Source organism: Pterocles gutturalis, unplaced genomic scaffold (genome assembly GCF_000699245.1).
Source record: "Pterocles gutturalis isolate BGI_N339 unplaced genomic scaffold, ASM69924v1 scaffold10029, whole genome shotgun sequence".
NCBI classification, from domain to species: domain Eukaryota; kingdom Metazoa; phylum Chordata; class Aves; order Pterocliformes; family Pteroclidae; genus Pterocles; species Pterocles gutturalis.
This window is the reverse complement of record NW_010133216.1, coordinates 1-61,610: the sequence shown is the minus strand read 5'-3', so window position 1 is coordinate 61,610 and position 61,610 is coordinate 1. Positions and strand designations below refer to the sequence as shown.

Sequence of the window (61,610 nt, the reverse complement as noted above, 5' to 3'; positions counted from 1 at the left end):
CGTGCAGGGGACACGTGCGGGCCGGCCGCGCCCCGGGCGGGGGGGGACACAGCGGCACCCCCCTCACAGCCTTGGGATACCTGCGCAGGAACCCCGGGCAGCAGCTGGCACACCGTGCCATTAGCTTAGCTGCGGCGTATACGTAACCTCGGATGCTACATGGAAGCTGCGGCATGAACAGCACACCTGTGTAACGCCCGGGTACCGCCGAGCCTGGTGCAGGGGACACCACGGCCCTGGCAGCTGCTCTGGGAGAGCCCAGGGACGGAGCAGGGCCGGGGCTGTCCCCTTGGCACCATCCCCCAGCACGGGTGCTGCCTTGGGAAGCGCGCTGGTGTCATCTGAAAGCCTCAGCTGGAATGAGAGTCAGTCAGCACTGCACACCTGGTGCTGTACACACCGAGCGAAACAGTCCAGAGTGTGCGGGGTTTGTTACTTCATGATAGAAAATAACAGAAAATTATGTTCAGTACAGAATACACCTGTAAGTTTGTCCAAACTCCAATTTCAACCATGTCAGGACTACTGACTTTTGCAGCGAGCTGTCACGAAGGGAGCTGCATTATGGGTGAGGCCTTTCCCCCCCTAGCCAGCGCGACAGTAATTTTCTCCCTCACCACAGATGAGCAGATAATGAGTTTCTGACACAGTCAGTACCAGGAGAGGTTTGTGCTGCTCTGCTGTCCTCATAACCTACCTATCCTTTAAAAGCCATGGTAATTCTTAGCACCACTGGCACTTTGCAAACATTAATACAGCAAAGCTGCTGTCACAAAATTGACCCCTAATGCTATTATTCTCCAAATAAGCGAACATTCCTGTACAGGCATGGAGACCACACAGAGACACCGAGAAACGGAGAGGAGTTTCAGAATGTTTCAACAAAACTTCACTAGTTTAATCTGCTTTCTTACTATGAGAGGGAGTTGATTTTTTCATATGCTGTTTGACTTCATTAACCATCAGGCTGCTTGTCCCTGTACCATTGATGCTGAGTTTGTACATGTACCTGAGAGGTGCGTTAAGAGAGTTCAGACAATTTAGCCACTCTTGAAATGCCAGTTTGCAACCTAGAATAATCCATTGCCAGTTACACTTAATCTTGGTCTCTAGCTGTTTGGATGATTCTTACTCGTACAGTTGTGCTGCATGTACCATGTGTTGGGAAATGGCTGGCTCTTGGGAAGCACTGAGCACCCTCAAAACTTCTACATTATCTGTATATAAAGGACCTTTAGCAGGTAAACCACAGGTTGCTATAATAAGCATCTAGTCTACTTTAAATATGTCAATGAACAGGATTATAAAACCTGCAGAAACAAGTAAAACACAAGTTCAGACTGCTTGTTGGCAGCCTAAGCCCACTTACACCATTTTTGATTTATTTTTAGCATTTGAAAAGTTGCACATGTTGGAGCATGACTTACTCCTGTCTTATCACTCTCAGTCTATATGTAGGATGCAAAAATCTTTGTGAGGCAGATGTGGAGGTGGGGGGAAGTCCCTTCAAGAAGAAAATTAATATTCTACAGTGCTAAATGCAGCATATGTATTTCAATGCATATTGTGTGTCTACTCATTTCCGCTAGCTGAAATTCCAGAGTGCTGATTAAAGATGGAATTGAAATTTAAGCAAGCGTCCATCCCACAAAGATTAAACAGATTAGGTTCACTCAAATGAACAGCCATGAGAGCTGTTCAAAATGTGTGCACAAGTCTTGGCAAAATCAAATTCCTCATACATAGGTCTGAACCCAGACAAATTTTTTTTACCATTTTCACTGGTGTTGGTTAAGAACTGATTCTTGTTCTTGGAGCCAACTCTGCTAGATACTGGGCATCCTTGACCATATTTCAGACTTTACACTGCTTCTTTGCCTGGGGTCTGAAAACGTTTAAAGACTTTCCAAGACATGCTCAACACTGATTTTTAGTTATAAACTAACATGTAATGCAGATGAGAGTTGATATATTGAAGTTCAAGCACTGAAGACATGAAAAATTGTCACATAGAAGTACAAGCAGGTGCATGGCTTGTCTCACCCGGGAGCAAAATGATACACAGTTACCTTTGGCAATTTTTTTTTTCCACATTTCATGGCAGAATAAACAGAAAACACCTAATTTCCTATTAAAACCAAGGAAAATTCCTGTCATCTTAGCTGTAGTGTTCAATCTTGGCAGCTGTGGAACACAATTATATACATAATTCATATTTTTACTTTTTAAGTATTTGCTGATCTAGTGATTAACTTCATGTCCAGGGCAGGATTATTTCACTTAGCAGGCATTGGCCCAATCCAGCAATGGAATGTGTTATCCTCACTAAGACGTATGAAAGCTGTGACAGTTCAATTTTGCATGAGATTTAGAGGTTTTCAGAGTGCTACAGAATTAAGCCTAAGTAAGTGTCAATTCTTATCTTAAAAACTATGCACCGTGTTAAAACTATTAACATCACTTGTCAGTTTTAAATTTTTTTTATTTGCACAGGCCCATAAAATTCAGTAGGGATACTGCTGTGGATAACAACTTTTTATTTACTACTCAAATAAAATTAAGGGCCAGCTTCAATTACTAACTTCACATTATGGTCCTGAGGTTCTAACCTGCACTGAAGAGTCAGCTGAATTCGCGTCCCCCAAACCAGAAGCAGTATCAATCCATTAAAATGGCATCCATCCTGAACTAACTAATCCTTCCCAAGGACAGAGATTATCAGTTTTGATGCCATTCTGTATTTACATCTTTACAGTAATAAACAGCACACATACACCAGCCCTCATCAGCCCTAAGCAAAGGTCATCCCATCACACTCTGTGACAAGGTACAGATACATCCCATGTTACTCTGGTTTTAGATGAACCTAATGTCCTTGGTATCAGCCAGGTTTTTGGTTGCCCAGCATACTGGATAACCAGCAAGGAGCTCAGCTCTGCACAGTTACCACTGATTCAACAAGTAACTTCAAGCATGTAATTCTGAACAGACACCACTGAAGACCATAGAGTGTCTTTTATCAATGCTGATTTACTGAACGAAAGCCACAGCATTCAACTGCTTCTGAAATCAAATTTCATATCAACTAACATTTTTTTAATACACTGGAGTTTAACAACAGAAGAGTTAACTTGTTCTCAAAACCTTACCATACTAGAAGCATTATTGCCTGGGTAATTTCTGCAGTTTTAAGAAACAAAGAAATTTGCCATCTGTAATGATGCTAGACTGGTGCTTTGGGACTAAACATGGAGCTAGGGACTACGTGCTGTAGTTGGTATGGCATTGAATGTACTTCCTGCTAATGAACATATTCTTATGATGAATCCACTGCCACAAGTAGAAGTGGGCTGTAAATAGTTGCTGCAGGATGTAGGCATCTGATGATCACTTGCCTATTTATAGCACTATTAAAAGTATTTCACCAACCAAAAGAAATGGAGGGTACAATAGCTCTACAAAATGTTTATTCTCAAATTCACTTGGAGATTCTAATCCTGAAAGCACAGACTTCCATAAATGAGCAACTTAGTATGGAAATGTTTTCTTGTCATAAAAATTATTCTCAGACATTAGTAAGGGCTACTTCTCACAAAACTCTGTCTTCATACAGAATCTAGACTCTTTTCAAGGCTAAAAGATTGTCCCGGCCGCTATAGCTTTAAAAAAAATAATTAAAAAAAAAAGATAGAAAGGACCACACTGTTCTAAGAACTGTTTGACTGTTTGCTTTTAAATGTATAGATCATGTTCTACATTAAGTCAACGTAGGTTCCGTAACCCTGGATCCAGAAAACGGTCCAGCAGCCATGCTCTTGAAATGCTAAAGCACAGCACTGGTAGTTTTGAAAGTCCAGAAAAGAGTTAATATCCTAATTCACTGAATTTCAGAAAAGGAAAGGATGAATGGGCATCCTGCAAGGATATCTTGTACATAAGTCTGGTTTGTAATTGGGATCAAGAACAAGGAGTATGTTCAGATGAGTGCAGTTATTGCTGAGGTCACCCATCCTGTCCCTCTTTGAGGTAAAACGGCATTATTTTAAATTAACTTTGTGCTTTAAGCTGAAATTAATCTTTAAATTAAATTTAAGCTGTTCCGTTGTGGAGCTGCAGACAGGGAAAGGAAAGGTCTGAAAGCATTAACCACATGTAGCTGACTAGGCATGGGTTGTTGTGCTGCAGTAACTCCATCATTACAATTATATGACTCTACCCACACAGTCATCAATGTGAAGTTTCAGTTAATAAAATTAAGCCATTAAAAGCTTTTTAGGAAATAATTCATTAATACAAACTAATGAGGTAAAATTCTACATTCCTTAGTGAATGATCCTGTATTCCTTTAACACCTAAAACTTCTGCCAAAGGTAAGTAAATGTTAGTGTTGAACTGTTAGGTTTGTCTACACTTGAAAATTACTTTGGGTTAAGGCAGGGAATGAATTTCAAGTGGAGCAGCAGATCTGGAATCATTCCAAACACAGACAAGTCATATACGAGCCAATCCCGGAAGGTAACATGGGTTTTGAACTCAAAACTGATGCTACATATCCAATTCAAATAACACATCCTTAAAGACTTCAGGCTTAAAAAAGGAAAGAAAAAGACCAAAACCCTCCCATGTGACTAACCATCCCCTTTGTGCCTCCTATTCTTACCTGCACACATTACACAGGCTCCCCTATACCCAGCACTCCTCTTTCACTGACTCTGATATGCCCCTTACCCTCCTTCCAACATTTTTCTGATAAGATGTTTATAGGCCCTCAACCTAACAAGTGCAAACACAACAGACCAGAAGAGGGAGGAAAGAAAGAGAGACTGTACGAGAGAAGGGAAAAATCAACAAAAGATCAAACAAGAAAAATGTGAAACTAGCATACTTTCACTGCTCAATCACTTCTTTCTAGCTGGATCCCATTCCTCATATTGCATGTTATCTGTTTAAAGCCCAATCCAAAATCTAATCAAATAGGCAAAAGTCAATAGGTGACTTTAAATTCTTCAGTTCCGGACAATTCTCTTTACATTTGATCATAACACACCTAGACCTTAGTCATATAAAAAAATATTTAATAAATAACATACACACATACTTTCAGATTCAAGCCACATATTAAATAACTCATGTTCACCCTCATTAATACTTAAAATATGGAACTATACATATGACTAAAATTGCCCATGTGATTTGTGGGATCAGGTCCCAAACTGCTGTATTCTGTTTTGAACTTTATACTGCGTGCTTGTGGTTTCAAGACCATATTATGTGTGGAATTCTTTGCAGCCAAGATGTAAATATCACAGGCTAAAATCTTCTCATGTATACAATGGCCTAATTACTTTATTATTTTTTATTTATATAATATCCACAGGGTGCCAAATGTTTTACTGAAAAATATCAAGAAAAAGCTGCTGCAAAGAGAGTTAACAATTTCAATTAGCAAAGGTAAGTGAAAGAAAGGAATGCAAGACAAAGTAATTGAGCATTGAAGTTTAACACACTGTATCAGTTACGTGGCTTGGATATTTTATTTTAGCCCTTTTGATCTTTTATTGATTTGTTTTTCTTTTTTTTTTCCTTTCCCAATCTGATTTGATTGCAAGGACACGATCCACTGGGTCATGACACAGAAATGGAAGGAGATTCAAGTACAGCCTGCCTCACAGATGAAGCAGAGCCAAAAATCAAGCAGATAGATGCATAGTCATTATCTTTCATAAAGTAAATTTCATCCAGCACAGTAAAAATGCCTGAAATAAGACTGCTTAAGATATATTTCTGTCCTCAAAAAAAAGGGTGATCAGGATCTAGCTATAAACACCAGTGAAATTAGAAAATTTAATGTGAAGTAAAAAAAAAAAAACAAAAAACAAAAAAAACCCCAAACAAACAAACAAACCCACAAACCACAACCTAAACCAAGCCACAAACAAAAAAACAAACTACCAACCAACCAAAACCCACGAGTTTCAAGTTCTTATTTTATTAAATAAAGCTACTGTTTTGTTATCAGTCTGTTTGCAAAGGGGCTTGATGATGAGGAGGTTATGAGATGTTTATAAGGTGAAACAGTATGGTATTTTTGGAGCCTGATTTAGGCAATCACGTTTTAAAGGGGAACCATAAAACGAGTCTCTCTTCAGTATATAGTTTGTTTCCAAAATTGCTCCCCCACAAAGAAAAGTCACCCGTTTAAACCCACCAGCTATATGAACTTAAATACCAACCTGTGGCAAAACTACTGCATTTGGGAATTGCTGAGTAATGTATTACCCAAGCTGCAATTTATTTCTTGATTGAACTCCAAAAGATTGAGTAAGGAATTCTGCACTGCTGCTCCATGCCAGGTTCAGAACTGCTCCTGGAGAACACACCTTTATTTTTCTTTTGCAACAGAAATTACCAATACTACTAAAGAAATGGGTAAAACTGCTTAATTTTATACTTTACTATGTGACTTTCAGTTTAGATCTTAACTAGCATTATAAATTACTGTAGAAGTTTTTCCTTCACATATACCATGCAGTGTTAACTATTTCAGAGGACATATTCTTTTGTCTTTGTGTATATGTTTGAGAATTAGAGTCCTTTTGCAAGCATTGGATGTCAATTTCATCCTTCCCAGTGATCTGTAATATGTTACATTGCTTATTTTGGATTAGACTGCTGCTGATTAATGCCTTCTGTTAGATATTTGTTTGTTTTTCCCGCATGTTAGTTCATTGTCCTTGGAATTACAATAACACGTGTGCCAGGGAATGTGACCTTTCAATCTTAACTGTCCTTCATCGAGTCTGAGTGGAGATGTAAAGTAAGTGCATACATTTAATATTTGAAGGGTTTACACTTAAATTTGACACATAATTTGCTGCTGGAACACTTTCATGTCATACATTGATTCATAAAGTACCAATTATTTAGTGTAGATACGCATGAATTACTATCGAAATCTCTTCTTTGTTGCCATTCACACATTAAAAAAGCCAAATGCAAGTTTCTTTTTTCTTCACATATACACAAAGGATCAAGAGAGGTCTTGAGAAAAGAGAGAAAGGAACAAAACCAACCCAGTCTCCTCCCTTTACCAAACCTTGGGGGAAAAGACTGGTCTTTCCAATTATTGGGTGTCTTGATTACACTAGTGAGAATGGGGCTTGTGGAGGAACACAATCTTTCAATATAGAAGTCCACGCAGATAAGTTGAAAGCAGCTGAAAGCACCTTGAAACAAACTGACCAACACCACCAATCATAGCACAGATCCAAAGACAAAAAATGTGAAGTGCTAGTTCACAAGCAGTCCAGAGTATATTCAACTAGCAACTAGCCATATTTTCATTAACATTCCTCACTAAGGGCCAAAACACAAACCTTAGTAATTCTCACAGCTGCTTCTTGTAATCCAACAACATTCCCTGCCTTGCACAATTTAACAAGAATTTTATGTATTTCTGAATTACTTGTTCCACAGAACTGGCAATGTCAAATATGAAGGTGATAATGAGCTGAAGGACATCAGCAAACTAAGCACGTCAGAGCCAGTGCCCCCAGTGTTATCACGTGGAAATTGCTTAAAAGTAGGGACAGCCCAGACCCCGCTATATCACAGGGCCGAGAACCTTTTGTACAAAACAGCTGGCTTACACTCACCAAGTGTGAGCTGTGCATCTGTTGAACCATCTGAAGTTTATCAGAAAAACAAAATTCCATGCTCAGTGCTGTTGAAAACCATGAACAAAAAGAAACAATCAAAGGCAAGTTACACTTTTAGCACAGATCATAAACTTATGTATCCAGTAAATTTGCTATTCAGGTCTTTCAATTTTGCTGTTGCCTTAAGAATTAGTTTTATCTAGAGAACTGGGAGTTCCATCTGCACCAAAAATTTTTTTTCTGAAGTATTTACAGGCTGGCATGGTAGGCGTCCAACATAGCAATATAGATCTGCAGGAGGTTTCAAAGCTCATACTGAAAAATACATGCTTTTCTGAACTAGCCAAAAAGCACCTAAAAAATTCAACTTGCTTAGGGTGTAAGAGATCAAAATTACTAAGAAAGAAATATTATGTGCTTGCATACTTCATTTGTTTCATCCAATTGCTCTTTGGGGAAAAAAAAGAAAAAAGAAAATTTAAAAAAAACACACAAACAATTTCTACACAACACACTCTTTTTAAAACATGGAAGGATGATTTTTACCTGCTCTAGAAAATAGACTGATACATCCAAGTACACGTGGAAAGGAAAATCTACAAACCAGATTGCTCTGTGTTACCTCACAGATAAAGAGAACACTTTTTTTCATGTTACTTAAATATGTATATATTTAGACATCAAGGTATTTTTATATGAAGAGGCAACAGAATAAGAATAGTTAACTACATAGAAATTTGTCCCTAATGTGTGAGCCACAAAACTATCACTATGAGGGTGAGAAAGGCCTCATGCTAAAGAACATTGGCTGGCCTCCATCTGTCTCATCCTGTTCTCCCATGAAATAGACCGATCACTTTGTTAATGACAAGTAATTAATTCCAGAAGGAATATGAGATAAAAGAACAGATTCACATAATCTTTTTAAAAAAGAGTAAGATGTGTTAATGATCAGACTTTGGGTATCTCTATTAACAACCGGCACAGTGCAATAGGAAGAGGTCTACCAGAACAAAACCATATGTGTTGAAGGTCTGATGTCTACACTACATACAGTTTATGGGGAGTTATTTTCAACCAATTCCAGTGTGGACTGCACATCCATTAGTTGTTGGAGGATGTTGGGTCCTAGGTTACAGTTTAATTTCACCCAGGAGGAATCCCATTTGTGTACTCTGAGACTGTAAATCATCTTGCCCCACAGGTGGGAATGACCAGGAGGTTCATTTCCAAAGCTCACTCCTGATCCAACCTAAAATGCTGACATAGGCACATCCCAAATACTTCACAGGACACAATTTTAGTCAAACTTTCTATAGGGACCCACACAGGCCAGAGAAACTTACAGACAAGATACTGCAGGGCACTGACAGCACTAACACCTGCTGCCTGCCAAATAGATGCATCTGATACTACTCTAAGATGTTCACACTCAAAATGAATTCAAATTCACTAAATATTTTTAGATCTCTGCTTCTAAGATTTGAAATCTATGCCAATGCAGAGAAACAGCTTTCACATACTGCTCTGCCCCTCTTTATTCCTATTTTAACTCCATGTGGTGTCTGGGCTTTGTACTGGCCCTCTGCTAGGGAGAACTTCACTGACCATCCATGAAGGGCTTGTAGAATCCTTCTCCCCAGTCTTCTTTCTCCTCTCAAACAAAACACAAATGACTCTTCCATTACACTTGAAACCTTACATACCTGTACATGTATGTGTGAGGCAGATATACCAAAGGAGATACTGTCTTGTGCTTACCTTTATTTGATAAATGCTTTTACTTCTTCAAGGTAAAAATATTCAACCATAGTCATATTTCATTGTACGGGATGGAATTCAGATCCCTGAGGAGAAAGCAGCTGACTTCTTTGGCTCCAAAGTTTCAGTGTTAGAAATATAAAAGGTAGCAAATTCTCTTTAATGCAGAAGGGATTACAAAGGTAATTTCTTAACAGCTGCATCCCACATACATTCATGCTAACCAGACGTATTTAGCATAGATATGAGAACACTTTTTTTTTTTAACCAAAACCAAGAGTAGTTTTCTGATGCAACATACTTTCTTTTACCTCTTATGTAAAAAAGTGTGATGGCAACAAATGTTAGGTCAAGTTAGCAAAAAACAGGCAAAACATATGACTGGGCTGCTCTCTTTTCTAATTACAAGCAGCACAGTTAATGTTTGAGAGTAATTCCTATCCTAAATAGTAAAACTAAAGCCCACGATGGGGTTTGTGTATTTGTTGAATTTCCGTAGGTAAAAAAATGTCCAAGCCAATATATTCAACAGTTTAGTTGAATTTTCATGTTCTACATGTAGTTTTTGAAATACAGATTTGTTATACTACTCAAAACTTCATCCTTGGTAACTATTAGCATTTTATTAACAACACCTATATGTACATTTTTTTACTGTAACCATATACATCTCTCATAGGGGCATAAGCTGGGAAGCATTCTTGGCTCATACTTGTTTTCCCCATGCAGCCACACATGTGGTTAACAGCTGTAGAAGTTGTAAAATTGTCTTTACACATTACACATGCTATTGAATATCGTATGCGTACACATTCTGTACGAAGCAAGTCCTCAAGCAAAATAATGCACTAAATATTTCTTTTTACTTTTTTTTTTAAACATTTGGCTTTCTGTAAATAAATACAAATGTTTCCTGCTTAAATTCTTTCAACAAAATAATAGTACTTAATTATTCAAAATTGCAGGTTTACCAGTTCTTACCACAACCAAGTTCTTTAACCACCTCCACTATAGCAAAGAATCAAATACTGTTGAATGTGAATCTGCAAAGCAACTGTTACCATGGTATTGTGACCAGCTCCACTGCAATAAAATACAGAAATGAAAATGTAAATTGTTACTTAGATATACATTTTTCTCCAGGGTGCTATAAGCAAAAATTGAAAACAGCTGACACTGAGTCACCCTTCTAGATAACAAATATTGCTAATATGAATCTGATGTGTTAAAGGGTGGGGAGACACTCCAGAGACTAACGCTCCCCTCGTTAATATTCTACCACCAAACTGAAAGAAAGGTGGGATGATTTCCCCATCTCTGGTGGGAGTTTAGTTTTCTGAACTCAGCTAAATCAAACCCCACAGAGATGTCTTATCTGCAAGGCTTATGAAAAATATCTGAAGAGTAAATGGTTAGCGTTTGGAATGGACCACACTGTTCGAAGTAACAGTTATTTCTTAAGAGATTTCCCAGAGGAAATATTCCCAAACCCAACTACAAGGTCTTCACTCCCACACCCACCACAAGTGATATTATTTGAATGCTGTGCTATACTATTAACACACTCAGGCAATTTTAAGCAACAAAGTACATATAGCCAAGCGCAGTAAAAGAATACCTTATTTCTTGGTTATTATTAAAAAAAAGAAAGCAGATCCATTAAAATGAGAAACACTTCCCTCTGCTCCCATCTTCCAGCTACCAGCAAATACAGATATTACACATGGGGCTTATCACACAGTAGAAAGGAAAGCATTATACAAGCCCAGTTAATTATAGCTGTATAAATGTGAGCAATCTTTTTTAGTTTGCCCCTTTTTCTGCTTTCTAACAGTCTTTGTAACATGTACAAGAGAATAAGCATTATTCGGAAAACTTTCAAAATTATTTGTAATTTTTACATTATATTTTGACCAACTATGTAATGTAGAGATATGCTATTACTTCAATTTTAATGTTAGCATGTATGAAAAGAGAAGCAATCAATTGCACATACAAATCACCTTCAAGTCCCTCACGCTCATCTACAATGCATGTTTTTCTGTGTACACTAGAACTGGTCAGATTAAACATATATTTTTCCTTTCAGTTTTAAAAAAACAGCAGAAAATCAATTTAATCTGATTTACGGATCTGACAAAAGAGTTTACAAAAATTGGCAGCTAATTTGAGAAATTTCACAAAACATTTTCTTTGTAACATCTAATTACATTGCACTCGACCTTTTCTGTAAACTACATGTCAAAAAAACCCCACAGCTTTTACAAAGTGGCTTTACTTTACTACTTTTAGTATTAACTTTTGTTTGTTCTGCATGCCAGAACAGTGCATGGATTATTCTGGTACTCTGATTTGGGTATCATCTGACTCATCTTTGCCAGTGAATTTTTAAGGAACTTTATCCATAATGCATATTGTTGTGTAGTTACCGGTGTGTTTACCATTAAGTTCAGTTGTTTTCCTCAGAGTTAATGAAATTGCTCATGTGTCTAAGTTGTGTTGACTAAAGCTGTAATGAGGTCATCTACCTGGAGAGATGCAAGTTGGAACCCCTCACTATTTCAGCTTACAGGAGTACAGATCTCCTAGCGGTACTAGCAAACAAATGCTAGCCAAAGACCAAGACTCAAACAAAAGATGAGACTCAGGCTAAAATAAGCAAAGAAGAAAGTACATACTATTTTGTAGGATGCTGCATTTTGTTCCTTGCAGAATGCTGCATTACTCAGCTGAGGCCCCGGTCCTGTTAGCTCTGCTTATTGGGAATTTCACACATTATTTGACACAAGAAAGACCTGAATCAGGCCACTTCAGACTAAAGAGTCTGTGAACTTTAGCATTTAGACATATGTTCACCAGATAATTTGCTCTCCTGAAAGTTAGGGGGTTTTCTATTATCGCAGTAATTGTCATGTAGTTAAGTCATTGCTGATACATAGGAGAGAGATTGGACTTCTACCATAAGGATTATCCGCATAGCTGCTGTAAGAGTTATCAGAACCAGTTTCTTTAAACATACAAGGGCTGGCTTGCAGAGATGCGGGAGAAGAGGAGGAGGGGAGAGTTGGAGAGATCCTTAAACTAGGAATGTAACTTCCAATAACGACTTACAGATGTCGGAGTAACATTCTAGGATCTTCCTATTAGTCCAAAGCCGTTATTTGTAACATATGCAGAATAAAAGCCCCTTGCATAAGACTGTAAACAAACTTCTTGACTGAACTAGTTGTGGCCCAGCCAACTTCAGCCCTGAGGGCAGGGAGGGGCGAAGGGGGTAAAAGGGGCCTAATTTTGTTGTATCACACTTAGTTTTTCTTATTATTTTATCATTACTTTAGAGATGGGATGGCTCAACTAATTAGGTTCCAAATCACCTATTGGAACTGCCAATGATAAAGCAAGTAAAACCACACCCAACATTATAAGAGACATATTGGAATTTAGACATGCAATAGTAATGAGAAAAGATTGGAATTTTTACTTAAAATATATGAAATTCACTGCCAAAAGAGAATGAAAAAGCATTCAAGTTGGGCAGCTCATATGTATCTGGGAGAGTTTATGTTTAAATGCATCCAGCATTCACAGTAAATAGCACAGTATATAATTAATCATATTTCAGCAGTAAATACTAAGATGCTGATTGCCTCATTTGAGGTTTGTCACCACATGTACTTTGGGATCAACAAGAGACAATTTGATTGCATCACTTAGATTTTCATTAGGATGCCAATCAGCATTTTTACCAGCAAAAAGACTCTAGAGTGTGCCCAGAAGCATCAACTGTGTCTGTCACCAAGGTTTGCTGAAAGGGGAGCAGATAAGGGAAGAAAAGGCACACCTGGAGTCTCACAGACCCCCATGGTGGGGATTAGCAGGAGGCAGCCCAATACTTTCCCCAGTCCTAAGCAGACTAGGCCAAGATGCACCTGGCCCCATCTGGAGCAGCACACACTTTCCAACAGGAGAAGGGAAGATTCTGCTCCTTACCAGCTACACAGGAGTCAGCAGAGCCTCTGAACCTGATATACTTGAGCTACAGTTAAGTTTCCAAAACTGCAGTAGTAGTCTTTAATACTTGGTGCTTCTACAAGCTAGTACAATGTAGGAGGTTGAGCTGGACTTTTCTTACCTGGTACGACCTAGGAAACTGCCATCTTTGCACATACACAGATTCCTCCTAAAACTAGTAGGTGTCAGGGTGCTGTGAGGACCTCGTTCTAGACCATGGGGGAATTACTGCCATCAGAGTGGAGAAGTAACAACTGTTGTGCTGGATCAGGCCCGTGTTTCAGCTGGTGCAGAGCTCTATCCTTGACGACAACTGTTTCATAAAACTTCAAGGAGTTTTGCAAGAGGTAGTTAGGTCACATCTGTCTCAAGTAAAGATTCTTCTAGACCCCATGAATCAGAAGTGTAAGAATTTATCTCTCTTCTAAAATGCTTTATTCTTTACTTAACAGTATGTCAAATCTGAGTAAGCTTGGGGTTTGGTTTTGTTGAGGTTTTTTTCCATTGTCAACTCCTTTTCTAGATCCCTCTAAATTCTAGATATCAGACTGTATCCTGAAATAACGATTTCCCCAAGGAAAACACACATTATATGAAAAAAACCTCTTTCTACTTTGAAGGCAAAACATTTGAGTTTCATTAATATCTTATTCACCATGTTTTGTAAGATAAAGTGAATAGCCGTTCCTGCTCTGGCTATTAGTTTGTAAAAGACTAGATGCATCATGGCACAGCTTATTCATCTAAGGTATACATTTATTTCAATTGGAGTTTTTCACCTCTCTGTTTGAAAGCTTTTTCTGTGTTTTTAATCACTTTTTTTGACCAAACTAATCTTGCTGTAGCCTGCTGTAATTTTGGGCAAGAAGGATTTTGAGGCAGCCAGAGTCTTATCAACGTATGTGACATACTCTGTCTTCTCCACCCCTGTTACATTCACAGTACACAACGATGTGATGCCAGGAAAGCCACTTGCACAAGTGGACACACCAGGAACTGAGGATGCCTTGCAAGGGGCAGCTCTGGGCTTTCTGTGTTTGTAGATGTCAAATAGGCAAGTAACAATATATCTATAATTTTACTTAGGGGCAAAGCATTTTGCCCAACAGTTACTGAGGACTGTTCCTTTCTGTAATAAAAAGAAGCAGTAATGCAGAAAAGTGAAATGTTTCCAGCACTGAGGTTAATCATTTTAAGCCAGGTCCAACAGCCCTTGTTGGAAACCTTGCACAACTGAGGACTGGTATTTGACAACATTTTTAATCATAAAGGAAAACTGAAAGAATTGCAAACTGTTTCAAATTTATGGAAAGGCAGAAGACATGTTAAAAAATTTAAAGAATATATCTTCAAAAGACCTCCAGCAACACCATTCAATTTAGGTTTCCCATGAGCCTCCAAAAAAGAATGTATCAAACAGATCTTTATTCATATTTAATGGAATATTAGAATTATGTTCCTACATAATTTTGCTGAAAACTACAGCTAACTGAGCACACCTGTGAAATTTACATACTCTGTGTAAAATCATACAGACGAGAGAATCAATCATACAGATGAGAATCAATCCTTTTTAATTTCTGTTCTTTTACCCTTTCACAGATAATATATTTGTTTATAATGAAGCAAATAAAATAATATTTCCTGCTTAAAATAGGGATATATTCTCAGCCACTTTTTGAGATTCTTTATTATATTTAATATTTTTTTAGGTTGATTAATTGGATTAATAAAATACTTGAGGAAATATAGACCATTTACACCTCTCACTGAATTAGAGAGGTTTAGATCTTTCTTAGGACTATACTTGCAACATGTCACATTCTTTTACAATACGGCTATAATTTTATCTGCCACTCAGTACAAGAGCCTACACAAATAACTGAAAATATACAAAGTACTTGGACATCTTTTTTTTTCCTCCAGGGTGGACATTTTACACATTGTATTCACAATGATAAGTACCCAAAGTACAGTTGGATTTGTCCACTGCATGCAGCAATTTTTAGAAATAGAGAATGCTGAAAGGTCACACTCTTAATGAATTGCGTAATTTCTCCACATTTAGAATATTCCAGTGCTAGATGGATACTACAATGGATTTATGTTAGCAGGAATCACCTGGAAAAGATATAGGAAGAAATGAAAATTGTTGTGCAGTTTTTGTTACTCAGAGGCACGAAAGCTGTCCAGAACAATTTGCTTTTAATGGCTGTTTCAGCTCAAAAGAGGCCCTGAAGTGAAGAATAAACAAACTGTCACAGGAACAGAGAGTAAGTCTCTTAAGATCAGGGTTAAGGTTCATTGGTACAATTGCTTTAAGGCAAAACATTACTGCATCTTGGATTAATCTTGGCATGTAGATAAATATAAAGGTACAGCAGTAATGCACATATAGTGCCTTTTCTGTAACCTTTGCACATGCAATACAGCCAAATGCATAACACAAAATGTTGCATCTTGTGAAAATTGAACAGGAATTCTAAATGTGTTGAAACAGAGGTTTAGAAATTCAGAAAAGTAGATAATTATATACAAAAGTTAAATAAATATACTCTGCTGTTGCAGTCTTGCACAAATTGTATCACCCTTGTTTAAGCTAAAACACAGACTCCAGCGAGCCATCTGTCTCACAAAGAGAGACAGTTTTCCCATCTACAACTTGCCTTCAGCTTCTTTCTCCCCCACAAAGCCTCAACATCTTTTTTGTTTTAAAAGATTATTTTAATATATTTGGACCCTCCCATGAAGAAAATCAGATATGCACAGTGCAATTCCATGCTGGAGGACCAAGTGCAGGATCCAGAGAATCAGATGTGGAAGCTTCTCCACACACCATGTGGAGGCGTTAGTCCTCCATGTTTATTTAAATATTATTATATCATGTTACTGAACAAACATTAAATTTAGCATCACTTAAATGAAAAGGTGTACCGAAAATCTCTTCCCTTCTCTCTCCACATTATCCACTGTCCATGAGTACCAGGGTCTAGAATTTAGCCACATCTCTCTCGCCCCCAGAAACATGCCTCTCCGTACACTCCCCTCCCCATTCCAGTTAAGGACATTTCAGCTCTTCGAGCTGGGTCAGAAGTATCAGCACACAAGCTGTTCTGTTCTCTTTCACCACCCTCAAAGCTGCCCCTGTATCAATTGCTCAGCTTCAGGCAGTGGCCAAGGCCATGCAGAAGCTGGGACAGTCCTAGCTGCAGGAGTAAGACTCAGCAAGGACCTCTCATCTCCACCTGTGTGACATTCCTTGTTCCCTCACTACCGACTGTAGTTTTAATTAACACAACACCTCACCCCATGCAAAAGTCACATATTGACACACTGATACGGTGATAAACATTTCTGACTAGCAAAGGAGTGTTACTATTGCAAGAACAGAGCCGTGTAAAGCTGTATGTCCACGCTGTATATCCTTCCTCATCTGTTTGCAGAACATAGCTGAGGTAAGAGGGTGAAGGGGGAGAAGCCATTCTTCTGCTAGCAAGCATCTGTATCCCAGTGCAGCATTGCGTTATCATTTCTCCTCCCTAATAAATAATGCTGGCCAGCATTATTTATTAGAGCCCAAGCAGTAACAGTCTATCAGATTTCTGGACAGGGCAAACTCCCAAGGACTGTGCTGGTCACTTACTAACGTTCTCCATTTGCTGATACACTGCTCCCTTCACAGGCTCCTTGGCATAGAGGGGTGGAATATTCCCACTGGCCTCAAATATTATTTCTTTTTTCCATTGTGGTATTTTAGAAACTGTTATACTCTCCAGGACTTCTCTGGCCTGAAACAAAGTTAGAACCAGCACTGGTAATGGAGGCTCTCCTGGGCCAAATTCTAATATTATTAAATTGTTCTTAACATAGCGTGCCTGTAGACACTAGTAGCAGAGCTGCTGCTGACACGCATGGAGAGAGGAGTGTTTAACAGAGGAAAGGCAAGCAGGCCTTGGATGCGTTTTCCACAGAAGTGGATGCAGAATGTAGCGCTGCACAGGCAGAAACAGTGGGGCAGGTTCCTTGCAGAAGGACAGAGGCTTGGGAGCAGGAGCTTGGGTTCATGAAACTCACCAGTCTGGGGCCAAGAGCTTGCATACACAGTTTCATAGCAGCTTCTCTATCAGTTTCAGTATCAGTGCCACTGCTCTGAAGCATCAGCATCTCCATATGCTCAGCTTCAAGCCACTTCATGCAAGCAGTTCTAGGAGCTGCTAAAGCCTGGTGATGGCCAAGAAGTGGAAGAGATCTTCAGATAGCCATTACTGATGAGACTGACCTTCATTTGTCTTATCTGTGACTCACATAATTTCACTATAACTATTTTAGATGTTTTGAGCGCATAAACGTACATATCATTTAAATTCACACAGCACAAGTTATTTTCTCGGTATAAGAACAAGCAGCTAGTATGCTTAAAATGGTTTGGCTTTAATTGAATAGTTAATAATTTGGTTTGTTTTTAAAATATGTTGCTACATGGGTTCTGAACAGGCAAAATAGCCAAGGAAGAGATTACTATGTTTTCAAATAGTTGCAAAATGTCACAATCACCTAAAAGCTAAAGCCAGATAAGGCCTGTAAAACATATGGTCACCTAACACTTAAAAATATCACTAAACCTATAATCCCATAAAGCCTGTGACAAACTAACTGATGGTTGTACAGTAAAATCTAATTACAAATTAGAGGTCTAGAGGTGCAGGGTTTGTCAGCTCAGTCTAAATGATGGCCTTGACCACACTGGTATCCAAATGGATTTTTGTCACCAGCATCAACCTTCACTCAGCTCAACAAAATCACCCTCTTGCCATTGTCAAACATTTACAGCCAGTTCTACTGTGGCTGGCCCTCTGATGTTAAAGTACCACCATTTGTTGAGCAACGGCAATAGTGAGGAAGCCCCCCCTCAAAAAAAGTAATGACACGTGGTAAGGCAGCAACATCATTAGGGTCAAGTTTTTAAACAAACAGGCAGTTAATTTCCTAAAGATGTTGGAACTATGCAACTCAACTTTCCTGAATTTAATATATTGGCATTCACAATTGTGTATTGAGCTGGGCCATAGTCTGTAAAAATAGGGAATAACCTTCCCTTGGAAATGATATATAGTTTTCTTTTCAGAGGACCAAGTGGGAGCAGGTATATCATCTATAGGCCACTTAGCAGTTCAAAAGGCCTAATCTCTGAAACTCATCTATTATTTCTTATCTTCATGCCTTTTGAGGAGACACGTCATTAATCACTTTACAGACTCGATGATACTAGTGCAGAGAACTGAACTGCCAACACAAGTTTCATTTTAACTGATACATGTATTTATAATTTGTAATATACATAACACAAATCAGCCTGTGACAGCCACGCAAGCAGGGCGAGCAGAGCAGGTCTGACAACAGTAACCAGGGTCAGCCAGAGTCAGTGATTGTCAGACAAGTTCATGGTGACAAGGCAGGCCAAGCCGGGAAGCCAGCTGGGGTCAGGACAAGCAGGGATAGGGCCAGGAACAGGCACAAGTACCACACAGCTCAGGCCAGGAAGGGCAAGGGCCTCAGCCAAAAGGGGGAGATCCCGAGGAGGCCCCTCACAGCCCCTTCTTGCACCGCTCTTTGCACAGTGGTCTTGTCCAAGGCTGCACAGCGCCAAGGCTGGCCTCAGACACAGGCAGCCAAATCCCCTCCCAGGAGAGGAGAAGGGGCTGCCCAGCTTGTTGGTGCTCTCAGGGTCCTGACATGGTGAGAAAGCTCCTTATTCAGCCCCTTGGTCTAGTTCCTGGATGCTCCACAGCTGGTTCTCCCAGATGTGTATGACAACACAGCTTCGGCCCGTCCTGACACCGCAGTCCCTCCGTAGAAATGCACAGGAGCTGCAGTGCTCACACACCTCCTCCCCCATGCTCTGTGCCTTCTGCATTTCAAGGGAGAAAATAAAGTGTCTGAATGCCACCGATTTCACCAAACATCTCCACAGCATAAACAACTAGCCTGTAAGCAGCATCACCCAAATCCACTTCAAAAATGTGGAGTTGAGCAGGCAAGGCTCAGGAACACACAGAACAGGAGGAGCCTAAGTTAAACGTGATGGTGGGCTGAAGTCACTGCCTCGAGGGCACAGCAAGCTCCCCCGTGCACCACAGGCTAACACGGCATAGCTCCACGGCTGAGGCACTAAGATCTCTGGGGCAGGCCTCCAGAGGTCCTCAGGAGAAACAACTACAGCAGTAAGGAAAGTGTGGGAATATACAAATAACGTGCTTCTGTCCCAGGGATTCCTGAACATAGGACTGACTGTACCGTGCATGCTTGCTCACAAAACACAGGAACATACTGAAGCAAGAACATGTCCCAAGAGCATGGCAGCAAGTCTTTCTGTCTGCTTGGAGAGCAGATGCCATAAAGCAAGCAGAGATAGCACTACGGCACCTGTCTCCACAGTATATAAATACACCTCTTCCTGTCCCAGCCTGTGATTGTACGTACAGTGCCACGCTACTCTAAAGACCAATGGTCAAATTTTTGCCTCTCAGATTATGTTCCAGCAACATATACAAGCTGAAAATAGCCCTATAATTTTAAGAAAGTAAAAAAAAATCCCAACAGAGCAGTACAGACCAAGCATATTCCTTGCTCACGTCTTGCAGGGGTAACCAGTTCACTGGGGTAGAGACTCCTCCAAATAATTCTGTTTCTGGCACCATGGAGGCTGCCACAAATTGGCCTATTAGCCTAATGTAGAAGTATGTGAACTTTGAACTACAGTGTGATCTTGAAAAATCTTTCCTTAAGGTTTAATAACAGAATAACTGGCTTTCTTTTTTTGATCACATATTTATTCAGTCTGAATTCTCTCTCACTTTACAAATGTCACAGAGTGTACAAATGTCACACTGGTCATACATTGAACAGCTGAATAGTGACATCATGCTTTCTCATATTCTGAACAAGCAATCTGATATGAACAGTCAAAGCCCAAGACACTGAACCACTAATTTTCATTACCTTGAAACAAACCATAAACTTTCACCAGTTCTGAGATGACATCTACTGGTAAAATACTGCAACAGCATAGGACACAAGATAGGAAACGAACGCACAGCAAGGTTTTGCTGAGGATCTCCAAGTGGTAACTGGTGAATGATTTGGTATTGGAAAGGATGAGAGCTCATAAAAGTATAAATTTCATTCAATTCTTCTGTGAGGGTAGTAATCTCTCAGAGAGGGATCAGACACATAGCTGGGGCATGTAACTCCTCAATCATCATCTCAAGTTTTGTATTTCAAGCATAACTTTGAGGCAGTTTTATTAATGCAAGCAATTGTGCTGAAATTCATTTTAGTCAGATCTGCTTTGGGTTAGCTTAAATAATTAACGGTATGAACACATAATAGCTTGCAACTGTGTTAGAGTAGTTCAAAAACATCTCCGGCCTCAGCTGAGGCGCAGTAATTAATAACACGCACATCCTCCTAGCCAGCTGCAACGTACAGTCAACTCAGCTTGCATAAAGCCACGACTGAAGAGGGCTTGAAAATTCAAATTATGCTGAAATAAACCATTACTAAATCAGAAAAAAAGAGTGCTTTCTCAGTGACTTGAACTAGTGTAAGAACACTACATTAAGAAAATAATTCAGTATGCAGGTAAATGCTGCGGATGCATCTTTTCCACCCTCAGTTTCTCATATAGTATAATGAAGAGATTGGCAGCGTGGGGAGCATCCAAATCTTTCAATGCACATGAAAGTGGCACTCAAATTCTCCAGAGTCAATCATATGATGACAGCAGTGCCACACCATAGCTGCACTTGAAGATTACTGTCACAGATTCTGTCCAAACTACTATAAATTACGTGATTTAACATGTTTTACATAACATAAATTAGATCCCTAATTTATGACTAAACACGTAGGATTTTATCATGTACTGTTGCTTTAGGTGAATGTTAGAGGGCCTCCTAGAAAAGAACAGGTCCCTTTCTGCCATATTCAAAGAGGGCATCCCATAAAGGAAAATAAAAAGGTAAAATTCAGACTTAATTTTCTTCACAGTAGCTATGTTTCGGATTTGTGCTGGAAACAGTGTTGATAACACAGGGATGTTTTAGTTACTGCTGAGCAGTGCTCACACAGAGTTGAGGCCTTTTCTGCTTCTCACCCCACCCCACCAACCCCCCCCCCCCCCAGCGAGTGGGTTGGGGGTGCACAAGAAGTTGGGAGGGGACACAGCTGGGACAGCTGACCCCAACTGACCAAAGGGGCATTCTATACCATATGACATCACACTCAGCATATAAAGCTGGGGGAAGAAGTAAGGGGAGGACATGCAGGGCTGTGGTGTTTGTCTTCCCAAGTAACAATTCTGTGTGATAGAGCCCTGCTTTCCTGGAGATGGCTGAACACCTGCCTGCCCATGGGAAGCAGTGAAGGAATTCCTTGTTTGCTTGTGTGGGCAGCTTTTGCTTTACTTATTAAACTGCCTTTATCTCAACATGAGAGTTTTCTCACTTTTACTCTTCTGATTCTCTCCACCTCCCACCAGAGGGGAGTGAGCGAGCAGCTGTGTTGTGCTTATTGCCAGCGGGGTTAAACCATGACACCATCACAAGTGAAGGCCTGACCAGACAGAAATTATTTTGAGGAAGTAATTAGTGAAGGGAATATGGGTAAAGAAAGAACTTAGAAGAACCAAGGAATAAGCAGGCATCCCTTACCGCCCCAGTGAATGATAAGGCCAGGCAGAACCAAAGCAGCTGGAGGGACACATTTGTTTTGGATGAGAAGAAGTGCCAAAAGGGAGAGCAAGGCAGAGGAGACTGCTCTTCTGCAGGCTGGCAGAGACCAGGAGAGCAGCAGCAGGCATACAGGGGCATCTCACTGTCTGAATGTCAGAAATAATTGACTCAATTGTAATGAAAGAGTTTAGAATTTAAATTTCAGGCATAGAAATAGGTAGCTGCCAGCCCCACCAGCTGATGATGTAACATGGTCCCAATCAGTGATCATTCTGTGATAGTCCCTTGGTTGGACACTAGCTGAAGGCTGAGTTAATCAAGTGTGAGATTTCTCTAGCAAGTGAAACCTTTCTAATGGGTGAGAAAGGCAGCAGTAAGCAGGAACAGCGCAACTTTCTGGAATGGATTATTTTTTTCATTGTAGTTTCCTGTACGTGCCAAAGACCTGCCTGCACAACTTCCGTGGGTACTCTGCCGTAGAGTTGCATGTGAATGTAGCTTTATAAATAAATGGAAAAATGATACAATGAATTAAATGAACAGCTTAGGGCAATGAGAGTTTGCTATTATTTACCCTAACAGAAACCTAAGGCAACGCTGTTGAAGTTAGCAGAGTTATTCCAAATTTACAGTGGTATCTGAGAGCCAAATCTGGCCTATAAATTAAAGCTGTAGTCATCAGCTTCAATTTCTATGTCTTGATGTGATGCAGAGTTGACTTCTCTTATCCCGTTTTGTTTGTGGGGAGCTTCAGTCCCCATTACTCTGTTTCCCATAGTTTTTGAAGTATTTGTTAGTTGCATAGTTATGTGTGCTGTCACACAGCATTCACAGTGTGAAACAGTGCTTTAAGTGCTCACTGGGAGAACAAAATTAACAAGCAGGTGAACACTTTTGGGAAATAATAAATTAAAACAAATAAAAGTCTTCATTCACAAGGTTTCAATTTTGCTTGCATTTCTCATCTTATGAGGCTGATTCAACGTTCTCAGAGCAACAGCCAAAACCACAAAGTATATATCAATGTGAATGATTAACATATGCATCAAATTAATGACACTGTCTTGGATAGCGCTCCCCATACATGATTAAACCTTGAAAGTGATAAAATGTAAGTGCAGGGAGTGGCGGGGAGGTGTCAGGTGGAGACATGAAAAAAAGAGTGTCAGGAATTTGATTTATAAATGATCTTGCCTCACTTATCCCCATTTCTTCCTGAGATCTTATTTGCAGAACACAGCCCGTACAATTCTCTGAAGCATTTGCCTCTTCATTCAATGTTCTGTTCCAAACACAGAAACTATATTGCTGAAATGCAGTAATACCTGCACCAGCACCTCAAGGGCTCCTTTAAACTAATAGGAAGTAATGCTACAGTAGCACAGACACCATGTCATGAGATCCTCTTCAGAGGAGATCTAGGCTGGCACAATTCAGAGAACTGCTGTGGGAAGAACTACCTATGTCAGCACTCTTGCCAGTGCACTGTCTCCAGGGAAGTACCTGAGCATTTCAGAAAAAGTACGATAGATAGGAAGACTATAGATGGCTGCTGGTATCTTAACCACTATATCACCTTACATTATAAGCAAGGGTTCTTTAAGTATAAACATCTATGAAAACACAGCTTCCTCCTTCCTTTTTCTTTTATGTTTAGTATTTTAATGTTACTAGAAAGAATAGGATTTATTTCTAATAACTCAATTCTGACAAAAACACATTACTTTCCTTACCACAAAGACTCCAGTGTTCTAAGCTTCAGTTGCCAAAGTATTATAATCTCCATGCTTCTAAATCAAACTAACTATATGAAAATTTTACCCAGATATGGCTATAATCACAATCCTTTGTCCACAAAGACCAATTTCTTTACACCTTCATCCTGTTCCTTTCTCCTGCAGCCAAGGACCTTTCCTTCCCGGTTTCACATTGGCTGCACATCCAATATTAAAGTTGGATCACATATATAACACATTTATAGTTCTGTTTAGCCTCTTGCTACTGGTCTAGGAATAATAATAAGGAAACATGGCCATTTCCAAAGACAAGATTGCGCTTATCACTTCAGAGCGATATATGGTAAAGGCATACCAGTGGTAGGCAAAGGTTTCCATAAATTTTTCTGGTAGAGAATTTCTACCAGAAGGCACATACTATGGCAACTCTAGAAACTATATTTGGAATATGATCTCATATGAAAGATACAAGGGTTAGTCAATGAAATAATTATAGGGTTCCAAATGCTAAGGAATAGGGGCTGAAAATCCAGCTATCCTTAAGACATTTTATAAGGGACAATACATAATGACCCAGTGTGCAAGTGCCACTGTTTATCACCACTATACAATTTTTACATGGATGCTTATAATCAGGAGGAGTTCATCGTGATTCAGGGATAAATGGCTATCTATAATAGACATTTTCACCAGAATGTACAAAACTTGCAAACCTCAGCTGACATGATCTAAAGCAACTGAAAAACATACCCTGTAGAAAGATACAATTTTTTATTTAAAGATGACAAGAAATAAATAGTTCACTATTCACATCTCTTTAGCAAGCACTTAAAAATTCACACTCTACCCATGGGACCCTCAAATGTCTTTGTTCAGTGGGTCAGATCCCACTCATAACACATTTTCTACCTTTGTAGACATTTAAGAATGATCACTGATACTTGCTTTAACATTCACTGTGAGGGTGGTGAGGCACTGGAACAGGTTGCCCAGGGAAGCTGTGGATGCCCCATCCCTGGAGGTGTTCAAGGCCAGGCTGGATGAGGCTTTGAGCAACCTGGTCTAGTGGAGGGTGTCCCTGCCCATGGCAGGGGGGTTGGAACTTGATGATCTTTAAGGTCCTTTCCAACCCAAACCATTCTATGATTCTGTGATTTTTCTAAACAGATTAGTAATTTTAAATGTAATACCCAATTCAGAGACATCAATCTATATCCATTATACCACATTTATGGAGTCTTGGGCTACTACCTCAGACATTGTCTTACAGTCTCCCAGAGAGAAACAATTCAAAGTCTTTGTTGAATCTTCAGAAAGATGCAGTCTAACCCACTGCAGGAAAAGGAAACTGTCAAGAAGTATGCCACTGAAATACCACTCCATTTCAGACATCCTATCAAACTTGGAAAAATTAATTTTCTGGAGTACATCAGGAATGTTATTCTAGTCTCTCATGTAAATGGATGGCACTAGGGGTGTTTTGGAAAGAGCAGATACTGGATGAGGACAAAAGCCTAGAAGTGACCACCTCTTTCCACTCTTTTATTGTCCTCTTCTCACATGTACCCAGTTATCACCTCCGGGAGAACTACCAAAAGTATTGTTAGCAGCTACCTGCCTATGGGTCACAGCCAGCCAGAATCAGAACTTGTGGCAAGTGCTGAGACTGCAGAGCCAGCAAGGAATACTACAATACTTATCAAGTCTTTTTTCCAACGCCAAATTTAAATGAAACAAATATTATTGCAATACACTTTTTTCATCTTATTTTAACATCAGATACACAACAGCAGTGATTTCTTTAAAACTCAGTTTTCTAAGTGATTACAAGCCAAACCAGTACAATTTTCAAACACAGTGTCTCCCCATTCATAACATAGCCTAACAAATCTCGCTGGCTTAGATTTTTGGAAGACAAAAACAGATTCAAAGGAGGATTAAGCAGTCACAATCCAGAAGTTAAAGGTTAAGTGAAACAGCAAATAAGTACACTTAATGGGCACCAGCTTCTCTTTTCTTTTGCCAGTAGCCTTCCCATCTTACTGTCCAACCACATCAACAGTAACAAAACCTTGTACTCCCCAATGACAGTCTTCGAGCGAGAAGATTACTCAATTCAACAAACCTTGAAACCTACCTGTAGAGGATTTCACTCCCCTTCCTTACTTCACTTCATTGAGTGAGGCTTCTATTACTTGTTTTGCTTCAAATACAGGAATCTTTTCCATTTCAGTAAAAGTATCCCCTTTCTATCACCCATAAAGAACAAACTTCGCATTACCTACTCCCAGCTCAGTAGAAGTACCAGAGAAAGCAGCTGTTTACTGCTTCACTCAACAACTTCATCCATATGCTCTTAACAGACCGGGCTGCTTAAATCAGAATACATGCTGGATCTATCTAGATATTTTAGGTACTATAGCAGTACTTCATGCTTTTTCCAGGAAAAAAAACCAAAAGTCTAAGTCAAGTTGGCCTAGTAAGCAGAACATCTTGCTGAAAAAAAAAAAGGGGGAAAAAAAAAAAGAAAAAAAAAATTAAAAAAGCACACAGATTAATCACTCACATGATTAAGAATCCAAACAAATTTTGGTTTTAAGTTGACACATACACCTAAATGAAACAACATATTAAATACAAACATCATGTTTGTACTACGCCATACCAGGGCTGAAATTCTAGGTGTACTGAGAGAAACAAAAGCTTAGTCAATAACCAAAATTCAAAACAAACCAGCTAAATTCCAAGTCTTTGTAGTTTTAAAGACAACAAATGAAATTTATTAGGAAACAACCTGGTCCTCACTTTTATGCTACAGCAGCATTTACTAAATATGCATTTTTTAATTTAAGCAATGGATCTGCAGTGCAAAAGAAGGTGTGAACACTGTAGAGCCCTTAACCTTATACACTATATTTATGCAAACTTCTTATGCCACAACACAGAACAATTGACAAAACATAAGCATTTCCCTTACTTTTAAACTTAAAACTTTAAAGCTAAGGTAAGAAAATCAAACCAAAATCAAAGTAGAATCACTCATCCTTTTGTATCCTCCTACCTTGTTTTATTGATTAACCCATCAGTAAGTCTGGCACAAATAACCCTCTGATATGCCTTAGCAGCTGTTCCTATTTTATACTGATCACATTCCGATGAGAACCACTGATAGGGTAGGTTTTAGTTAGGGTGCAGGTGTATGCTAGAGAGCAGAATGAAGGAGTGAGTAGATTATAAAGACTTCTCTGCTTTTCCTCTAGAGCTCTACTCTTCCTTTACTCCTTGGATAGGGAGGAAGTGAGTTGTGGTTTTTCTTAAAACTAAGGTAAAAAGATATCTGGTCTGCTCTGAGGGTGGTAGTTAGGTTTTGAAGTGCCCAAGGCTAGTAAGCCTGGCTTGTTACCATAGTAGCTCTAAGTGGTTTCTTAAGATCTAATGTTTCTATAGGCTGTGCCTACAGCTGAAGTTTGATATATCTCAGGAGAGGTCCTAAAAATAATGAAATGGTGTTCTACGGGTGTCTGTAAAGGGATAGCTGTTCTTCTGAAAGAAGAGATGGTGCTAGTTGGAGTAAGAAGGCTGTGCTTTGTTCTGACTGGCCTTAATATAACAACCTGGGGAGCATTCAGTATTGTTTATGAAATTTCTATGTGTTAATTGATTAACAGTTAAACAAAATCTGTTTAAAAGGATTTGAAGGATTGAATGTTCTTAGCATGTAGAGTCTGGCAGACTGCATGCTTCTGTTCTGTATGTGGTATACTATTATTTCTCTGAGGTGCTGTTCCTGACTGGTAGGATGATAGATACAGGATCTATGTTGGTAGCTATAATGTAGAGCTAAAACAAGGGAAAACAGCTGTCTTTTCAGTAGGCTAGCTAATGTATGCTTTTAGAGAGTTCTCAGAGATAGTAAATAACCTTTTATTTGAAAAAAGAGGTTTGATTCTACAAGATGTGCTATCTTGCCAGAAGCTTTGACTTCTCTAGTGGTGTAATTCATGTGAGCTATTTGCTTTTCACCCTCAAGCTAAAAAATGTGCCTCTATCAAGTTAGCTCAAAGTTTCAAACTGGTCTTTACGGAACCACTCAAGGCTTCTCTTTTGAAACTGTTTGACCTTTGGAACTTGCCTCAGTAGCTCAAGGATGCATGGAGCTGGGAAGGGGTGGTTTGAAAAATATCAGACAACTTGGATGGCTGGAATCTGATCACACTTTTTTTCAGTATACAAACTTGGGTTCTATTTTAAGCTAGGGAAGAGTGCTATGTGACGGGGGGGAGGGAGGAGTGATTAACCAAAACATAAACCCTTGTCTGTCCTTTAGAAGATGCAGTCTTAGCTTTTTTGTTAGCATGGAAGTTAGTTTGCACAGTATAAATTAAGGCTCTAAAAGCTAAGCATCTAGGCCTAAGATGCTGTGTTATACACACAAAGCTTTAGTCTTCTGGCTTCCTCGGGCACTATTGATGCTAAGTTTGAGCTGCCTTCAAGATGCTACCGATTTATAACATGTCCAAGTAATTACATGTTATTTTATGTTCTTATTTCTGTATTAAATGTTATTTATCTGCTTTTTTTGATGGCATCTTTTTAAGTTTGAACTGTTTTTTCCCTTCCTGTCTTCAGTTTTTACCCTCTGTATATATCAGAAATTGTGAGCTTTGGCAGAAAAAATCAGGAAAAAATGACAGCATGGCCTACTAGATGAAAACAGTGGATGATGGACTTGGCTGGGCTGTGGGGTTTTTAAAACTGCCTCAGAACTTTTCCGAGTTCTTTTAATACTGCCTGGTTATAGGAGAGGCAGATCATGTGTGTGCCTGGATTTTTCCATCGTGAGATGTATACCTTGGTGAAAAGGTTAGCATTTAGCATGATGTATGGTGGTGCAAACTATATGTACTCTTCTTATCTAAGATGTAATGTATATGGAGTTCAACTTGAGTTTTTCAGGCTTTTTGGCCTGTTTTAACTTTATTGTAAACTCTTGCTTGTGCAGGAAATGCCATATAGTAGTAGAAACAGTTTATATTGAAAGCAGCTGCTCTCGGGATTCAGTGCAGGTACATGTTGTTTGGGAGTAGGAGTCTCAATATTTGGAATTTACTTGGCCTTCCAGACTCTTAATTCAGCATAGAACTTTCTAGTAAGTTCTGGTCCTTTCTTGTTTTGGATACTGTTACCTGCCTGTGTGTCTCCATCTGAATAAAAAACATGAAGAGCCCGAGATTGTGTACTTGGTAATAAAAGTTACACTTGCACTCACTTTTCATATTAGGCAGGGGTTGCTATTTTCCAAGTCATGCAAACTCTAAATGTGTGCAGCAAACTCCAGAAAACAAATGGATGTTGCTTGTGCAGAGGGAGAGCACTAGGGATGCCTTAACTGTGATACTTCATTAATAGAAGGTGTCCCATGAGCTTGCCGCTGGCTTGAGCCAGGAGGCAGGCAGGGCTCTGCGCGTGCTGGAAGGACAATGCCCGTAAGGTTGTTCTCAGTATGCCAGCTGGCTGGGCTCCTGCTGGGTAGCTACAGGCATCTCCAACTAAAAGTACAGAATGAGTGGTCAAAAAGAGCAGGGTAGTCTGATACCAGCCTCTCCCTGGGAGAAAACAAGTTGCTGCAAGACTGGCAACCACAAAAATGCAATGTATTTTGTACTATATTATTAGTGCCTCAGCACTTGAGACCAAAATGATGTATTGCCAAGTTTAAAACTGCTAACTTTCCTGTAAGGAGGTAGTTGGGACTTCAGTATTTTAAGGGGAGGTATTGTAATTTATGGTGTTTCTAAGCCCCTCTGGAAGGAAAGAGGGGGGATGGGGCGGGGGGGGGAATCAGATTGTGAAGTCATTCTGAATTTAAAAAAAGAGAGACCAAGTTCCCTATTGCAGCATGCTCTGGTACCTACCATCGTATCAACCAGCTTTGCAAAAGTAGAAAAATGCCTGACTTGAGAGTTGGCACACTGTTAAGCACAAGGCAGACTCTAATCTTCTCTGTAGAGTGCAAGTTGCTTTGCACATACTGTACCCTGGCAGTTGAATATCCTATTCCAGGAAAACTAGGCTCTCTTTGGGTTTTTTGAAATTTGCATTACAGGAAGTGCTAGGTTTGGTCTCATCACAAGAAACAGGTAACAGAATGATTGTTCTCCAATCAAAAACTAACACAGCTTGTTATTTATATGACTTGAAACTAAAACTTCATACCTAAGCTATTTAAATTTTCTTCTGAAGTGAAATCAGTTTTGTGAAAAACAGTAGTTTTGATACTGCTTTACTGTGGACCTAAAAAAACTCATCTTCTACTAGATTTATTACTGATGTGGTGTCTATGTGGGTATGCTGGCTTGTATTAACAACTCAAGTTTGATACCATTTTCCTTATTTAAGAAAAAAGATAATTTCTACCTTGATGATAGTACTGTTCAGTGAAAGACATTTGTGTTCTGTAAATGACTAGACTGAACACATGGGGGAGAAATTGAAACAGCTCTTTAGCTTCAAGAGCTGTTTGAGAAAAGGCATGCTTTTCAATGCTGAAACAAAGAATGAGGATGAAAATGTCAGATGTGTGATATGTAATGTCTGATGGGATGTTTCTGTTGTAAGAGTGAAGCATATACTATTCTAGTAGTGTGCTGATAACAGTAGCTATCTAGCTTATTATGACCTTTTCTGAAACATAATAATTTATGCTGTGATAAAAAGCAGTCTATCGGATTTTTTTAGCAGAAAGTGGGACAAGTTGAGAACAGAGTAAGTAATGCTTGATTGAATGAGTGCACAAAAAATAAACTTATATTCGTAAAGCAAGGAACTAATGTTAGAACGGGAAAATATGGCACTTTTTGTCTTATCAGGGAGAAGAAAGCAAGACACTTGACTGAATGTTTGTAACTCAGTGATGAGCTAAGAAGGTGGGCAAGGGCTGTAACTTCTGTAATTGTGCTTGGTGAAGGTCTTGCCTAGCGTGGTGCTGGTGTTACGCACCCCAGAACACAGCCTCTGCCATTCCCAAGTACCTGCACGTCCTGCTCCAGCACAGCAATGCTGCACTGGCTACAGACAAATTACCATAGCTGCTCTTTGCAGTATTCTTTAAATGATCCAAAACTTTAGAAGGGGAATGAACGTTTTACAGTCCTCTGGTACACAACAAAGCTGACACAGTGGCGGAAAATACTGCTGTTAACATACATAAACTTGAAAAGCACTGTTTGAAAATATTCTTAGCTAAAACATTTTATTGACAGTTGTAGGACTTCTGAGTTGTGGTGACTTGGCTGAGATGCATGAGGAAGGTAATGCCCAGCTATTGCTCTGTGCTAAGTGAGACTTGCAGTATGTGCTGTAAAGCTGCTGCTGAGCTTAAACCTCTTCTATAGAACTCCATCTGTGGAGAGGTGGAGGCAGAGGATGTCTTCCTAGACTTTGATAGATGAACCCTGGTGAGGAAGCTTATCTCTAGAGAAACTTTAGATTTCAACTTGCCTCCTGATTAAGCCTTTACAAATACAGCTGTGTATAACCTAAATAACTGACCTCTAGTGGTCCAGCACATCCAATTACACACTGTAAAACAAATGTCTTGGTTAAACCATGAAGGTATGCCTGTGACTATAGTATCGACACTCTACAAACAGAAGAAAACATGTAAACAGCATTAAATCTCGATATCTTCACTGAATACTATTTATTTTGTTTGTTTGTTTCCCCAGGTTAGACGTATAATGAAGATCTTTGAACAAGTGGATATACAAACTTGCTAAAGATGTCCGTTCCAAGCCAACACTGTTCTATTATTATTAACCCTCCTCCACCAGAATATATAAATAACAGAAATAGTGGCTGTCAAACAAACCAACTTCAGTACTTACAGAGGGTGGTCATGAAAGCCATGTGGAGACACAACTTTTCCTGGCCGTTTCATCAGCCTGTAGATGCAGCAGCACTGAATCTTCCTGTAAGAACTATTTTGGAATTGGAGTAGTAGTATGCAAAGTATTACAGGACTTGTGAATTAATGTTAGTTTGACAGAGAGTTTTTCTGATCCAACAGATCATGGAAGACTACTTTTGCACATGAACTGCCTGCACTAATCAAAGTCTGCGAGAAAACTGTTTTCTCTCTGGTTCATACTAAATGCTATGTCTTTGTTCATTTGCTTTCTGAACTGAGACTGTAGTAAATCAATATTTCTAAGGGATAATGAGAATGCTTAGACAGGCCTCTTGATGTTTCTGGATGTTGGTATTCTGTCTTGTCATCCTTGCTGGTTTAGCTGTTTTTCTTAACACTGTATATGATGAGTATTTTCTTTTGCCTTTGAGTTTGTTTTTAATAGGAGGTGGCCAGCCTCTTTCCATGTCAAATACTTTATGATGGAAAAGCAGATCTGGATCCAGTTTGATACAAAGAAATTTCAAATGACATGGAAGATACTGCTCTTGGTAGATAAGTAGAAAGGTGTTAAATAAAACCATGGTACATTTCCTCTGATTTTTTTTTTTCATCCCCCAGCTTAAGTGACTGTATGTAGTTCTCTCAAATTTCCAAGACTAATCTACAAAATCATTGGTTCTGTTTAGAGCAGTCAAAAGCCTTTATCTGCAGCTGTTTCTCATGACAAACTAATTTGGTCAGTTTGTCCAAAAGCACAGTCCAAGTGACTGTCTTTCTGTGTATTTTCTTACCCTTTTTCCTTCTTGGAAGGAACTGTCACTTAATGTTAATATTAAGGGTCTTTCAGTCAGAGTTGTGGCAACATTTGCAGCTGGCCTCAGGCCGGTTCTGCCTCTCTGGATTTCTAAGGCAGCTACTTGACTTCTAAAAGTATGTGTTAGTTCAACTGCTGCACAATAACAAGCAAACCTCCTTGGTCCATTGGCAAGGACAATGAAGGTGTTTGCCTCCTTTGCCCCTCTCCTCCAGGTGTTTGAAGATGCAGAATGGGCAATGCTTGATTATTATCTCTGTTATTAAAAGCTTTTTTGGTTTTGGTTTGGTAAATTCAGTGGTCTGCACTATGATGTTTAGCTTTTTTTATTTTGCTGATACAGGTTGTCAGGACAGCTTTAGAAGACTCTTGAAGTAGTAGTAACTTCACAGAATTACAATGTATGTGTGAACTTAGTGGGAATATTCCTGTTCTGATTTCTTAAATGCATCAGCAAGGAATCAGCCTCATGCTCTTAATCACAAGCTTTTAGCCATGCTACTAAAACAATAATAATAGTTCACATTCCAGCTGCCTTTCAGTCATATTGCCACATCTTCACTAGACTAACCCAGAGAGGAGAGCCAATATAACCCAGGGGATGAAGTATTTGATCAGCAACTGAAAACTTGGCAGCTTGTTTTTGTCAGTGACTGAGTCTTTGTCAAAGTCTGTCTTTAGCTTCCTTTCTCCCTGTTCTGTAATCTGGAGTGCTACTTCAGCAAGTGGCTTTGAGGTAACAAATGAGGAGTACATGGACTTCCCATAAGTGCTACTACCAGTATAGCTCTGGAACTATTGAAATAAATATTCTTTGGGGCTTTGAACAGTGGATGTTACACAAAAGAGGAAGGAGAAAATAGATTAAGAGTTCCTAAGCACTTACTTGTGTTGTACCTATGACCATAGGGGAAAGTTTTCCTTTAAAATATTCCTTCCAACATAATGCAATTCTCCTCTCTTGTAATCTAACTTTAAATGTGTAAGAATCTTCATGTCCTAATATTAAGATATCTGTTGTGTGACTAACTCTTTCAAAACAACAGGATTATTACAGTATTATAAAGAAACCTATGGATTTGAGCACCATTAAAAAGCGTCTGGAACACAACTACTACACAAAAGCTGCAGAATGCATTGAAGACTTTAAAACTATGTTCTTGAACTGCTACATATATAACAAGGTATGCAAAACACAATGTCTTACCAGTGAGCAATTACAGTGAACAATACAAACAAATCTGAAGTGAATGGTTATTAGAGCCTGCACTGAATCAGTCAATGACTTTTTTTTTAACTATTTTATCTGAAAGGTGGGGAGGGGGGATTGTTGCTTGGATTGACTGAGGGCACATAAATTGCTACAACAACTGAATGCAGTCTTTTCTACACAAGCTTTCTGCCTGCAAAATCTCTTGGGTTTTTGTTCCAAACCTCATGAGCAGCAACCACCACGTAACTGCTCTACAAGTTTAAGGCTAGCAACCCTGAGCCATGCTCCACTTCTCCAACAAGTTTAAACAGCCTAACCTGAAGTGGGAGCATCTCCCTGCACTTGTTTGTTTTTCAGATGTGTCTTAGTATCTCTAACCTTCAAGAGCTTTCTTCAGAACATAGGAAAGAATAAGGGAGTTACAGATCTGCTTGCTTTTCCCTTTGCTGTGGGAAGTATGTGGATATAAACCAAGTAGGACTGTGCAATGGGACAGTGGGAGAAAGAGTATTTCAGTAATGAAGCAGCTTGTATTCAAGTGAGCAGAGGGGGTAGGGATGGCAAGGGCTTACAGACCTCTCTGGTACTGGTGACCTGTTTCAATCTGTTGGAGCAGGATGCTGTAGACTGTTTATTTCACAAGGCTGCCCTCCACTACTGCAGCCTCCCCTTTACTCTCGACGTTACTGACTATATTTTGCAGCCAGGTGATGACATTGTGTTTATGGCCCAAGAACTAGAAAAAGTGTTTATGCAGAAAATAGCCCACATGCCACCAGAAGAAAGACTAGTGATTCTCAACAAAGGAAAGAGAAAAGGAAAGAAGCCAGAAGGTAAGGCCTGTAATATATGTTGAATTGTTAACATATTAAACATGCAAAAGCTGAAAATGGGGAATCTTCTGTAGCCTGTCACAGCTCAACCCTGGAGCAGTTCGGGTGTTCTCCACTCTTCCAAAACACATCAGACAGTAACAATATTGCTATAAGGCTTTAGCAAATACAGTGCAACCATAATATTTATAGGTACTAACTCAATTTCCTATTTTCTACTAATAAGGTATCTTTAAGGGGGGGTGGGGATCAGAATTAACAACTTCATCAGTAGTGTAACAGCATAGCTTCATAGGCAAACTTCTGGTGAAATGCAGTGATGATTCAGTCAAGACATCTCAAATTTGAGAAAATTACATAGTAAGTGCTTGAAGCAACTTTGGGAAGCCTAATTGCAAGGGGCCAGGTGATTAGCTGCAACTTATTACTCATCACTGACTTCCTGTGTCTTTTTACTTTCTCTGATAACCTGTTTCACTTGTACAAAGTGCTCATTTCTGCATCTAAGCTCTCAATATTGACAAAAAATAAATATCTTGATAGAAGTAAGACTATGCAGTGCCAGGAATCACATGTGCATCTCAATGGGTTAATTTTGAGACCTCCAAGGTAGTTTTCCAAATTGGCCTGGGGATACTGCTGTCAGTTGTTGGGGAAATGTCAGCTATGTCTTGAAAGAGCTGCAACACATTCTTCACCCTGATCTCTCTTATTTGCCTTCTGACAGCCATACAGCAGTGATCTTAGCTAGCTCAGTTCTTACTGTGTCACTTAACAGATGCTCTTATTATTTAGCTATGCAACTATAAAGCTCTTCAGGGTCTCCTGATGACTTCATTTACTTCCTCTTATTGCTGTTGGTGGTGTGGTGCTTGTTGCTGATAGTATCTGAAACAAATGTTTCTTCAAAATAGTATTACAGTTCGATAGATCTCTGTAGCTTTCTGCTTAACATATACTTGAGGAGCAGTGCTACCTTTCACTAACCTGGTAGACAGATATGGAAAAGCAGTGGATTTCTTGGTCCTTTCACAAGAACTTTTAGGGGGTTAGGAGGAAGAGGATACTCCGCTGGCTTGCTGCTCTTACTGGCTTATTTGAGTAAAATCTCAAGCAATTTATTGCCTGGGTAGAATATCCTGGTTGTCCAGGTAGAAGTGACTCCCAGAAAAGATTTCTGTTGAGAAATGTGTTGGAAGCTGAGTTAGCTAAAAAGCTACAATTGCAACAATTTGTTGATATGCTTTTGTAATACCATTTTGCTGGTATTAATGCTATTTAAGTCCCTTCCTTCCCTTTGCATGCACAAACATGCAGCTTGTACAAATTTTGAAACATTCTAAGCACTTTTGTGAATTGGATAATAGGGTACACTGCTATGATCATGGAAATATTTCTGTCCTGTCTTGCAGACTTTGGCTTTAGAGACAGATCTATACATGCAGTTTATTTCCCTTAAAAAAAAAGGCAACTGACTTCCATTTCAGAGAATGTCATGGTGTTGCTCAGCACCGCATTATATAAATTAATAGGTGTGAACATCTGTGGGAACTAAACAGAATCACAGTAACGGAGCTGGAAAAGCGATTACTGATCTAACCAGCCAAATCTAATACAGAAAAACATTGGTCTAAACTGCCCTCAAATCAGCGATGGATATCTGTAATATTGCTAAGCAATATATGCAGATCTTAACTATGCTTAGGAAACTTAGACCTTTGTGGTGTGGTTTGATGCACCCTTGCTGCTTGGTCTTTATGTGTATGTAGAAAACAACTTCTTGTCTTGGCAAGAATGTTTTCACAATGTACAGGTTATAGTGTGGTGATCTTCCCTCTGAGGTTAATCCACAGCTTCCTTGAAGCCAAATATTCATAACCTGGTACAACTGAGGTACTAAGGGTGCTTGAGTGGAGGAGAATACCAATGTTGCTACACATAACAATGATCTCATTTGTATTTATTTGTATAGTTTGTGTGTGGAAGAGTGGTTCTGCTAACTCTTCGGTTTGATCATGAAAGAAATTAACCACACCATTTAAGACCCAACTTTAAAACCAGCTTTAAAACTTTCTGTTTCAAAATAACCAGAAACACAGCAGCCCAACCCTGGGACTTCAAATGAACGAAGCACAATGCAGAAACAAGCTGAAAGCAGTGAGCAGCCTTCAGTGATGTCTCAAGAGCTCCAGCAGGTTACACTAGCTCCTTTGTCTGCAGCTCAGATGACTGCTGTAATGCCAGCTGCAGTCCCTATAATAAAAGTAAGTTTCCTCAAATAACTTTCAAAAAGAAAAGTATTAAAACTGATGCTTCAGACACTAACAGCAAAACCACAGGAGCTATGATTATTGCAACATCTTTTCAAAACTTCTGTTGTGATAGATAGTAAGAAATCTCTATTAAATAATCTTCTAGGTTTCTGCTAAATAACTAATTCTAGAAAGTAAGCAGAAATTGGGAAGACTTCTTGGTACATCTTTTCTTATAAATGTGGTTTTAAAATGTTCTCAGAGAAACAAAGTGAACTTTAAGATGGTCAATCTTGAAATGTACCACTATACATCTACAGGCTTCACCTTGATGTAGAAACTGTTCTTTCCTTGAGGTGTAGATAATGGGTTTACTATTAAAATAAAGGTCTTTAAGTCCCATATAATAACTTATAATTTTTTCTATGTAAATCAAATGCTTGGTTTCCCAAAAAGAGCACGTTTGCTTAAACACTCTGTAACTAGCCTGGAAGGTGTTTGTAGCTCATAAAAGCAAATTCTTGTTAACTGCAATCTGAATTGTATGTGACCATCTGACACTTTCATCAGATAAACACTCTTGTATTGACTTAGTTTTGGTTTTCCTATTCCAATGAGAAACAGGCATATGCGCCAGGCTCTCCTAGTGTATATTTACACTTTACCAAAGAGTCTCAACACTGATGACAAAGCACACATTGTATCATTTCCAAACCAAATACCACCTAGGTTAAAGAAAAATAGAGATAAACCTTGTATGTAAAGCCCTCAATCAGGCTTAAAATGAGTTGCAGTATTTTTTCCCCTTCCCATGGCAGTCATTTTGTGGTAACTTCATAACCTACCAGCTTCTTGGAGCCTTTTCAATGGTTAAAAACTGACCACAGCCTGACCTGCAGTACACCCTGTTCTTTCCTTTCCATCTAAGATGGAACTTGGCATGCTTATCATGTAATACCTTGTAGGTTTTCAGTATAAACTTGTGGAAGTGCCATTCTGCTCTGACTTCAATAGCTGTAAAAGTTCTGACACATTTTAGATTGGGGTTTTTTTTGGTGTGATCTGAAAGCTGACCATACTCCCACTGGTATAGACACCTCTATTTTAGACTGTAAAATTTTCTTTTTCTAGGCAAAAAAAGGTGTGAAAAGGAAGGCTGACACTACAACTCCTACTACTTCAACATTCACAGCACACAGCGAATCTTCTGCAACATTGAACAAAAGAAAAGCTGTTAAAGCATGCCGAGGCGAAAATGAATGTATGATACCAAATAAGCTCCTGAAGAGACGCTTTCCAGATTCTCAACAGTCACCTGCAATACTCAAGAAGATTCAGTTGTCAGAACAACTAAAACATTGTAATGAAATACTTAAAGAAATGTTTTCAAAGAGGCATGCAGCATATGCGTGGCCTTTCTTAAAACCTGTAGGTGTTGCATCTTTCTCACTTGGTGAGAATCAAGGGGTCACCAAATATCCTACAGACCTGGGAACCATTAAAGTAAGTATGTTTTGGAGGGAATTGAACTATTTCTATGCTTGCTTGAATAACTTGTGTAATAACTGGATTTTAATAGTGTTAGCTGGAAAGGTGTTAATGAAAGCTGCTTCTCCTTTGAAATAAATAATGGGCATAGAAACCATACACTTATCTCTCTCAGCAAACTAAGCCACAGCTCACTGAAGAAAGTCTTCAAAGTCCCGTTGTGGCTATGTGTGTACTCGCTAATCTAGTTATGTTGAACAAGCTAATAGGGAATTCCCACCTCCATGAAGCAGGCTGCATGTTAAATATCTTTCAGTTTGCATACACAATGCTGTTGCTAATGCTCCATAAAACAAAATGCAATTCTGTAATGTCAACTGCTGCTTCTCTCTGAATCTCATTATCCTTGGTGAAGTGTCCTGGAACATCAACACTGCGTATTTATGTGACAGCTTTCACATTTTCTGTGAAAAGGAACCCTTCTAGATGGAGATCTCTGGCCAGTGCTTTGTGAACGCTAGGCATGTCTGTCTGGGGTTGAAGTATTTAGCCAAGTTAAGATCCACCTTTGTGGCGAGGGTTGAATTTTGCTAGTCTATTGAATTATCTTGAAAACTGGCTTGCACAATATAAAGGTTATTTCCCAATTTCTAGCCCATTCCTTTGACACAAACAATTATGGAATAGGCTTTTGATAAATACCATGCTTAGAATCAAAAAAAGTGCCAAGTACATGACCAAATAAAATCACCTGGATGTTGCTGTCTTGACCTAGTATTGTACTACAAAGTCCTTACAGCAATTACAGTTAGCAAATCTGTTTGAAAGAGAAAATTCTCTTACTTTGTTGAAGGGACAATGTTGAAATGAGAAGCAGGTCTTTCCATAATGGTTCTTACAATATTTACTGTCTTGATACAAGCTGAACTTGATACTGGATGTCAAAATTCTTGTTCTTCCTCCTTTTCGGCCAGTTCATGGTGGTGCTACTTTTAAGCCCTAAATGTTTAACTTTCTTTTCCTCTAGAAGAAAATGGATAATTTTGAGTATAGTGATATACAAGAATTTGCTACGGATGTTAGATTAATGTTCATGAACTGCTACAAACATAATTCTCCAGACCATGAAATAGTTGCTATGGCAAGAAAACTTCAGGTGAGTTATCACTTAAATCAGACTTGAAAAGGAGTAGGACCATAAAATTCTTTGTGGTCATCTCATGCTCTGATGTAGCATCTACTAATGTTCCCAACTACTATGCTGCACATAGTTCTAGAAAACAAGCAACTTCATAAAGCTTTATAAATCTGAAACATGCTGACCTCTCTGCTGTTCCCAATCCTAACTCTTCAGGATGTTTTTGAGATGCACTTTGCCAAAATTCCTGATGAACCTGTTGCCAGTGTTTCTCTGCTACAGCCTACAAGGGAAGTGACAGAAGCTTCTACCAGCGAGAGCAATAATAATGACTCTTCAGAAGAAAAATCATCTGAAGACTCTGAACAGGAGAGAACAGTGCACCTTGCAAAGCTTCAGGAGCAAGTAAGCATTAGTACTCAATGCAGAGGACTGTTATAAAGTCTCCAATGGTGCCCCTTTGCAATTGTCCATTCAAAGGCTTAGCACCAAGAATCAGTATTCAAAACATCCTGTAATAATTTGTTTTCTTAATATGGAACTTTATTCCTGTTTGGAAGCACCTCTAAATGTTAAGCAAATAGTGCCTCAGCAAATGCAAACTGGTTTTAGTGAGTCATTGCTGTAGTACTCTTGCCTGCTATTTCTTCAGATGACTCAAACTTTTAAAAAATAAAACTCTGTTGCTGTGGTATGATGAGAGCATCCAGATACTCCACACACAGGTTAGTGGCATATTCTTCTAACAATGGCATTTCTTTCATATGGTTGAAGAGCTCTGTTCTTACGCTCGGTCTCTTTTGAGCGACACAAAAGCAAGTCATAAAATTCTACTTCAGAAAGTTCAGTATGAAGTAAAACAGAAGGAATCTCATGGTCATGTGAAGCATGGCTTTGCTTCACTGGCTAAGAGCGGGATGGGTCTTGCTTTTGCTTGAACATAATGCTTCAAAGCTGCTGCTGCTATATCTATAATCTGTGGGGGAAATTAAGATTTGTTCTGCCAGTCAAATGAGGAACAGTTCAGTTTTCAGTATTTGTCAGTAGCATATACATCATCAAATTATAAACACAGGCATGAGCATAACCAAAAGTCTACAAGGCAGCCTTTGCAACAGTGAAGTATTTCAGTGTGTCTGAATTCTAATTCTCATCATCTGTCCATATTCCTTCTAATTCTTATGAAGTGTAAACAAACTTGTGTTAGGTCTTTCTCTGAAGCTGTTAGTATGTTCCAACTAGCCATTTTATGTTGCAAAATATGTGGAGTTTATGGGTTAAAGATGCACAAGCCCAGATGCTGCAGAGGTCTAATCTAATAAGGCACTTAGGTGCTTCCCAACTGAGTGAAATTCAAGAGAGGCTGCCAGATGCTCTTACAGTCATTTTTGGTTTTCTATTCTTCACAGGATGCTAGAAGACACATGCAGTTAGAAATGTCTGCATAAAATAAGTAGCCTTACATCTTCTATATCCATAGTCTGTGACTAATCTATAATATAGTAAGATGCTTGGAAAATAAACCTCATTTGGAAAGCAAGCATCCTATTAATATCCACTCAAATGCCACAGATCTCCTGTGATATTTAGGACCAGTTTATTGTTCCTCCTACATTTTCTAAGATTATCAGCATCTTTTTTTTTTTTGCTTTTGATAGCTTAAAGCTGTTCACCGACAGTTGCGGGCTTTGACCAGAGCATACTTACCTAGACTGAAAAAGAAAAAAGGGAAGACTAACAGGGAGAAAAGTAAGAACAAAGAAAAAGCTAAAATAAAAATCCTGACTCAAAAGAAGAAAAATCTAAAACACAAGAAGAAATCTAAGAAAAAGCTGTCTTTAAACATGTAAGTGTGGGGGACTTGTGTGGGTGTCAAACTATTTTAAACTGCTGTTACCGCAGTATGCTTTTTTCTTGCAGTCAATCAAAGAAAGCCATGCAGCAGGTCTTGTTGGCACCCAACTCAGAAGATGAAGATGGTGCCAAGCCTATGAATTATGATGAAAAACGACAGTTGAGTTTGGACATAAATAAACTCCCTGGAGATAAGCTTAGGAAAGTAGTCCATATAATACAGTCAAGAGAACTTTCACTGAGGAATTCTAACCCTGATGAGATAGAAATAGACTTTGAAACTTTAAAGGCTTCAACGCTCAGAGAACTAGAGAAATATGTGGCAAACTGTTTGAGGAAGAGACCAAGAAAGCATGGGGGTATGTAGCATAAATGATGCTTTTAAAAAAGCAAAAACCAAACCCTAGATCTGTTTTCTGGTTTGCTGCAATGTTAACTTCTGTTTCATGTGCAGCTAAAAAACCAACAAAGTCAAAAGAACAACTTAATTCTGAGAGGAAACAAGAGCTAGAGAAGAGACTACTGGATGTCAATGGTCAACTAAACCCAAAGAAGAACTTCAAGTGTAATGTGACTCTTATTTTTATTCATCTGTAACAGGAATAGCTTCAAGTGGGATTCTCCCCTGGGTGTTAAGTACTGTTATGCAGCTGGGGACTTTCTCCTCCAAACAGTTGAGGTCTTAAGCTTCCCATTGCTAGTCTTAAGATTTTCCCTATGTTCAGTGGGCTGAATCGGCAGCAAATTTTGTCAGTTACTTGTCCTGTCTAAAACCTATTCCTTATTCTTGCACCTAATACTTTACTACAGGCGAAGATGATAACAGCTTCAGAGCTTAAGGGACAGTGAACATGTCCCTTATACTGGCATATGAAAATGTGGGGGTGGGGGCGAGGTGTTTGAAGGGGAGAGGAATGTCCCACAGTTCTGTGTATTTGTTTGCAATTTGCTTTCTGTGGCTTAGATATTCAAGAATAACAAACTCCAGCCATACCTGTTAGATTGCAGCCTCACTAATGCTATCTTGGTAGCAAAACTACTGCATCAGTGACAGGTGGGCTGTATTGTCTTAGTCTTAAGGAAGTGCCCTGGGAAAATCAATTCAGTGTTTCAGATAATGTTTCAACATCAAAGCCAGAAATTCAGTACGTACTTGAGCATATCTGCACTTAGTGGTGATTCTTGTCAGGGACTGAGAACAGATCAATGCAACTGATGCTACTGTTACAGGTCAGGTTGTTCCTCATTAACTAGTGAATGCTATTATTGCCCTCTATTGGATATCTATTAAGCTCCTATGTAAAACCAGTTAGCTGAAATGTTAGAAGCAGCTCTGCATGACAGAGGCTTGCATCCAGCATTAGCTCAGGCAATGGTCTTCCTGTCTGGCATACATGATGGCTTGAAAACATTCTAGAAAGAAAAGCTTAAAGAAGCTGCTGAAATCAATTGCAAAGGATATGTTGTGGGGAGAGGGAGGAGGCAGGACAGGGAACCTTTGCAACTGGTATCTGGCTTGTTTACAAGGAAGAGCTTAAGCTGGCACTTAAAGACTTGTGTCCAGGGAAACAAACATCCATGTAGCTTCTCATTTGCAAAGCTTCCATCAGAGCAACATACTTTGAAAAAAGCTTTTTGACTTCACTATAAAGCAAGTTAAACCAACCCTGCAGATGCAGAACAGTCAGATGGTGGGGAGGTGGTGAAAGATGACAATTCTGGAGTACATATGGCTTGGGAGAGAGGAGAGGTGGCTATAGATAAATACCTCAGCACACAAGTTTGGCAGCAGCAAGAAGCACAGAAACAGGCTCTTAACAGCAGGAAAACTTATGGGGGGGGGGAGGCGGGGAAAGTACTTGAAATGTGTCTTAAGACAGCACAGTTTTAAACTACTTTAGGATTAAGTTGTGCGATTGCAGTTCTTCCTTGGATATCTCATTCACATAACTAGCTTGCTGCTGGTAAATCTCCCTCCTCTATGAAGGTCTCAAATCCACTGCTTGATGAACAGTGGACAAGGAAATTGCAGAAGATGAACTGTTATATGGGAGAACAGACTTATCAAGGTTGACCCTAGTCTTGTACATGTAAACTGCTCCACTGCAGGTTGTTCTAAATTCTTTCTTTTTCTCCTGCAGTTGAAAACAACTACGAGTCCAGTATTGGACCAAGCAGACTGAGCGACAGCAGCAACAGCAGCAGCTCCTCAGACTCTGGCAGCAGTGATAGCAGTGGTTCTAGCTCCTCAGATAGCAGCGACTCTGAATCTGGTCAGAAAGCTTCCTTTTGTGTTTGTGTAGGCAAAACACCTGCCTTCTCAGTTAGCATCTGCTGTTCCACATGTTTACCAAGGACTTCAGTTACCCTTACAAGTTTGTTCCATGTTGAAGGCTCAATGCCAGATCTATTAAATGAGTGTCTTAATACTGAGTTTGTAGATTAAAAAAAAAAAAAAAAGAGGACATTATAACATTCACTTAATTTATCATTGAAAAACTTGAGGGACCAAAATCAGCTAGCAAGGGGTCTGTGTATCTAACCTGGAGACTTGACTATTAGGCTATAGCTTACTCTTATGGCTTTGACTCCTTTTTGAAAGTGTGATTTACTTTATTTTCATCTTCTGGACTGCAGCATGAAGGGCGCCTTACCTTGTGAGTAAGGCTTAGTCCCTAAGCTGAGGGACAAAAGTGCCAACAGACTGCAGAGTCATAGTCTACCTGAGTGCTTAATCTGTCTCAAACTTGTTCAAGGGACATTACAATGCTGCAGCATCAGGATATCAGAATTATGTTTCTGCACACAGAACTCTAGTTTTCTAGGACAGTCTAGATCTGACAAACTGGAGGTCTACAAGGCAGATATCTGTATGAGGTAACAGTGTAAGGTGAGATGAATGCTCAGCCCTTTGCAGTGTGGGGAAGCAAACACAGTGAAGTCATTGTCAGCAAAGACCTTGATCCTGCAGGAATCTCTGGTCTTTCTTTTTTTATATCTGGGAGAGGTTCTCTAAACATATCAAGTTGAAGTCAAAGCATTCAAGATAAGAATATTCTTTTCACTGAAAGGTTTGGCTCTCTAGGTACAACTGCAACTCACACTGTGTGTGAATAGTGAAACACGTGAATTTTTTTTTTCCATCCCCCCTCTTTCTGCCCTCACTGTATTTACAGTTACAGAAACCTGCTCAAAACAGACTGGAGCCAGGCAGAACTGCCCAACTTCTATGGAAAACCCGAAGGTAAACTGACTGGAATGGATATAACATATTGTCCTGAACAAAGGTATTTGTTACATATAATGTCCTGGAAATGTCACCAATTTATCAGGAAATAAGGAATATGGCTTGAATGCTACTTGTTCTGAAGGACTGATTTACATGGAGGTATAAAATATGCTGTTTAAAAGAAGTTTTATACAAATACATAAGCTAATCTACTGGGAGAACTCCTGAGGCTTTCACATCTTAAAATTGCTCAAGTAATTCTGTGTTGGCTGAAGAAGGGAAAAGAAGAGAGGAGGAGAATGTTCCACCCCCCCACCCCCCCAAAAAAGGAAAATTCTCCAACTTGATCTTTGAGTACAGAATTGACTTAAAACAGTGCAAACTTCACTTAAATATTTTTCTTTATGAATAACCTCACTTCTACACCTAAAACCAAATAAATTTTACAATATACTAATGATTTTCCAGATACTTATATTACTTATTACTATGGTGGTATTATGAGCAACAGCAGTTTTATTGTAAATAATTTGAATGCCTCTAAGATTGAATTGCTCTATTTCTGTATTACAGTGGGTGTTAATTCTTGTCAGGGTTAGCAGCCTTTCACAACTTCCCTTGAAGCTACTGGAGAGAGAGACCTCAGATTTCAAAGCAAGATCACAACGAAGCCTTAAATCTTCTCACAATAGATTTGCTTTCACTTAAAGTGCTTAGCTGGATACAGGAAACTAGGCTGCAAATTTATTATTCAGCTGCTCCTTCTGCATCTTCACAAGCAAAGGCTGAGAAGAGGAATTATGCAACACTCTGTGGTTGTTTTTAAAAAAATTGCAGCCTCTGCAATGACAGAATGACAGCAATAAACTTGCGAAAACAGGATACAGGAATTAAGCTTTACCTTGGTCAGTTATAACAGCCCCTAACTGACTTACTGAGTAACACCAAACATACTTCAAATCCTCATGTTATATTTTGTTCTGTTGGGTTTTCTGTATCTGTCAGACTGAGGGTTTACCTCGCAGGTTTTTGTCACCTAAAGTCCTAGAAAATGCTAGATTAGTACTGCAATACAAGGACCACTGAATCTTAGTGGTAATGAGGTGGCGGGGGGGAAGGGATCAAATAGCTATAAAAATCAAGATTTGGCTGTATTAACTACTGCAATCTCGTTCTAGAGAATACCACTAAGTTTACAGAGGACATCCTGCAATGCTGTTGTGCAAGCACAGCCCTCATCTCTTACTAGTAGCTTGCAAAATCACGGGTCATCTGAACTTCAGCAGCCACCTCCCAATGAACTGCAGAGGCTTCCGCCTGTACAGAATAGATCACTTAAACCATCAGAACAAAACGCCCAGTCTCCCTCAGGTAACATCTGCATGGCAAGAATCACAGATATATTTGGCTGCTGAGGAAAGAAAGGATGGCAGAACTAGTGTTTGTATTGCCCAGTAAGCTTATCTTGGGGCTTTGGATGTTACCAAGTGAGTAATGGAAAAAGTTCTTGCAGGGTATGGATTATAGAGAGCACAAAGGAAATGAAAGCGTGGCAGCACTGAGGACTGCCTGGGGTTTCAGGTTACTGGGGCAGTTGTGGTGGAGCTAAACACAGTGGGATACGTTCATGCATCCCTCTGAGATGGAAAATGATACCTTAATGAACCTAGGGTTACAGGAAGTGCTGAACACCTTAAGATGGGAATTAGATGCTTAACCCCATTGCGACCACTCAAGTTCATGTCTGAAATCCCTATTAGCTGAATTCAAGGCTTGGTGCCATAGGCCTTCTGAATTGATTGCTGTCTAGACATATCAGATATTAAGTTGCTTAGAAACGTGATCCAAGGAGCTATTCTTTTCCCTCCCTCACTTCAAAAGGCCTAATAACTTCAGATATTTCTGAGTTTTTGGTAAAAGACAGCTTGAGCTGGTAGCCGATTAACTGAGAGATCAATTAAAAACTAATTAAAAATAACTGTCTCAAATCACGCAGCTCAGATACATATCTTCATACCCAGTTAGTCCATAGCTCTAAACAGTGACCTAATTTTGAGATGTAGGACTGTACTTTGCTTGTTAGGGGAAATCATGCTGCTTCTTTCTCAGGTATAATCTCAGCTGTATCTGCTCTGCATGATGCTCCAGAACAGCAAACTCCTCAGAGCACTCCAAGGACAAGCCAGGCTTCTGTCACCCAGTGCACACATGCTCTTCCAGAGGTGAATACATGCTTCTCTCCAATGCATTTATTTCAAATAACTTATTTAAAGTGTGTTCTTACTCCTTTAAATAAGATTTAATATAATATTCCAGGCTTGAATTTGATGCAATGAAGGCCACTTAAGGTTTATAACAAAGTTACCTGAAACCCCAGTAACAAAGTGATTCTTATCCTTTAATAGGGCATTAAATCATTGCCTGTTGGCTGCAACACAAAAAGAAAGTTTGATCAACATATCAATTTTATAATATACTATAAAGCTTACTTTTATTTCTTTTCAGTGCTAGAGCTTATTTAAGTAATCCTTGCACACTTTCATGTTGAAAGCCCACCTGTAAACCTACAGTTACACAAATGAGATGGGCAGCTCGTAGTATATGTTCCTGTTTTCTAGAAATATCAATCTCATAAGCTCAGTAACACTCTGAAGACTCTAGAGGCTATCCTGGAAAAGTGTGTTGCTTTTTCTTCCTGTTCCTAACCTATGGAAACTGAGGCTTTCAGGGTCATAGATGATGATGTGAATTATTTATTCATTGTTGGTTTCTGTCTTAATATGTTCTTGGAGGGTACCCTGGTTAGAAGGGCCTCTGTGTCAAAACAGGAGTTACTGATGTTACTGCAGCAGCATGATCTCTTCCATCTTAAGATGTTTAACTATCTTGCTCAACACAGTTTCAAACATAGCTGCTTTAGCCAGGTTTTAATAGCTTTTGTTTTCTGAAATGGATAGATAGAAACTATCTCGAGTCTATGAGCACAAGAATGTGTCCTGCAAGAAAGGAAAAAAAGCAGCTTGCCCTTTCCCATTTGTGTCCACTCCAAGGCAGTAAGTAGTATAGATTATGAGACTCAGGTTTGTGCAAGTCCTTCCCCAGTTCAAGGGGATTATTACACAATCTCGCACAAAGAAAAACTGCCACTGAACTGAAGTACTACAGCTGCCCTTCACCCTGATCCGTAAACTGGAGTGGAGCAACTGGCTTTACAATAGTGAAAGCCAACTTCTGTTATGTTGTACCATGTTATGGGCTGAAGAGCTTGTATCAGTTTCTCACATTCTACCCACTCCACCACTCAGGACCTCTGAGCAGTTCATGTTCTAAATCCCAAGTGTTAATGTATGAAGTTGCTTTGACTGCTGTAATACCAAGGAAATCTAATTCTTCCCTGGTGTTTACAGAAGCGAGAGCTGCAACCATTTACTGCTCTAAGCTTCTAAATCTTTAATCCTGCTGCTGTCTTATAAGAATCTACATGTTTAGCACTTCAGAACATATTTTGAAGTTTAACTTCTCTTCTAGGTATCCAACACAACTTCCCAGGCTGACAGTGCTGACTGGAGTAAACAAGCTGAGAAAACAATACATCTAGACAAATCCAATAAATTTCAAAACAAGGCCAGTGAGAGAACTGCTGAATCAATATCTATAAGTCAAGAACAAAGTATGTATTGTCATAATAAAAACTGATCTCAGAGCACAAAGTTAAAAATGTATATGAAACTGGTTTAAGGAAATAAAATGCCGAATGCTTGTACATTAATCAGTTTGCAGAATAATGGAGGGGGTGCAGTTTTCCCATTTTTTTTCTTTTTGATTTGATGCTTTTTTTAAAAAAAAGTGTGTTCATATATATCAAGTAAATTACTTTTTGATTTAAGAAGTTATTCCTAGTACTAAATTCAGAAAGCTAAGTAACCCAGTCTTCCAGGAAGCCTGAGAGAACTGATGCTTTGATCTGTCAAACTTCACTGGCCTTTAAGTTGTCTTCTGCAGAAGCTTCATGGAGCTCTTTTCCCAGGGCACTTTGGGTATATTTTGAGTTACCATCTCCAACTGTCGGTGACAAGGATCTGACAGTAAAGCAATGTCTAGGCTTTCACTATGGAACAAACTTGCAATTATAACAAGAACACAGGTTCCCTGAAAGCTGCATTCCATATAGTGATGCATCAGACTTCATACATGTTTCAAACTAAAGAATTCTGAGCTGGAAACACTACATCTATGCTGAGAGCCTAGTGTTACCAGACATGAGTGTTTTGGTTCCTCCTTTACTCTTTCCTCTCTGGACCACCTGTATAGGTTTGAACAGGGGAGGGAACAAGCTTCTGAAAACTTGATGTAGCCTTCTCACTCATGAACTCTTTAATTGTTGCCAAAGAACAATGTGGGGTACTTGAGTTGTATTAAAGCAATTTAATTGTCCAAAATGTTCTAGTTGGTGTTTTCATAGTGTTATTACACCTGTCCACATACATACTGACCCCCCCTTGTTTAGACTGGTAGCAGCTGGAGCTGGTACATGGGTTTCATGGATTCAGCTAACACTTTTCACTTACAAAGTTCTGAGGCTGCCTAAAACTTGAATTCCTATTCTCTTTACTGCATGACTCTGACTACCACGATCCTGGTGTTATCTTAATATGTTAAAGGCCTGGGAAACAAACAGGAATAAATCAAGCTCACTGTTACAATATTCATAGGGGGAAAAAAAAAAAGCGCATAGCCCAAACTATTGGGAAAGCTTGCTCCCTTCCATACTTAATTGTTTACTGCTTAGTCTTTACACCTCTTAACTTTCTGTTTCTAATCCTCTTTTAATTTGTACTGTTTCTGTTTTCTCCCCTTTTTCAAGGGACAGTTGTGTGGACAGTTTTAGAGGAGCTCCTGTGTTTAATATGGGAACTATCCAGTAATGAGACTTTGCCTTTGAGTACACTTGAACTTCAGCATTATATTGCATAGTAGAGCTTTTAACGCTGTTATGTGAATGTAGTTATCTACCCCCTTCTGTAACAGAGTGGGGTTTGACTGATCCTGCAATAGTATGTGCCCTGATTGTGCTCAGTGTTATCTTAGCCTTTCCACTATTAACTCCTGTAGAAAGCTGGGGGGGAATACAGGATTTTGGCTTTTTTTAAAAAATAAAAATAAAAAATAAAAAAAAAAAACAAAAACAAAAACACAGAAGCTTCACTAACCTGGAAATGTTGTAGGGGCTGTAATCTATTGATAGAATGCATAGAGAGTCCTCAATACTATATGCATCTACTTAGAACAAACCAGGGAAATGTATTTTAGAACTGGATGCTTAGAGCAACTTGTTGAATTTCGTAGAATAACCCGCTGTCTTGGGCATTTCTGTGATGTTACCTGCATCTCTGAAACAAGAGTTCTTGATTTTAGACTTGTGACCCTTCTGATGGTATGGGTGCAGGCTTGGCGTATCGCTGAATTCAGGGGTGGCTTGCTAAGAAGTTTAATTTATGATACCAGTAACCACAAACTTCCCTGCAGATTAAAAAGCAGCGTCCAAATTAGAGGCTCTGTGAAGGCTGGCATTGCCGTAAATAGCTCTAAAATGTGTATTTTGAAGCCCGTGGCTGCAAATATTTTTGACATAGCTTCATCTTCCCATCTTATATCTACACCTTTAAGACAGACATTACTATAAATCTAAGTTCATCTTAAGCTTTCTTCAGGTGGATCTTTTTGGCAGGTATAACAGGTTGACCAAATTGATCTTAACAATGGAATTAGACTTTTTGGGTATGTGAAGTTCTTGCTTTACTTTGGAGTATTCAGTGCTCAAGACCGTTAAGTTTCTTATATGAAGATTCAAGCTGCTTGTACGAGGATAAATGATGAAAGAAAGATGCCTATTGTATTGAGAGACACCTTAATACACTAGTTCTCTGCTGTGGAGGAGAACAAGTCTGATAACAGGGTTTGATCAAGATAGACTTAGCTTAACTGGACCTGGAATCCATGAGAACGGAGACACTAGGATTTGGAACCCTCTTCAGTAGGACTTGAGAGACTTCAGATGTCTTCCATCCTATTTTATTCCACGATAGAGTAAAAACTCTCCTGCTCACTTGCAATTATACTATCAGAGGCAATCCATGGGGGCAGAGGGGAAAGACCAGGCACTGTTCTTATCTTGACTTTTGGAGGCTGTGAGGTCTTTCTGAGAACCCCTTTTATGACAAACTGGCTGAGGGTTTGATACTCTGCCTTCAGCATTCAAAATTCAAACACTTAAACTTTAGCGTTTGCATAAAAAAGCTGTTTCTTATTAAACATTTACTTAAAATAAATACTGAAACATCTAAAACTGCAGTAGAGGATTGCTACTGAATGATATAAAATATCTGTGGTGTTTATATCTGGTTCTAAAATAGTGGCCTTTTTCAGAGTACACCTAGATTTTCATCCTAGAAGCTCTTTAGAAAGGGAATATAACAAAGTAATACACAGGATTTAAAAAAAAAAAACCTACCCTACAATACATAGCTTCTGTTAACTGTGCGGTATTCTGACTGCTCCCTAGTATTATAGAAGTCTATTTTCAGGCTTACAATAACGACTGTAGGAAATTGTATTTGTTCCCACATTTAAAAAGTTTTTTGAAGTCTTGAAATTCTCAGGGAAAGTGTTTTTCACACAAAATAGTATGGATCTTCTACAGTAAGGCAGCATATGAGAACTGTTCATCTGAAGTTAGTACTGTCAATACAGAACTTTGACTGCCTGTGTAAGCGTTGGGGTTTTTTTCTCTTGTAAGTAATAAAAAGGAAACAGCATGGAGCATTCATACACCCTGTAGGCTACTGGAAATGTGATGGCTAGCCCTTACTGCCTGACCTATTTCCTTTTTTTTTTTAAAAAAAAAAAAAAAAAGGCTGGAGAGCTTTAGGAAAATGAGTTTACATGATGAATGAGATGCTCTTAAATAATGTTGGAATCAAAATAGAAGAGGGCTGAGTGGGGAGGGGACATGAGCTGAACAACTGGCAAGGTACTATATTGAGATTTTTCTGACCAAATTTTTTTGGCATTCTGCCTTAGAATTAATTACTAGAATTAACCAGGTGTTAATTTCTCATCTATAGTTGATCTTAACCATTCCTTTTCCTGCCCCAAATGGGAGGCAAGTGGTCCAGTTCAATCAGTTTACAAAATGTTTGGGAACATTTCTGTTATTCTGGACTAAATGCTAAGAAGAATCTACACTGCTGTGTAACTTAAGTCAATTTCTAGAATGATTAATTTTTATCACTTAAATTTGAGGAAACATAGTCCATAAAATCAACATGAGTGAAAATCCTTCTTTATTTTTCCATCAGGTCATTGTACACCTAATGAGGAACCTAACGGTAAAAACATGCTAGAACCAAAACCCAACATTCTTCCAAGAAAGGTAAGTGTGGCTCAAGTCCTATTTGAGGAGAAGAGCTTGAGCATACTTGCTAGGATCAATAATTCCCTGTCCTGGGATCTTCCCTGAAAATCTGGTCTTTTATGACTCAAATATTTAGTGTCTGATAGATCTTGGGTATTGTTGTAACCTGTACAGATTTCTCATTTCTAGAGCTAAAAACAAATAAATTGATGGCCTCTGATTGCTTCAGAAGGTAAATGATATAAGTTAAAAAATAACATATCCATATTGTCATTAAAAAATACGGCTTATCTCATCTAGTTTTAATATTTAAACTATTAGTGTTCCTTGATCTTGTTCTAATAGTCAAGCTATTCTTCCCTTGCTGATCCAGTTAGAAAAATAAGAGTAGTGCAGAATATAGCCTTGGGTACTATTGAAAAAACTGTTCTGAAACAGGATGATACATTATTACAATTGGGAAATAATCTGAAGGTTTTTATGGAAGTTAATCAGAAAATTTCTTAGCACATAATAGGTTATCTTAAATGGAGGAACAGAGGAATTTTCTCACTTATTATTTAAATTTTTCTGTGGTAATCAGCTATTTGAAAACATCAAATCAAAATTCCTAGTCTAAATAACTGATCATGTCAGCCTCTGGACCTAAAAAGTATATAGTCTGTTCAATTAAAATATTCTTAGGATTTTTCTTTAGGCACTTAGCTTTCAGAAAGCTATTAACTTATTTAATTCAATTCCAAAAAGATGGATTTCCTTCCTAAACACGTGACCTTCTACTACAAGCAGTATTTCTTAAAAATACTGGGTTTATGCTGTTTTATGTGGTGAAAAAAATGCCCCAGCGGGTGAAAGAAAGGTATTTACAACAATAAAACCCACAAGCCTCGTACAAAACTGTTGTTGTGTAAGGATTACGTATAGAGATGAGATGTTCTCTGTATTAAAACATTGCCAATGAACCTTGCATAAGCTCATTCTTGTGAATTCGTGTATTCTGGAATTAAAAAAAGGAAAGGTGGACCTAAAGGATTGGGTAAGAATTGCTACAAATGCTAATGATTTTTAGCTTATTGACAAAGAATCTCAAAGTTGATAAGAAAACGTATTGAAGTCTGCTTAGATTGCTGTGTTTGCACTAATATTCTACTAAAGTAAGGATATTTTGTTGTAGATACTCCCAAATAGGTCCAGTCAAAACACCATTGTTCTAATGTAAGAACTAAGTAGGTAATGGATGATTAGTAGTTGTTGAGTATTTCTGCATCTTCCATGTTTTCCTTTTTCTAATAATTTCAGGATACAGCATTTAAGAATATAAATTCCTGGGTAAGCTTATGTAAAACAATGATGCTTCCAGCTCCAATAAAAACATCTGCTGAGAGCTTCAAACAGTTCAGGAAAGCAGCATTAAAGAAGAGTGGGCAAGCACAGGAGTCAAAAAGGCCCCTGGTGCAAGCCGAGAGGGAACTGCAAAACCTTCTTCAAGAAAAAGACAGGTTTGTAACAGCATTTATTTAAATATTATTTTGGTTTTTGCTTGTATGCTTCATTCATGTGCAGGGCCTATGATCTGGATAGTTAAATAATTTTGTAGGGTTTCTCTTTTCGAGAAAAATATGCAGCCTTGGGCTGCTTAATTGATGTGATGTGTCGTGGGTAAGGATACCATCATGGGTAAGGATACAAAAGTGCTGAAGAATAAAAGTCAGCTTTATAAACTGATAATACTATTATTTAAAGTTGTATAATAATTATAATTGGAATGGATGCTGTTACAGTTGAGGAAACTATCTGGCTAGTGATGGTAACTGTACTGGAGCACCGGCATGGTGCTCCACACTTGTGTTCAGGATATCCTATAAGAAAATAAATTTACCAATGCAGGTCTGCAATTCAGTAATGATTGGCTGGAAACTTTCTGGAATCTGCTGTATACCTGAGTAATAATTGATTAGTCAAAGAGAAAGGAAAATCAGGAGCTTTTGAATTAGTAAAGATCTTAAGCATGTTTTTCCTAGCCTCCAAAGGTTTGGTACTGGGTGGCTCAATTATTCAGGACCAGGTGGTTTGGATTAGGTAACTGCCGTCTGTCAGATGAAGGGGGGGAGCTGTTCCACTCCAAGCACAACTGCACATCCAAAATGCACAAAGTGGCTTTTTTCCTTCCAAATCAATATTACTTCAGTAGTCAAACAAACTATTGCTGTAGATAAACATATTCAATAAGCTACTGCTGTAGTATTCTTCCCTAGCTGTTTGCAGCCACTGTTTCAGTGAGTGCCCACAGATGTATCCCAGTCTAAGGTCTATTATTACGCTGAGTGGGATAAATGACAACCTATTAATTACTGCATTGCAGTAATAGCTTAGATTGCTGTTTGCCACATTTTTGAAACGGTTTTCTGCAATATTTCCCTCTTCAGTAGTCTTTACTTATTCTTGTCTGTTTGACTCTGTGAAAGATAAGTCTGAGCCAGTTCCTAAATTCTCCTGCTCCTGCCTATAGGTGGCTGTGTTACAATAGGTCACTTGTTTGGAGTGTATGATTTTAACAAACAGAGCATTTGAGAGACTTAAGAGTACGCTCCTTGTTCAGAACGTACAGTGAGCAGTCTGGGCGCTTTCAGCTATTACAAGTTTCCATGAGGAGGAAACCAGACATGTAGCCCTATGGCATAACACATTACAGAGATCTTACAGTGAAATCTACCTCAAATAACTAGTTGAAGAGGAAGAAGGTAGAAGCAAAACATCACGGGCCAAGAAAGTAACAGGAAGTTAGTGTATGTCTTTCAAAGAAAGTGCGTGTAAGTTTTGTGTAGCACATATATAAATCCTGTGTGCACACAGATTGGAAATGGAACAGAGGAAAACTTAACCTACTACAGTGTGCACACAGCTCTTGCAAAGGGAAATTACTACGAATCAACATGTAAAACAGAACCACAGTCTGAGTGCTACGCACTGATTTAAATTATTTGCAGAATTCTGTTCAGGTGCAAAGGCTTGTTATGAAGAAAAAGAGGAAACCACTTTTATCCTACATTGATCTATTCTCCTGTCTTTAAAGGAGCCATGAAGGCACAAGATTGAATGCTATGGCAGTGACAGACTGTGAGCCCAAAACAGAAGACCATAAGAGCAAACAACTGCTCGAAGTTCAACAATGTACTCTCGTTCAAGACCGTAACTTGGCCAGGAAAATGGAACAAGAACGCAGGAGGAGAGAAGCAGTAAGTTGCTGACTCTTGCAAGCTGATTTTGTTTCAACTTTAGTGAAGAATTAAAACATGTTGTCTCAGGTCCTTATTTTAAAGGTCCTGAATGATTGAAAATGACGGAACTATGCTACCTGAAGAGTTAGTCTAGAAAATTAAATAGGAAACTCAAAGTAGGTCTTCAAGTGATGTAATATGAAAAACTATCTGTTTGGTCCTGTTACTCCCATAAGTGTAGAATAATTGCATGGTAAAATCAAATTTTAAAGAGGAGTCCCTGCCCTCTGAATAATTTCAAACCTCAAGTCTTGCAAGCTGTCTGTCCTCTTTAACATATGCCATGTCAACAAAAGCGCTAGTCACACTGTTCTGGTCTGAAATATCAAAACTGAGGCGTTTTAAAGCTAACTCACTGGTTTTATTGGTGTAGGTAACGAATATCTTTTAATTGCTACTTTTTTTTAGATTAAACATTTTTTTTGAACTCATAATATCGTATAATGGAATGGAAGAACTGCAGTGTGAGACCATGCTAGATTCAGATAAGGTTTACGGAAATTTTCATACTGCACCTCTCTTCAGAAAGGCCTTCAATAACACGCACACTCAAACTTGTAATAATGAAGGAAGCATACACTTTTTGGGAAGAAGCTTTGTAGTTTTCTCTTAAATCTTTATTAAATATTTGACCTGCATATTATTCATTAATGTTCGATTGCTCTGAAAATACACTAATTTGCTTTCTTGCAGATGGCTTGTATAATTGATATGAATCTGCAGAGTGATATTATGGCATCTTTTGAAGAATATCTTGAGTGAAAGCTGTAGTTAGCATAGAATTTAACTTCAGTGCTGCTACAAACTGTACAACTTTGAAAATGTATTAGTTACAAGCCTAAATGTTTAGACCACTTTAAAGAGCATGTAAGCTCCTCTAAAATGCTTAATATGAAAAGCTTGTTCATTGACACTTGAAGCATCACAAGATCTTTTTGCTGCTTGTTTATAATATATGTGGTCTGCTACATAGTGGAATGTAGTTGTTCTTTTGATTAGTTTTATATGGTGTGTGTATATATATATGAGAAAGCATCAGCTGCTCGATTTTTTTCTCATTTTTAAACCTTTTTTTTTTTTTTTCAGAAACACTTGAGAATCTCTTTTACTGAATGTATCCAAATTCTTGTTTGACTGTATTAAGTCATAGTATGTTAAACATGCACCTATAGAAACGACTTTAAACCAAGGTCTTGTCAATTATGCAATTGCTATTAAACAATCATTTTACTATGACACACTTGCACAGAATCTGGGCTGTGGCAAAAGACCTCTATAATAGTGATAATTTCTAAAGGGTGTCTAACTTTACTTGTAATCATAAAAAACATGTCCTGGAACTCCGTAATTTCACCAGCAAATCCTGTACATTCGCATGCCTTTCAAGGCCGAAACATGTTGATCTTCTGTTTAACGTATTTTATGTTAACGTAACATTTGGATAAGGGTGCAAGCATGTTTGCCAGATGGTTCTGGTTCTTCACAGAAAGAAATTAGCAAAAACATCTGACTTCTGGCTCCAATTTAAAAGGCTTTCTGATTACTACAAGATTTTATTAATGTTGGGATACTTGTCTGAAGTGGAAATCAGAGTGTAAAAACCCTACGTTCTTGTTGATTACATATAGCTATCTCAAATTAAGTACAGGATTAATAAAACATTGTTTTATAGAATTAATACCAAAACACAATCTGTATTACAGAAACTTTGGGTGGAAGGGGCCCCCTCGAGATAATCTAGTTCAGTGGTCTCCAAATCCTTTTCATCATGCACTCCATCATTAAAAAATGTTAAGCATGCGCCTCAAGGCATGTATATTTATTCATTTATAAATTATGCACAGTTTCTACTGTACTAATATATTATGTACATTATTAAAGAATACCCAAAAAGATAAATTAAAAATATTTTAAATAGTGTTTATTTAATTTTGCTTTATTATTTTTCTTTTATTTTGTCATATTTTTTTAAAAAAGCCTTCTATTCAATATTTTCTTCCCACACTCTGCTTTGGAGACCACTGATCTAGTTGAACATTTTCCTCAAAACTCTCTCCCCCTGTAGAGACCTCTGGTCTGTCGAGTTCCTGGAACAAAGTTGGAAGTGAAACTAACACTACCAGTGTTGTGGTGAGGGTCTCCCACAGACCACTCAACTCAGTATGCTAAGTGGACAAGACTTTCTACAAATAACTGAATTTTCAGATAAAGGAAATAAATCGCTTCTAAATTCATAAATGGCAGCTAAAGCATACCCAAAAATGATAGCCTGGTCTTTCAGGTAGCAGGCTGATGAGCTAGTGCTAGCTCCAAAATACCCATTCTGCAATAAAATACTGCTCTGTCTTTACCATTCCAGCAATGGCGGAAGTATTTCACTCAATAGCAGAAAGAGAGTATATTGACAAATGCTCAGATTGGGGTATCACCCCTTCAAATGTCTAGGGAAGTCCTCTTACATGAGCCTTCCTTGCATGCATGCTGAAGTGTACGCTGTTTGGGAGATTTGAGCAGTTGGCTAAGAAGGGGATTTGGGGCGAAAGATGGGTCGTAATGTAAATTGGTGCTATAAGGATGTCTTGTTTCACATCCACATCAAAAATGCCTTAGGCTTGCCTCATTGGTTGTTTACATCATTAATAGCTATCAGTCCTGCAATAAAATATTACAGTTTACATTCAGGACTACCCTACCTTGCCATCATCTGGACATACTTTTTGACTGGGTTAATGCAAGCTCAAGATCTCTTGCTTTGGAAATAGGAGGTGATGGAGGGAAGGTCAAGAATTTATTCTCTGCATTTCATCCATTCTGTATAACTATATGGGCATTGCTAACAGTACGAACCGGTACTAATTCCAGCTTCCATGACTTTGCATTGTCATGATGAATTAAAGTCACAATGTCGGTGCTGCTAATCCTAATCTGATAAACCCTTTATTTGCAACCTATAAATCACTAAAAGATGATAATCAGTTCCTACATCCAGACAGAAGACTGAGGTCAGAGGAAAGGGAGATGGCCTACAAACATGAAGTGAGTAGCAAGCCTATGATAATTGTTTGCCCAAAGCTGTCACCATGCTCAAGGAAGCAGGACCACCACTTGCTGCTTAAACAGACTAAGTATTGTTAGTTACCTAACAGTTAAAAGGTGTACTAAGCTCTGTTACACTGCTAATTTACCTTGATTGTGAAAATAGCTGCACTGATGTGTCATTTTTATATTCTTGTCTACACTAGTAGATTGTATCTACATGTAAATGAATAGTAAGATACTTAAAAGCTTTAAAAAGTTCCTCTGTCATAATAAATAGAATATGTTCATTTTTTTACTATCAGCTATGAGTTGGTCAGGCTGGAGGCAGAGTCAGTGATGTGCAAAGTTGTCCTCTTTTGCCTCTCTGAGAAATGGGATTAGTTGAACTGACAAAAGATAAGCAGGCAGATGGCACATCATGGAGGGCAAAGTACGTAAGACAATCTAATCTGCCCTGGGGTTGGTTTGGCTTGGCACCCATTAGAACAATAATTTAGAGCAGAAGATGAGAAAATCAAAATATAAGCAAGACAGAAAAATAACTGTTGGGGTTCTCAATTTTTCTTATTCATATGAGATATATAGAACATTCTAAGCTTTCTTCTGGAAAATGAGTGGAAGTTATTTGCCTTTGTACAAACAGGTTTGCCACACATATGTAGACAGGGTGGTCCCGTACACAGCAGTACAAAGAAAGCATTCCTCAATGAAAGAGGACTTCTACCATTTCCTCAGCAGACAGGACAGCTAAGGTAGCCCAGCTGGAGGTGCCCAGAAATGCTGAGCTAGGGTGTGCAGCAATTTTGTTGTGCAAAAGCCACTCAGAACTACTTGGTCCCGAGCATGATCTTCTTCCCAGCTCTGATACTGGATCCATACCTAATATCTGAAGATGACATAGCTAAACTCCACAGTAAGAAGGTTTGTATAATTTAGAAGTTTGGCATAAAACTACCTAGGGAGCCAGTGATGTATAAATTAAAAACAGACTCAGTTCTAGTCTTGTGAAAAAAAATTAGCTCTGCTGTTTGCACAAGAAACATGGCATAGCTCAGCCAAATACCTGCTTATAATAAGGCACATCACGGTTCCATCTTTAATCCGTCTTGTATTCTAGATGGCTACTACAGTTTTGTGAATGCTGTCTAACCCATCACTGGGCTTTCATCAACCCTTTCTTTAGAAGTAAGTGGAAGCTTGTTGTCAACTCCAGGGTTTCCAACCTTGGTTTTCCAATTTTTCTTAGGGGATGTTTTCTACCAATTCATTCTGATTACTGGATTATTAAGGAATTTTATGATTATATGATATAAACAACAACATCGGTTGCTTTGCGCCTGCCAAACTTTCTAACTTATCTAACCGGGTCACTGGTTTACTGAGGTGCACTTCAGGGAAAATCCTGCTGCAGCTAGTCTGATATTAAGAAGCTGCAAAGGCTTCTTCCCTACAAAAAAAAAAAAAAAAAAAAAAAAAAAGGTTATTAGAACAAAGTCTGATGCATAAAAAATTAGCTATATGCTAATCCTAGAGTTGGAGGTATGAGTAATCTCAGCATGAACAGAAGGCTTGGTAGGCATGATTCATTTAATCCTACTGAAGTCTGTAGAGGTTAGTGTCTTAACTGAATCATCAACTTCTGCTTTTCCTTCTCTTCTTGCCCAGGAGAAGGAAGGAGCCTTAAACAGCCCAGAACCTTTTTCCCCAGTTGCCTAATAAAGCTCCTGATGTTAAGTTTGTAGGGCTCACGTTCAGACAGTGAGCAGGGATCATGAGAACAGCATGATTCAGCATTGTCAGCTGACGTGGGCTGCTGATATTTCATTTGTGTTATTGATAAGAGGAGGCTAGGCAGCTTTTTACAGCTACTTGAAGAAGTTATCTTTAGTAGTAAAAAAGCAATTCAGATAACGGGTTTGTATCTTATCTAAACTTTTAAATGCATGAAAATGCAGTAATGGGCAATTCTTTATAACATTCCTTTCATTTGATCTTTAAAAACTTTGAACTTGAAACCAGCATTAATTCTGCTACTGCCTTTTGGACTAGGGTTCAACATCAGTGTCTATATTTGTAAGTCTGAATTTAGAACAAGTAGGAGAAAGTATTTGGTACATTACAGATAAAAATTATCTACAAGCTGTGTTCCATGCATAGTGAAAATGATATATATTCTGTCTACATACATGCTTATCCAATTTGGTTTTTTAAAACAGCTCATTAAATTACATATCTTGGAGTTAACAGATGCATGGTGTCTTTGTACCAGCTTCTACTTGCACTGATGGACAGGGAAAAAACAAAACAAAACACCTCTTGGGAGTTAAGTTCTAATCCTCCAAATTCACCTGGACCAAGAACAAATTTTGGTCTTTGCAAAATTCAAGCAAAATTTAGCAACCCGCCCTCCCCCTCAAAAGGCAGGCAGTTGTGCACAGACCTACGTCATTAGCTGTGACTCTCATGTTGCCTCTAGAGTGTTGAACCTGCCTGTGCCCTCTAGTCTGAGAGGCAGGGGTTTTAGATCAAGGAGTAAAGACGAGCAGGCTGTGCAGTGAGTTGGATCAGGACATGTCAGGATTTGACATGCAAGCTTAATTCTACTTTTCTTGTAGTCAGCAACTACTCTGTCCACATTGTGTTATCTCCCACAATTAATTAACTATAATTTTTCATAACTTGCATTTTTACAACCTATAAAATCAATTGCTTAATATAGTTATGCTTTTTCTTACAATTTGGGATTACATGAACCATTCTGATTCTAAATTACCCTTTTCCCTGCGTATCAGTAGGTTAATACCAGATAGGTGCTGACTGGAGCTTTTCTTCTCATCCCAGCATCTGTGGCCTCATGTGTGACTCTGACTCCCTGGGTGTGCATGTAGCAAATTACAACTAATGGACAGGCATGAGATTGTTCAGCTTCTAATGTCAACCTTGTGTGGTGGAGATCTCCGTGTTCCATGTGAATTTCTCTATTAGAATGTTAGGTTTTAAAAAAAGTATATATCTTGGTGCTTGAGCTCTACGTTTTTTAACTTTTTTAAGGAATATAGTAATAGCATGGAACAACTGCATTTACAAAATCACCTTTAAATGGGCAACTGCGAAGCAGCAGTGAAAGAACGTAGTCTTGAAAAAGGCTGAACTGCACCCCGCAGCCCCACACCTGTACCTCCATCCTTCCCTCACCCCTAGCTAAAGCCCGTGCCATCAGGGATGTGACCGCAGCAGCCAAGTGGCCG

General features: G+C 38.8%; 1 protein-coding gene across 1 annotated transcript; it reads left to right on the top strand.

The window, feature by feature from the left end:
* Positions 1–31,678: 31,678 nt before the first annotated feature.
* LOC104459061 (bromodomain-containing protein 3-like) lies at positions 31,679–56,085 on the top strand. Its single transcript, XM_010081152.1, has 17 exons — positions 31,679–31,870; positions 33,671–33,808; positions 34,541–34,670; positions 36,762–36,934; positions 38,054–38,425; positions 39,438–39,566; positions 39,765–39,953; positions 41,207–41,394; positions 41,469–41,761; positions 41,857–41,967; positions 43,544–43,675; positions 46,741–46,853; positions 48,160–48,301; positions 51,990–52,063; positions 53,345–53,490; positions 55,119–55,281; positions 56,017–56,085. Exons 1-17 carry the CDS (start codon positions 31,679–31,681, stop codon positions 56,083–56,085), a joined length of 2,754 nt encoding a protein of 917 aa, XP_010079454.1.
* Positions 56,086–61,610: the final 5,525 nt, after the last annotated feature.

Excerpts from the sequence above, each read along its gene's own strand:
- LOC104459061 (XM_010081152.1), top strand. The coding sequence starts at position 31,679 with ATGTCCGTTCCAAGCCAACACTGTTCTATTATTATTAACCCTCCTCCA. Across the intron at positions 31,871-33,670 it reads CAGCAGCACTGAATCTTCCT|GATTATTACAGTATTATAAA; the intron begins GTAAGAACTATT and ends TCAAAACAACAG. Across the intron at positions 39,954-41,206 it reads TTGCAAAGCTTCAGGAGCAA|CTTAAAGCTGTTCACCGACA; the intron begins GTAAGCATTAGT and ends TGCTTTTGATAG.